The following is a 72089-nucleotide window of genomic DNA, read 5'->3' as shown; positions in this document are numbered from 1 at the left end:
CGGCCATGGGCAAACGGTTTGCCCCGGCCTATGCTAACATTTACATGGCTACCTGGGAGGAAACAGTACTCCCAAAATGTACTAAAAAGCCCTTATACTTCTTCAGATACTTGGATGACATTTGGGGAATCTGGCAATTCCCAGAGGAGGAATTCCAAGAATTTGTTGACACCTTAAATGCACATCACCCTTCCATCAAACTTAAAGCGGTACTTAACCAACAATCAATGGATTTCCTGGATATCACCACATTTAAAGGACCGGACTTTGGACAAACAGGAAAACTACAGACTAAAGTTTTCTTTAAACCAACAGACACACACGCCCTCTTACACAAGACCAGTTTCCACCTGAAACAGACTTTTAGGGGCATCTTAAAATCACAACTAATCAGGTTTAAACAGAACTGCTCAAACGTACAAGATGACACTGCAGCAAGGAAGACCCTCTTTAGGGCACTTCGCAAACAGAAATTACTCCAGAACATTACTGAGACGTACCCAAAAGAGGTACAAGGGATGGGCACTTACCAACCCAAAGAGAAACCAAAGATGGGACACATGTCCCTTTCATGACAACATACTCTTCCTACTCTGTCAAAGCAATCAGGCAAATAATGGATACTTTAACAGTATCATGAGGGACACACCTCTCTCACAAAAAAACCAAGATCATTGCAGCCTACAGAAAAAACCCAACCTACAGGACATATTGGTCCGGGTCAAAATCCTGACACAAAAAAAGACCGATCGGAACACCTGGCAAACACAGGACAACCACCAATCCGGTGAATAAACATACCTACAGGATACCAAGGAACATCACCCTTAAACACAAAAACTGCGTATACCGCATCAGATGCAAAACATGTGGAGCTCAATACGTGGGAGAAACACAATGCACCTTGTCTAAACGCTTATCTGCCCATAAATATAACATCTATCATGGAAAAAGAAAAACACTTACCTGGTCAAACATTTCATCCAACATGGGGTAGAGAATCTACAGCTCCGAGGTATCCAACACAACATCCACTGGACAACACGGCAACGCAGAGCGGTGGAAAAACAATGGATCAGAAGACTGAGCACTAGATTTCCTGATGGACTTAATGAAAATTACTAAAATAATATATTGATTAATTCATTGTTTTATTGTTCTTGTTACTATTATTGTTATTACTATTGTTATTACTGTTCTATCATTCAAAATTAACTGTACTGTTCTGAGCTGTTCAATAAAACGAGGAAAGTGAATGAGGACTAATGATGACTATGGCAACAAACAGTAAGGTCACCTTACCTTGTTTACGCCCAGCCTGAAGCTCCTCTTTCCTCCTCTTATAAATTCATTTTTAAAATTATTAAAAATTATTACTTTATTTCATAATTCTTAATATAACTATTTAGTAGAAATAATAATAATTATCATATCTATTATTATCAATTTCTTCAAACAATTGCAGGTCTCTTATGGTTACAATAAAACCTATATTTATACTTACCTTCTCGTCCTCATATTATTATACACACACAGGGGAATAATACTTACCTTACAGATCCACTTCTACATGAAAACAGGAACATACCTATGGAAAAATACCTCCTAATATTAATAAAACACCATACAATTATTTTGACTTTATTCCAAATAGGAAATAAAGACATTCAGACCATTTAATCATCTTTATTCGATTGTTGGTTAGAAAATGGAAAATGAAAAACAAATAAAATATAACATTCCCACTGGCCAGTCGGCCTCGCTCACTTACCTGCATAATTCCGTTCCTCCGGGACTATCAATTAATTCCATGGTAAAATTATTTAATACCTTTATTCCGCCATCCATCTGATCCCTGTAGATTTCCAGACTCCTTTTTTAAAGTGCGCATGTCACGCCCGACACTTCCGTTTGTCTTGAATTAGCGATAATCCTTTATCAAATCGGCTGATCCATAAAAACAAAAACACCTTGACAAACACTCCATACCGATCCTTTGAATCATTATGACACGGGATGGGATTATAATATATTTTCTAACAGGAGTTTTTCTCTTTTTCTTTACATGAAATACATAATACAACAAATATACTCTTTCCACCTTATGTAGCGGTCTGCAACATGACACTACCTCAAGCATCATGGGAAACCAGGAAGTGTAAATATTAGGACTTTTCATCATCCTTTCATTAATATTTCCAAATCGGAGTACATAAGCGGACAAACTCGTCCTTGAAGATCATATTTAAAGCAGGAAAATGTTCATTTTACCTTAAAACTCCATGGATCTATACTATAGTATATAATCATAACATGCGACACTACCCCCCAAAATAGCGATAGGCAACCAGGAAGTGGATATCTCAGGACTATTTTTCACTTTCCCACGGATATTTCCAGATTGTGAGTACAAAAATGAAAAATAACACCCTCATACCTCACAATTTTAGCGGAAAATAACATTAATTTACCATAAATTTTTATAATACTACAACATTAGTAATAACATACGTCATCCCAAATATATTGTTTAGACCTTTTAACTCATCCTTTTACAGATATATCCAGGAAATGAGCACAAACATGAATAAAATCATCATATTTAAGCACATTTGAGACACAAAACTTATATAACATATGTTTTCCTCACATTTCTTTATTGGCTGATACACACCACCACCGATGGGGTCCTGGTTTGGTTAGCCTCAACGTAACCAAGGTGCATGCTGGGTAATAGAAAAACCTTAAAAATAGGCCTTTAACAACATAATTTCACCTCTAAAATAGCGTAATCTTCTTCATTGGATCCGTAAGCATCAGATTGATCTGTTTTTAGCCCCTCTTTACACGAGACCAACTCCGCTGTGGCTGGACTCCTGACTTAATACGGCCCGTGTTTTTGACCCAGGCATCATTGAAGACCTACCTACTTCTGTGGTAAGTTTTTTTGAATGTACTCTGTATGTTCTTACCCCTTCTTTTTTTCATTGCCTGGGGTCGTGCGGTGTATGGGGCACAGGTAATGTTTTTTTAGCTACAATTCCAGGGGTTGTGCGGTGTATGGAACACTGGAATTGTCTAGGGAACCCTAACGGGGGTCTCAGCAGGCCAGGGAGGCAGCACGAGTGGCGGCTGGCTCTGGTTCTCCCTTCCCTGGGGGTGACTGGGAAGGCATCGCTCTGTCGTGGCTGGTCCTGGTCATTCCTCGGGGCGGACTCCTTTGGGTTGGGGCCCTCCTGGGGGGGCCGGAGAAGCAGCATGAGTGGCTGCTGGCTCCAGAAACTCCCTGCACTGGAGGTAGCTGGGAAGGCACCGCTCTGTTGTGGCTGGTCCTGGTTGCTCTTTGGGGGAGGAGGCCCTGACTGGGGGGACCCTAGTAGGCCCGCCTGGTGATACTCAGACCTGAAACAACCTCCAGCGGCAGCCTTGATTGGTCAAACCAGGGTAACCTAGCGGTGTTAACAAATGGTTTGTGCCGGTCAAGGGATAAGTATGCGGCCCTCCCGAGGGTCCCGACTCTAGGGCAGTGCACATCGGGTGTGGTGGTCCAGGGCGTCACGACCTTAAACGTGGCCCAGTCTTCTACGGGGGTTAGCCCCACCACTGCATACAGCACATCTGCACCACACACGTTTTTGATCTGACTTACCCCCATTGCAATTGGCTTCTTTCAAATTTTTGCACACCCCCTAAATTCACGTCCCTCAACCCATTTAGGGGCTGAGCCGTGGACGCAACGGGACCTAGGTGTAACTTAATAATTTTCTTTCTTATATTTTGACTTTAGACTTTAATCAATTAATTAATTAATTTGTTAACTCTCTAATTGGGCTTGGAACATACACCAGGGGGTGATCTCCCCTGGTGGCCTGCCTTGGGCGAGGGTGTATAGTGTTTAAAAGGCTAAAACACCCGATGAACCCTTGGTACACTGACGAGTATGTTCCAAAATTTAACATAATTTATTCTGACTTTTGTGGCAGGGGCGTTACGCAACCCAAAAGGCATGACATTGTAAGATACAAACCATTTGGAGTAATAAATGCGGATAACTCACGTGCACGCTCGGACAAAAGGACCTGCCAATAACCTTTTAGGAGGTCGAACTTGCTGACATATTTGGTGTGGCCCACTTGGTCAACACAGTCCTCCATGCGCGGAAGTGGAAAAGAGTCGGGTTTGGTTACAGCATTTGGCTTACGAAAGTCTGTACAGACTCTGGGAGTATTGTCAGACTTAGGCACCAAAAGACAAGGGGACGCCCCAACTGGAAGAAGGTTCAGCGATGCCATTATCAAGCATATATTTTATTTCAGCATCCAGATATTTACGTTTTTCAGGGTGCACCCGGTAAAATCTCTGCCTGATCGGCTGCGCATCTCCAACATCAATATCATGCTCTATTAAGTTTGTCTGTGTGGGAGTGTCGCTGAACAAACAAGGAAAGGATTTTATGACATTACATAAATCTGCCTGTTTGGACTCGGTTAAGTGACCTAGAAGGACCTGCAGGTTACTCAGGGACTCCGAGTTTCTAAGGCGACCTTGAAGAACAGCGGGATCAACACAAGGTAAACTATCCTCTACCTCAGTGGACACTGACTGTGGAGAATAAACTGTGGACACTCTCCCCACCGGACAAGCAGAGTGCGGAAGTCCTGAGGCACTCTCACTGTTGGTGTCATCTAAAACACGAGCATAATAAGGTTTTAACAAGTTGACATGACAGAGCTGCATTTTCCTTCTACGCTCTGGAGTAGAAATCATGTAGTTGTGCTCAGAGACTATTTTTGTCACTTCATATGGACCAGAATACTTAGCCTGAAAGGGAGAAGTCACCATAGGCAACAACGCTAAGACTTGGTCCCCCACACTAAACACACGACGTTCAGCACGCCGGTCATACAGTTTTTTCATCTTAGTCTGAGCAAGTGTCAAGTTTTTCTTTGCCAACTCTCCGGCAGCAAACAGTCTATGGCGAAAGCCATTCACATAATCAATAAGATTTCTAGGTGGCTCAGCATCCTTTCACTGATCACTCAGAACATTTAAAGGACCATGCACAGTGTGGCCGAACACCAAATCATTTGGGCTGAAACCAGTACTCTCCTGTGTCACATCTCTGGCTGCCAGCATCAACCAGGGAAACCCCTCCTCCCAATCTCTATCCATCTGCACACAGTAGAACGCAACAATGATTTCAAGGACTGGTGGAAACGTTCCAAAGCTCCCTGACTTTGGGCATGGTACGCAGATGCTTTGTTATGCTTAATGTGAAGCTGTTTCAACCCTTCAGAGAAGAGCTTGGAGGTAAAATCTGAGCCTTGGTCAGACTGGATTACCTTTGGGATGCCGAAGATAGAAATAAACTGAGACAGGGCACGCACAACAGAGCGCACAGTGATTGTGTGCAATGGATAAGAAGCAGGAAAACGAGTGCTTTGACACATAACTGCTAACAAATACACAGCCCCTGAACGAGAGCGAGGAAGTGGTCCGACAATCAATAATGAGATGCTCAAACGGCTGACGTATGGCAGGAATCGGAGCAAAGGAGCAGGCTTAATGCTCTGGTTCGGTTTACCTGTGAGCTGACAGGTGTGACATGTTTTAATATGAGCTGCTACATCCCTCTTTAAACGAGGCCAAAAGAAGTGCCTGAGGACAACAACTTGGATAATGGCGTCTCCAACAAAGTCATCTCCGTGAGGCACCCACTTTCTCACCAGCAGCTCATTCAACAAGAAATAACCATGAGAATTATTTTTTACCTCATCCTCAGGTAACACCCTGTCAAACAAACCCTCCAGAGAAGGATCCGCCCGCTGCTCCAATTTCAACTCTTCCTGCGAAGCCGAGAGGGGGACGTCAGACAGAGAAAAATACACCAAATCTGACACCTCGCCTTTAATTTTTACAGGTTCAGAGACTGAATCAGGAGTGTCATGTGTCATTCAATGTGTTACCACACACGCAGTGAAAACTTCAGGAAAGCCGACCTGACACTCGTCGAGCTGTTTTCTCACCAGCGGTACAGAGGAGACTACAGGGGGCGGCGGAGGTGGAGCGTCAGCCCAGACACGTCCACCTGCCACACCGTTACCCAAAATCAGAGTGATGCCCTCAATTGGCAGCGCAGGACGCACCCCAACTGTTATCTGCCCCTGAAAAAGATCAGAATACAGCATCATCTTGTGCTAAGGGACTTGCAAAACCTTCATCCCCATTCCCAAAACCGGCACAGAACACCCCATGTGACTCTCTTCAGAGAACGGCAACACAGAAGCCTGAATCAATGAGTCAAAGGCAGCAGTGTCACGCAGTATTTTAACAGGACTTTAAATCACTCCCCACCAAGGAAACGTGCCCATCGGAAACAAAAGGCAAGAATGATTCAAGTTCACCAGGTACATCTTTAACATGTTCATTCACACTTTTTACCTGTACTGAGTGTGTTCTTGGCATGGACACAGCAAGACAGGCACCTTTTGGCTGCACCACAAGTCCACTCTGTTTAGTTTTAGTTTTAAGTGCAAAACAGTCAGCTTTAAAATGTCCTTTCTTGTGACAGTAGTTACAGATTTTATCTGACTTTCTCATGTTGTGCTCTCTAAAGTCAGACTTACCCAGAGGAACATAACTCGCACGCTCACCAAAACTGGCGCTGAGTGCGCAACTCTCCAAAAGATCGTCTGTGCGTCAGCACATAGTCATCAGCCAAGGCAGCGGCTTCATTCACAGTTTTTTACCTTGTGATCACTAATATGTTGTGCAATGGTTCTAGGGACAGTTTTTTTAAACTGCTCTAACAGTATCAGATCACACAGGTCATCAAAAGTTTTGACTTTCAATGCCGAACACCAACGCGGTAAATGTCCAGTTAAGTCACGAGCGAACTCGAGATGCGTTTGGTTTATCAGCTTTTTTCCACATACAAAACGTTGCCAATAAGCTTCAAGTACGAGCTCATTAAGCTTTTAACACAGCAGATAAGGGCAGTAATTCTGGCTGTCTGACACGGATAGAGCTGAATAGGCTTCCTGCGCTCTACCGGTCAGCGCGCACTGCAACATCAAAGGAAGAGCGGAGTCATGCCACTTTCTCGTCCCCGCAACACGCTCAAAGAACGAGAAAAAAGTCTCCAGGTCTTTTTCACTAAATTTAGGCAACAACCTAAGATTACCTAAAACATCAAAACATTCAGAAGACCCCGGAAAACACGAAGACGCATCCACCTCAAAAGAGCCATCTCCAATTGACTTACCGCTTTTCAATAAATCCAACTTATACTGCTGAACCTGGAGCTTTGCCTGTTCAGTCTGAAGGCACAACTTTTTAGTAGCTAATTGCTTATCTATTTCCACTTGTCTCATTTTATCATGTTCTAACTGCAACTTTAACACTTCTTTTTGCTGCTCAAAAGTGAAATTAGATGCTGCAGAGAAAGGTGGAGAAAAACCAGCATCAGGTGGACACACAGGCTCTGCAGGCTCTACAGTCAACACACCCATCTCAGTTAAATTAGCTGTCAAAATACTCTTTACAGTGTCCTTTAACCGCTTGTCCGTAATATCAACTTCAAAATGCTCTGCAATCTTTAACAACTGCTCCTTAGTGCATTTATTCAAAAAGTCCTCAGAGGAAGCCTTAACGAAGTCGGAAATATCAGACATTTTTTATTATTTTTACCAGGCAATGGGGCTGCCAAAGGTTTCACATTAACTCAGAAACAGGGTCAAGGCATCCCAACAGTTAGCCCAAAGTTTTGTGTGTTTTTCTTTTGTAACAACTGTGTCTACAAGAAAGTGATAATGCCACTACAGCTCAGCCTGAACAAATTTTATATTGTTTCACCTGTAATACCACCTGTGTCCACAGGAGGGTAACAGTGCCATTCTAATGCTCAACCTTAACTATACTTTATTTTCCCAGTGCAATACCACCGTGTCCACAGGTGTGTGATACTGCTATCCCAATGCTCAATCCTAATTACATGTTATTTCTTTTCCACTGTTTTTCTTGTGCAGTTATTTGTGTACACAGGAGGGCAACGATACCACCCCAATGCTCAGCCTTAACAAAATTTTGATTTATTTTTTTCAGTACCACTTTCCACACAAGGGTGATAACGTCAAATCAGTGTTCAGCTCTAGTTATGTTTTATTTTTTCCACATTTCCTGTGTCCACAGGAGGGTGACAGTGCCAGCCCAGTGATCAGCTCTTTTAGTTATTTTTCTGCAGTACCACCTGTGTCCACTAGAGGGAGACATTGCCATCCCAATGCTCAGCCAAAAGTTTTTTTCCCTTGTGCAGTACAACCTGTGTCCACAGGAGGGTGACACTGTCATCCCAATACTCAGCCCTAATTACGTTTTTTTTGACTAAACCACCCATGTCCCTAAGAGGGCAACACCGCGATCCTAACACTCAGTGTTTTAAAGAGCATATTGCAGGTTAAATTTTTCACAAAATTTATACTTAACATTGTGTGAAAATGACCATGTGAAAGGTTAAAGCAGGATTTCATGTTTTACAAGATATTAGGGCACTTATTTAGAGGAAAAAGTGGCCGTTTTGAGCAAAGCTCCTAAAAAAACGCTCTTTTTTTTCAACATCGCGGCATATGACGTAACAAGAGGGAGTCGGTCTCCTCAGCTCTGCTCCAGCTCAGTGCGCATAGTAGTAGGTGGTAGTGAGTCTGAGCGGTCTTGGTCTAATGAGTTGGGCTGTTTTCAGTAGTTTTACATAGCATTTATTCATGATCATGGTAAATTATTGTGTTTGTGCTGGCTGCACAAACTCCAACCTGTCAGGACGTTGGCTCCACCGTTTTCGAGGAGAGAAACTCAGTGCAACCGTAAATGACAGCAAAACACAGTAGACGCTCACACTGAGCCTAAATGAAACAAGTTCACATAAATTAGGTAAATAACATAATTAAACAGGCCCTATTGCGTTTTGCTGTCATTTATGATTGAGCTGAGTTTCTCTCCTCTCCTCTGTTTGACCGCGGGCAGAGCTGAGCGCTCCGTGTGTCTCCACTGAGCGAAGCAGAGCAGAGACAACAACTACACTCGTTACTTTACTGTAAAGGGCTGCTCACACAGGGCAGTCACATTACCTAAAGCGATCGCCCCGGGAATGCACGTCATCACGTTGAAATACGACAACAGGCATGGTCCGATATCATCATAAATCAATATAGTTCAAATACATTCATCATGTCTTCCTTTTAGCTAAAAGACGTTTTTGTTTCTCTAATCAGACATGGGATGTTTATTTACCTTGACAGTTTTCGGAGGTAACTTCCTCCTTCTTCAGAAAGCGTCCGACTGACAGCCGGAGTGGCACCTGTCAGATCCGGCAGACCGGGTGCCGCGGACCGGGGGAGCGCGGTGCCGGAGCAGCATGTCAGCTGGCTGCTACTTTAAACCGGGTGGCGGCGCACACTGGTCGGCCCACCTGATGCCAGCCGGCACCGCACCAGGTCAGGTCTGCCGGATCTGACAGGTGCGCGGCGCACACAGACTGCCATATATACCTTTCATCATAAATCAACTTTTGTTTATACGCCGGTTGCAGCAGCACAACAGCGACAGACGACAAGGCGGGGGTCTTTAAAATCAGTTATCATTTATCAGGAAGCTGTTTATCTCTCTCTCTCCTGCGGTGACGGTAAAGCCCTATACGACGCAGTGTGGAGTTATATGATGCAGTGCGAAATACGACTGATAGAAGCTCATTAGTTTCTGTTATGGGTAAGTATCAATACTCCTGCTGGCAAACTTTACAGTGTTGTGATGTGAACACAGTGTTAGATAACGCTTGCTAACGTCATAGATAAATGCATATATCTACAAGCTAACCCTGGTCACCTGCCCGGTCCTCCATGGTTCTCCTCGCACCACAGCTGAATACTCTCTCTGCCCGTTATTTCTTCTGACTCTAGTCTGTTCCTGGTCTCTTTGACGCCTAACAGGCTTGTAATTATAAGGCTGTGGTCCATCATATTGATATGAATACACATTCACAGCCTCTTCAGTGTCACAGCTAGCATTAAGGTCCATTATATTCCTATTGTTCAAATTGACCACACTCCCTCTTCCTACGTCACTTCCAGTTTAGCTTTTCAGATGCGGAAAGTAAAATTCTGTCACAAAAACAACTCCAGAGGTCACTGTAGAATATATATATATATGCATATTTCAATGAAAATTCAGTTCCACATTATTTTCCTACACATTGATTCACTGGGGTCTCCAACCTGCAATATGCTCTTTAAGTTTTATTTATTCATCAGTATCACTTCCTTCCATAGGAGGTGACAATGTCATACCAATGCTTAGCACATATTTTCCTCCACTATACCACCTGTGTCCACAGGACACATGACCACCCCAAACTCAGCCCTAACAAGTGTTATCATTTTAGAGTTTTTTTTTTTTAGTTTTATTTATGATTAGATACTATCTAGGATTTGGATTAAATATAGTGATGTGGCATGAATGTTGTGTTTTCCTCACTTTAAAGGCTGAAAGCACTATAAAAGGATGACAGTGTCTGAACTTACACAGCTGTAGCTGATCCATTATTTGCCTATGCCTGCTTAGTCTTCATATCAACATTACTAATGATTTGGGGCTGCCCCGGTGGCTTACCGGTAAAGTGCATGCACCATGTACCAGGACTTAGTCCCGATCGCAGCGACCATTCTAATGCATTCTAATGAGGGGTTTGAATCCGACCTCAGGTCCTTTGCTGCACGTCTTCCCCTCTCTCTCCCCTGCCTTTCCTGTCTATCTCTACTTTGACTGTCAAATAAAGCAGAAATGCCAAAAAAATAATCTTTAAAAAAAAAAGAATTACTAATGATTTTTTATCAAAAACTCATTGTGAAAATACTGTTGAAAGCAGCAGTTGTCAGGCATATAACACTGATAGAGTCCTCAGAGAGACGGTTCTATTGTAGAAAGATCCTGACTCAGTAACATGCATACAGAACAAAACTGATGGGTGATTCTCCGTCAGTTCATCGTCTGCCGCTTGTCCGGGGCCGGGTCGCAGGGCAGCAGTCTGAGCAGAGGACACTCAGACTTCCCTCTCCCCAGACACTTCCCCCAGCTCCTTGGGAGGAACACCAAGGTGTTCCCAGGCCAGCCGAGAGACATAGTTCCTCCAGCGTGTCCTGGGTCTTCCCCGGGGCCTCCTCCCGGTGGGGCATGCCCAGAACACCTCCCCAGGGAGGCGTCCAGGGGGCATCCGAAACAGATGCCCGAGCCACCTCAACTGGTTCCTCTCGATGCGGAGGAGCAGCGGCTCTACTCCAAGCTCCTCCTGAGTGACCGAGCTCCTCACCCTATCTCTAAGGGAGCGCCCGGCCACCCTGCGAAGGAAACTCATTTCGGCCGCTTGTATCCATGATCTTGTCCTTTCGGTCATTACCCAAAGCTCATGACCGTAGGTGAGGGTGGGAATGTAGATCGACTGGTAAATCGGGAGCTTCGCCTTTCGGCTCAGCTCCTTCTTCACCACAACGGATTGGTACACCGACCGCATCACTGCGGAGGCTGCACCAATCCGCCTGTCAATCTCACGCTCCATCCTTCCCTCACTCGTGAACAAGACCCCGAGATACTTGAACTCCTCCACTTGAGGCAGGACTTCTCCACCAACCCGGAGAGGGCATGCCACCCTTTTCCGGTCAAGAACCATGGCCTCGGACTTGGAGGTGCTGATTCTCATCCCAACCGCTTCACACTTGGCTGCAAACCGCCCCAGTGCCTGCTGAAGGTCCCGCTTCGAAGGAGCCAACAGGACAACATCATCCACAAAAAGTAGCGATGAAATCCTGTGACTCCCAAACAGGACTCCCTCCGGCCCCTAGCTGCGCCTAGAAATTCTGTCCATAAACATTATGAACAGAATCGGTGATGAAGAGCAGCCCTGCCGGAGTCCAACATGCACTGGGAACAGGTCTGACTTATTGCCGGCAATGCGAACCAAGCTTCAGCTCCGGTCGTACAGGTACCAAACAGCCCTTAGCAAAGGGCCTTGGACCACATACTCCCGAAGCACTCCCCACAGGATACCACGAGGGACATGGTCGAATGCTTTCTCCAGATCCACAAAACACATGTGGACTGGTTGAGCAAACTCCCATGAACCCTCGAGCACCCTCCGGAGGGTATAGAGCTGGTCCAGTGTTCCACAGCCAGGATGAAAACCACATTGTTCCTCCTGAATCCGAGGTTCGCGTGATTCTGCAAAGTATATTTCTACATGTTAGTGACTGAGGCCCAAATTCCCTTCTGATATTTCCAACCTTTATTGAGTTCCTCTTCACGCCGACACCAGATCCTCAAGCTGGAGTCTTCACATAACACTGATTCTTGAGAATTTGGATAAATCACGTCCCACTAAGAAAAATGCTGGAAATTTACAACATTTAATAATAAAAAGAATCAAGGGCATAATCAGGGGGTCCTTTTGCACATTTGTAAGGTTCTTTTATAGGTTTATTTTAATTTGTATTAATTTTATGATTATATGTTGGTCCATGGCCTACAAAACCAGTTGACCTCGGATAGGAGATAATCATTTCAACTTGATTAAAACAACAAAAAGTAATAATTTCATTGAATAATATCTTTACCACATGAAAGAGTACATCATAATATGTATTAAAAACTACAAACAATGGGTTTTGAACAATATTTACTATTATTTTGTGGTTGCTCAAAATGTGTCTCAGATATTCGTCACCACCGTCAGATATATATTTAAAAAATAATAATAAAAAAACTACAAGGTCAATTCCATTCCTGAGGAGCCCTTTTCAAACCTTCAGCTCTACTGCATGCTTCAAGACCGCTCAGGCTCCTGGAAGTTTTCTATTTTCTCTTAAATCTCTTCATATTTTTGGACACTGCTACTGCCACAACCATAAATTGTCAACACCATCACTTCTGTATAAAAAATATTAAATTAGATTATGGAATAAATGTATACTTTTTAAGAAGAGGTCTGATGCAGGTAGCAACAGGAGGGAAACAAGCTGGCTAATGTGAACAACTCATACTTATCATGTGAAAGAGCAGGTTTTTGTCTCCACCGTCAGACGTCACCACCGTCAGGTTTTCTGTGTGACGGTGATGACTGAAGTCTGAAAAATGCTTATAACAGAGCTCAGGATTGTTATTTTTTGTACCAAATAGTTAAATAAAGTTGTTAAGCAAGAAGCCATTGACTTGAGTGGTATAAATTTTGAAAATGTATATTGTAATGAGGCCACTGTCACCACCGTCAGATTAGTGTCACCACCGTCAGAGGCAGTTATATTGGTTTTAAATGAATATGCTTACAATATGTTTCTTTGGTGCTGTTGAGTTATTAAAGTAATAGTCTCTTTAATACAAAAATGTTTTTCAAATTAAAAAAAAAAACATTACGGTGATGGTGTTGACAAAAACAAAGTAGCCTAATAACTGGAAAAACCTATTTCATGAAAAAAATGCAAAATGAGGAGGTTGCACCGGTACATTGCTGAACAGCCAAGACCTTGGCCTATAATGATATACCTTCAGATTTTGTAATTTAACGCACTTTTTTTTTTTTCAAAATTAAAACCTGTTTTATCCAAATTCCCAAGAATCAGTCATAAGAGTTTGGTTGTTATTTCTATGCACCTATGAACAAACTGCAAAACAACTAAAATCTGACATTACCCCTTTTAACTACATCCAAAAATATCTTTACAAATATTTGAAAGGAAACTCTGTGACGTGTCAGTGGGGCTACCTCATAGCTAAAATCAGTGTGTTGTGGCAGAAAGCAGATCAGCCTCTCAACTCATAAGAGAAAACAGACTCAAATAAAAAACAAGTTTAATGTGAAAAGTCTTGATAATCTGCTTTTCAACCTCATGCCAAATATTTACAGAAAAAGCTAAATTAAAAGCCCTCAGGTTGGGTTTCATATTTACAGAATGTACAAATATGTAGAAATATCTTTCAAAGTAAAAGTCCTCAGTTCTCTTGGGACTGTCACTTCTAGTCTAAATGCACAAATTCCGTGTTCGATCTGTTGGTCTGGCCTTTAAACAGGCCAATCACTTTATTTTACACCATTTTCCAGAACATACCGATCTTTTTCAAATGTTTGAATAAAAACCAAACCGAAAAAATCTGAGAGCTTCAGCTGATCATCAGTTTAACGCAGGGGGCACCAATCATGTGCCATGGAGGGCCGAGAGGCTGCAGGTTTTCATTCCAACCAAGACCTCCACCAGGTGATTTCACTGATTAGCTCCTCCTTTCTGATACAAGGTGAGGTGATCAGTGAAGTCACCTGGTGGAGGTCTTGGTTGGAATGAAAACCTGCAGCCTCTTGGCACTCCATGGCACATGATTGGTGACCCCTGGTTTAACGTCTCTGGTGCATTCAGGAGTTGCATCCAAATCATCTGACAGACAAGAGCAAAAAAGCAACAAACACAGATGGACGCCCTGAAAACACGAGGTGGATTTGGCTGCTTTGAGATTTAAAATGTTCTGCTTGTTTTTCTGACAAACTGCCACTTTTTCTCTGTTAGCATAAAAGCAACAGAAAATAGCCCCTGAAGAAGACGCCTTACAAATTATATTTACATGTCAAATGACATGAATGTTAGAGAGAAGCAGCTTCTGAACATGTGGATTCTGATTAATACTCAAACATCTAAAAGTACACTAAGTCTGGAAAATAGAAAGAGGCAAAACAAAAAAAGACTAGACAGGTTGTCTGGCTGGTTTCATTCTGGCTCTTCACTGGCAGCTGCTGGCTCAGTGGGCGGAGCCTCATCCTCAGAGCTGGTTTGACGGGCAGCTGTACGAAACAGACGCATCAAGTCCCGAAACCTCCGAGAGACCTGGAGACACAAAATACTAATTTTCTGTTTTTGATTGTAAAATGAGAGAAAGAATTTTCTTACCAAACAGAATTCACATGGAACTAAACTCTGACTTTAAATTCAAATGTGTGACAGTACATTTCATTTTGTCTGAATGTTTACTGATCTGGTGATTACCAAATCAATTACTAGAAATCAAACAGCCAATCACCTCACTGGGAGTCTTGTTACCAAGCAGACTGGAGATGGCCTGGAATGTGTTCTGATTGGCTCCCTCCTGCTGGCAGGTGGTGAGAATGACTCGATCCGCCTCCCTGGAAGGGGGCGAGTAACGAGGGCCAGGAAGTGATAGTGATACAAAGAATAATGATGATAATGATAATGATTATAGCAGTAACAATGATAATAATAATATTATAACAACAACAACAATAATAATAATCATGACTGATTGAACTGAATGAGTTTTCTTTTTCTGTGGTGTGGATGGTGAACAGGAAGCACTTTGACCTCACAGGTCTATCTCAGGTATTAATATTCTCAATGACAACAATTTTTAGTATTTATTATGTTTAATTTTCACTATCAAAATGTTTATTATACTGTTTAATGTTAACTATCATATTGTTCCATGTTTCCTGATGTTTATGCTGATGACGTGCCAGCTGGTGTGTTCAGGTGAGCAGGTGAGTCCTACCTGGTCCACAGGATGACTTTCTCCCCGCTCGCTGTCAGAGAAATGTTCTTGGCACAGACCGGGAGGTCAGGAGGAGGACTGGGCCGAGCCTGCAAGACGGCTGAGGAGGAGGAGGAGCAGGGGGAGGTGATGGTGGAGGAGGAGAGGGCTGTGGAGGAGTCAAGGTTGGAGATGCAGATCTGGGTGGAAACAGAGGAGGTGGATACAGACAAGGAGACAGAGGAGGTGCAGGTGGAGGATGAAGATGTGGAGATGGAGCAGGAAGTGGAGGAGGAGGTATAGACAGAGGACAAGGAGCAGCAGGAGGTGCAGGTGGAGGTGTTCTCCTCGTCTCCCCTACTTCTCTTCATCAGCGGGCTCTGCTCATTCTCGCTGTTCTTCCTCTCCTCCTCATCCTCTTCTTCCTCTTCATCCTCCATTTCATCATCTTCCTCCTCTTTCTCATCAGCCAGAGGGAATGAACTTTCCCATGATGCTATGCTTTGTTCTGTGGACAGAAAACCTGCTGACATCATCATCTGAGTAGACTAACATCCTGAGCTTTTCTCATTTCTCTGTTTTGTGCCTCCTCCCTTCTGCCTTGACCTAAAAATCGATGTCAGCCTCCATCTTTAAGGATGTCTCAATTCCTAAATTCATCTGGAGGAGCGAGGAGGCTAAGGTGGATCCTCTGTGGAAGTCTTTCCAGGTTTTTTTCCTGAACGAAGGATGTGGCTGTAACTTTATCGGAATTTAATAAATATTAGTGGTGGTGATATTTTTCACATTTCTCCTAAAAAACATTTATTTATTTACATCATTCTATAGCTGGCGTACAATTTCGCCCCAAAGATCAAGGTGAGACTCAAACATCAAAGCCGTCCTGACCAGAACCATCCCGTACTTTAATCCCGACACTGGGCCGAGCCGTCAGTTTTCCAACAGAAAAAAACTGCAGACTGACCTGCAAGCAGCTCATAGAGCAGCTGGTTGACGGGTAAAAACACAGACTGTCTCCCTGATGCTGCTTTCACATCCTCTGGGCTTTTTAATGGGGTTTTTTTTTCACCTCCTCTGCATTTTCTGATACACGTCAGACCCACAGGTGTGGAGGATCCCCGCCCGCCCCACCGGCACATTCCAGTTCACCATCAGATTCAAGTTAATTTATTATCCACCTGACTAGTGTTTGGTTTCTGACCTGCTGAGCGGGCTGGTCCAAGCCAGCAGTCAGCCGTTACATCAGGAAGTATTTGCCCCTTCCCCACTCCAGATACAAACACCAGGCAGGTGCTGATCATTCTTAGGGATTGTAGCAAGTCCTATAAACACCGCAAACCCACTGGAACAATGAAATAATCTGAGTCTGAGACAACATGATTGGGTCAAGCCTGACGGGGTTCAGGCTGAGAATTAAAACTGGTGGTCAGACGTTGACATTTCTTCATGTAACGAGTTTCACAAATGATTTTCAAATTTGCTGTGTATTTTGAGCACAAAATGAAACTGACGTTCCTAATTAATTCACTCATAATTTTTACTCATCAGGTTATTTCTCTAAATGACGCAAGGAGAGGAATCGAGAATGTACAACTGAGAAATGAGAAAGGCCCCGTGTGAGATGGGAGGGGGCAGGGCCCAGACTCACTTCCTGTGTGAGATGGGAAGGGGCAGTGTAGCAGCACCACATCAGGCAAAATAGGGTTCACTTTATTTATATTATCATGTAAACATGATAATATTATCCTGCATGATAATGCCCTGTGATTATGTTTTGGATTGTGTTTTCTGTATTGACTTTGTTTACGTTAGGATCAGCTGACTCACAAAACTGGATGCAGCTGAGAATAATGAATGCGTTTAAGAGGACGCAGAAGTGACGGGCAGTGAGAAAGTTCTGTTTTTTCATTTTCTTGGAGTTAATCGAGATGTCGGTTTTGAAGTTGCATCTTTGGATTATATTTTTGCTCGTGGATTTATTAAGCCTCTTCCCGAGGATGTTTTGTTGACTGTGGGAGCGGATAATTCTGGCATTTATTGGCTCTCTTTTTTTTTTGGAACTGCCTTTCTTGCTGTGTGGCGATGGGCGGTGTAACGGACAATAAAACGTGTCTGGCATTTAAGTGATTGGACATTAATAACTGCCTGTTATTCGCTGTGTGGAAGAGCATATGTTTTGTTGTGATCATTAAGCCATTACAAACATACATCAGTCACGTTAAACTCAGATCTGTCTTTGTCATTTATCTCCACATTGAATACAATTCAGACTGAACATGTCAATTATCTTCTCTTATTATTATCTTTTATTCAAAATTATCCTGTATCTTTTTGGTAATAATCACTATTTGATTGTTACAGCGGGACCCACCTGGCTGCGGGCTGCTGGTCCCGCTGTCGTCTTCCTCCTTCAGTTCCGAGTCCAGCTCTCTGTCTTTGTCCCCTGGGTCATCGTGGGCGGAGCCTATCTGGGAGTACAGAGGATCCAGACTCTTCATGGCTCTGGAAACACCATCTGAAGTCTACAAAAAACAAAACAAAAAACATTAAGACTCTACAAAACCTTTTCATGTTCTCAAATGAAAAAGAAGAAAGGATCATGACCTTGTTGCCGTGACAGCGAGGGCAGCCTTTCCTCTTGTGTCGGCGGATCTTGGCATCGTGGCAGAGGCAGCGCCAGTTCTTACCCGACCAATCACACTCCTGGGAAAGAGGATCATAGACCAATCAGAATCAAGAGGTGACATGTGACAGAGACCCCTTAAGGTCACTTAAAGGGAGAGTCAACTCAAATATGTGATTACTGTCATTAAAATGTCCTCAGTTGGTGTAGAAACAGCCTGAACTATTAGCTGACTTCTCCTGGGACTAAAAACTTATTTTCACACGCAAAAGTGGAGCTGTGCCTCACCCCCCCCACTAGAGCTCTGTGCTCCCAGCATGCATCTGACTGGTGGCTCCCAGAGTCTGTGGACGTCCAGCGGGAGGCGGAGCCTTCAGCTGTCAGGCTCCTCTTCTGAGGAACGTTCTCCCACTTTGGCTCCAGGAAGCAGACGCCCTCTCTGCCTTTAAGAGCCTTAACACTTTCCTTTGTGATAAAACTTAGAACCAGGACGTCCTGTAGCTCTGCTGCTATAGGCTCAGCCTGCCGGGGCCCTCCCATGATGCACTGGGCTCTCTCTCTCCTCACTCACATATCCATATTGCATCAGTGCATGTTCCTAACTGGCCATCCTCTCTCTCCTCTTCCTCCTTTCTTCCTCTGTGGTGTTTCTGCCTCTGCAGCTGGAGAGTCTGCAGCTGTGATGCAAACCAGCTGCTGCCCCCATCATCCTGATCAATTATGTATTTTAACTGTCATTAGTCATATTATTACTACTCCAATTATTAGTATTACTCAGTCCCGCTACAATCAGACCTATAATTATCATTATTACTATTCTTGTTGTCGTCGTTACTATTATTATCAGTAGCCTTATTATTGCTACTGGTATCATTATTGTTGTTGTAACCACTGTTAGCATGTTCATTAGTGCCATTATCACCACCACTACTACTACTATTATTAGTACTACTACTATTTCTACTACTATTACTATGCAACCCTATGTCAAACTTGCATTGTTCTGTGTTCTGCAATGTGACCAACACCAGCAGATGCCATAACAACCCAAATCATCACTGAATGCGGAAACATCACGCTGGACTTCAAGTAACTTGGATTCTGTGCCTTTCCACTCTTCCTTGATTTCCAAATGAAATGCAAAATTTACCTTCATCTGGAAAGAGGACTTTGGACCACTCAGTGATGATTTGGGGGGCCATGTCATCTGCTGGTGTTGGTCCACTGTGTTTTAAAGTCAAACCAGCCGTCTACCAGGAGATTTTATAGCACTTCATGCTTCTGGTCTGCTGACAAGCTTCATGGAGATGCTGATTTCTGTTTCCAGCAAGACTTGGCAGCTGCCAAAACTACTGGTAACTTGTTTGCTGACCATGGAATTACTGTGCTGGATTGGCCAGGCAACTCGCCTGACCTGAAGCCCATGCAGAATCTATGGGCTATCGTCAAGAGGAAGATGAGAGACGCCAGAGCCGACAGTGCAGACGAGCTGAAGGCTGCTGTCAGAGCAGCCTGGGCTTTAGGAACACCTCAGCAGCACCGCAGGCTGACCGCCTCCACGCCACCCCGCTCTGATGGCGCCACTGATGCAAGAGGAGCCCCGGCCAAGTATTCAGTGAATAAATTAACATACTTTTCTGAATGTCAACATTTCTGTGTTATAAATCCTTGTTTTGAGTGCAGAAAAAAATGAACTTCCTCCTTCCATGATTAATAAAAACATAAAAACTTGAAAAAAAAATGACCTTATAGTTGCCATGGGAACCAATCTTCCTCCTACGACGTCGGCTTGCCATTGGTTGGATTTTATGGCCCTCCTCCTCTTCTTCAAGCTCAGGCAGTGTGACCTCCTCAAAGCCGCTGCTAGCCCCGCCTCCTGACCCTGAGATAATCACCTCACCTCCATCAGACCCGCCTCCCTCATCCGGCCAATGAGCTTCTTCAAACTGTCCTGGGCGGGCTGGAGGTGGGCGGAGTTCATCAAAAAATACCCAGAATTCCCCTTGCAGATGGGTGTGGCCTTTCAGCAGAACGGACATCTGTGCTTTCAGCTGAAGGAAATAAAGCAAGAAATAAAATAATTAACAATGTGTTGATGTAAACAAACATGTCGAGGTAAACAAAGAAACATGTCGTCTGCATATAAAACATCCTACAATGGAATTTCAACTAAAACTACGCAAAACTGTTCTGGTTGCTTAACTTTAACATTTTCACAATGTGATATGTAAACAGAAGGTATTATTAATCACTATAATTATTGTATTATGAAGAAACTATTTTTCTTTATTTGAGTCTTGAGAATGTTCTCTATCTGAACCAATGCCTGGCTGCTTCATCTAAATCTGAAAGCAGAGGTAACGGGACGTTCTTCCTGCCTCGTGGATGCTGGCGGGGCTGAGATCAGCTCCTCCCTGCAGAGCCTTGATGATCTTCTGGTAGTGTGAGGGATTTTCTCCGAAGCTGATCTCCAGCTGTCTCAGGAAACGACGGCTGCGCTCGAACGCCTGCTGCTCCTCGAACTGGACAACAAACAGGGAGAGAGGGAGACGAGAGATTAGGAGCTCAATTTGTGGGTCAACCTCATGGCGCTCAGAAATTCCCATCAAATTCAAACACTTTTAAGTGATTTTCATACAAACCCTGAGAAACCTGAAACGGAAATGTCAAATAGTTTTCACAAAGTTCAGAAAAGTTGTCCATCCAATCTAAGACAGTGAAAACCCCCGTCCATTTTGAAAACAGTGATCCTTCTGAGCAGCCTCCTAAAGCTGAACCGACTTATTCTGAATGGTCAGATCTAGGGGTGGGTTAAAAATATCGATATTTTACGGCCTGGGATCCGTTTCCCAAAGCAGGTTTAGTGAAAACTCTGTTAACCCTGAAACGAGTGAAACTCTGAGTTTCTCTCTGTGTCCGCTCTCTTACAGCCACACACGGTATTTAACTTCCTCATTCATTCAGTCAGCAGGTGAGTTTTGGCGTGGCATATTCTGCCGTCTGTTATTTAAAAAATAATAATAAAAAAACAGTCGGTAGGCCTTTATTATTAGTCCATTAGTAGTTAGGTGGTGACTTTTTTTCACGAACATGGCATGTCCTTTTGACAACGATCCCGTGGATGAAGGTGCGGTGTTACTGCGCAGAGAATTAAATATTCTTTGGGAGATGGTTATAAGACCGCGCATAGATGTTTTAGCATTTCCAGACGATTATCTTTTTGAGCGTTACCGTTTCACATCACAGTCGATCATCTATATACACAACATAATCTGTCCTTACATTAGCTGCCAAGTGCGCTTCTCCCCCACGGTATTGCACCTAAATGAAATAAATTAATAGGCTACCATTCAAGCAGTTTTCCCCTGTAATATTATTGTGATTGCAACGGACTCCATTTAAACTTACGCACTGACCCGAGCAGCAGTGTTCTCCCACGCCGTCTCCCTCTGCTTTGTTGCACTTTCTTTAAAAAACATGTTCAAACTCGCTGTATGAATACATTAAGATTTCCAATTCAGCTGGGGTGAAAAACGCAGCCCGACGCTTCCCCGTTGTCATGGTGACTCGTCAAATCGGGGCTCCATTGACGCTGTCTTTTTACAGCTGTGGTGCACGCGCTTACCTCCAGGTGAAACTACTCCGAGTTGATAAAACTGACTCAAATCAGCTGTTCTGGAACCGAACAGAGTAGATCAGAGTAGATCAACTCAGAGTTCAGGGTAAGACTCGGAGTTTGTTGAACCTGCTTCGTGAAACGGACCCCTGGTCTGGTCTGATCTGGGTCTGGGTCTAGTGTCTGTTTACATTTTTTATTATTATTGTTTATATTGGTTGGCTGCTGGTGATTTGAGTTGTTTACACACTGGTAATAGGTGGTAACCAGGTTAAAAATGTGCACTGCATGCACCATGAGCCAGATGTACCGACCCAAAAACTGTTTGCACTACTATTTCAGTAAAAAGTACATTTTGTTGTATAACTATTTGTTTAAAGGTCAGTTCTTTCTTAATGTAAATAGTAATATTTAATTATGCACCAGGTTAGGGTTACTTTTACAATTGAATTTACAGCATTAGTTCTTTGAGAATCTTTTCCATTACCAAAGCAAAATTGGTGTTATAACTAAAATATCGACATCGAATCATATCGAATCGTATCGACTTGGAACCTAGTGTATCGGAAACGTATCGTATCGGGAGGTCAGTGGCGATACCCAGCCCTAGTCAGATCAGAAAGAATTAAAATGGCAGTTCTTTACCAGGCCACACTCCAGCGCCTGCTCCGGGTGGAGGAAGGCAGCGAAGTCTCGAAGGAGGTCTGTCCGATCTCCCAGGATGCCATGCAACCTCCTGAACAGCGCAACCACATCCCGTCCTTCATCCACGCGCTCAGACTCATAGAGCAGAGCCAGAAACTCCTCCACCTTCCCTGGAACGTCCTGCAGTGCCTCACGAACCTGACAGCAAGTTCATTAAAACACAAACACCTGGATTTTATTCTTATTCCATGAATGTAAAGCTTCCATAGCATTTATGTGTTTTGTTTCAACGTGGAAATTTACAAAGTGAGATGTAAAAAAAACTCACTGCACCAATGGCCATTCCCTGAAATTAACATTTAAATTAAAAAACTGCAAAGCATCAGCAGAGATGTCGGTACTCTGTGGTACTGAGTTCAGTTCAGGCCCCTCCCTTCTCACACACACACACACACGTCATTATTTCAGTGTTTGAAGTGACTTGCACATGCTTGAATATGTATAGCGACAAGACTTTTCATTGTGTTCCCAAAGTTCTGAGTGATCCTTGGAAAAAAAAAACAGAGTCCGCTTGAATCCAACAGCTAAACAGAACTGTTTCAGGTGACTGATAAGGGTTAGGGATTAGGGTTAGGCTTAGGGGTTAGGGGTTTGGGGTTAGGGGTTAGGTTTAGGCTACAGAGGCAGCAGCTGACACACTTCTGCATCTTATCAAGGTCTGTGTAATGTATTCGGGTGGTTCCTCTCACCCTGGTCAGGTAGCTCTGGGCGAAGGCGATATCCTTGCTCTCTCGGTGTGGGTCGTTGTCCAGGATGTTGTCGTCGTACAGCAGCAGCAGTTTGGATGAGTCCTTGCTGTTGCGCTCCTGTCGGCTCCGCCTCAGGCCACGGGGGGGCCGGGCTCGACCTGTGTGGAGCAGACAGGAAGCGAGAGGACTGAGCCCTGATTAGACAACCGGGCAGGTCTGAGTTTGTCCTTGGCCTGGGATGATATTAAAATTTGATGTCAAAATTGTCCTGGCCAAAATCATTTTGATTAACGATATTATCGCACTAATCATTAAAATATGTTTACAACTTTCAAAATGTCACTAAAACATACTGGAATGACTTAACACAACGTTTTGTTGGGAAACAATTACATTTATTGCACTTTTTTTAAATGAACATCCATGTAAGTGGAAATAACATGAATTATCCTTTAACAAAAAAGTCCAACTGGCACTGTGGTGTAAAAAATAAACTACTTTTTGGAATTCCTTAAATTAAAATTAATATTAATATAAAATAACCTGAAAAACACTGAGGCACTTTTCAGTCACTTAACAATACTGCTAGCCTTGTGGCTTGGAAAGTGACAAATTCAAATCCTTGATCCTTTTCAGGGTGAATTAAAGTGCAAAAATCTCAAAACATTAACTTTTTCAGGTTTCAAGTTTTGCTCGATGACGTGTGAGAATGTTCCCACTAGCACAAAAAATTTGCTCAGAAGGAATAATGTTTGCTGGTATGCACAAAAGTCTTCACGCCACCCTGGAAAGGTAAGGCATCTCTGCATGACCACTCCACCACAGCAGGGAGGCTCTTTGAGGTTGGTTTCTGCTGAGTCTGTTATTGTTGGTTGACCGGCAGTCTGTTTTGGTTAATCTGAAAATTTAAAAAAATGTCAATATCAAGCATGAATTACCCCAATAAAATCTATGACTTTAGTTTACAACCTGTATTATTTAAGTTAGTATTCACTAATTAAAGACACCTTCTTTACTTATGTTCACTGTTTGTGTGGGTTATATTTTTCCCTGATTATATTATACCTATGCATTGACTGTTTAACGTTAATACTCTATAGAATATAGTTGTCCTGCAGAGTGCTTACCAAGTATTTATAACATGTTAACAGCTTAGTGGTCCATATTAAAAAGATCAGCTGTCTAAAGATGCAGATCATCTAAAGAGCATAAGTTAATTCATATGTTATCAGAATATGTAGGTATTCAGCTACACAACAAAGTTGATTATAAGAAACCGCACCAAATGGTGCTGGCATCACATTAACATTACGTCAAACTAGAGGCAAACGCTAATTAGAATTTAGCTAAGGTGTACATAACATGAAAAACCCATCACAATACACATAACAAACTTCAAACTAAATGTCAACGTTAGTCTAAGTTATCCAATACATGCTGTGTTACTTTAAAGGGTTTTTGAAACTTACGCTGATTATTTCACCCGGAGTTTGGCGAACAAACCAGGATGATTGTCCCAGAGATGTGAGTGCAAATTGGTGGTTTTGGCCTTCAGAGCGACGCTTTCCTCCGGCAGCTCATCTCTGTCTTCTCTTGACTCAAATCCATAATTATTCCACACCTCCAACTTCACCTTTTTTTTGTGCGGGATACAGATATGGCGACTCCAACTCTGACTGCTCAGCCACGACAGTGACATGACACTGACTGACAAGTTTAGGATTTTAGATTAATTGCTTGCAAAGGTGCAGGCTCCCCTTTGTGGTGGCAGTTCAGAATACATGTGGAAACCAGGATTGTACATCAACAGGCAAGGGCAACAGCTTTCTGCACTCACTAATACGATGATAATGGAAATTATCCCAATTAATGGTTATCCCAGTCATCAATTAATCTCACGTGTTTTTATTCACATTGGACTTGGTATGAATAGATCTTTAGTGTGGGCTTTAAGGAAAAATCCACCTTAGATCCTCATAGCCACTGTCAGTTTGACGTAATCAAAAATCTACAGATGGGGAAGTGTGAATTTCTATATAGGATGTATGTTTTAGGTTAGGGCTGGGATTAGGGTCAGTTTTAGTGTGTATGTTTTTATGCATGTGTGTTTCACGGGCTGCTAAAACTTCCTTTATTAAATCTGAAGTTACAACAGCAAGAGCCTGAAACAAGATTTCCCTAGTTAGATTTCCAGAAGCAAATCCTGACTAGCTTTAGCAACATAAATAAGTAACATAACATAAATAACATAAATAAAGGTCGTATCTCAGATGAGGAAATCTGAGATACGACCTTTATTTATGTTACTTAGCAACAGACAACACCTTTCTCATCATGCTAATGCTAACATGCTGACTGCTGATGCTGTTGCGTTAAATTGCTCATCTCAGCAAGCAGACATGTTTTCTGACCTCGTCCTCGTCCCGGACCCTTCCCGCCCGATCTCGGGGTTCCCTCCCCGGGCGGCATCTCTTCATCTGTCATCTTAGCACTCCTCCCTTCTCCTGACTCCTCCCCCTTGGCAGGCCCCTCCTCCTCCTCCTCAGAGTTGTCCTCCTGGGAGCCGGGGGAGGTGGGGGAGGCAGGGGAGTGGTCCTCCTCAGAGTCAGCATCTCCACAGAGCCTGCCCTCGGAGGCGAGCCATGTCAGCTGCTTCATCGTCTCCTGTGGCGAAGAGACGGCGGTCAGACTTGGCACGGGCCAACAGTGACACAAACAAACACCTGAACACTCACACCTGAATTCACCTGTAACTCTGGAACAGAGAGCACAGACTCCTCTGAGGCAGACGACATCGCTTCCTCCTCATCTTCATCCTGTGTCAGGTCATCAAAGTCCTCCTCTTCCTCCTCCTCTCCCTGCCTGTCCTGATCTCCATCCCCGTCTTTCTCTCCGTCGTCGTCCCGCTCACCGTTGCTCTGTGCCTCGTCTCGCTCGCCATTCTCATCCCCTTCTCCGTCCTGGTCTCTGTCTCCGGCTCCACCTCCCTCTCCCCCTCCTCCTCCGTCTCCTGCCCCGCCTAAGTCTCCGTCTCCGGCCCCTGTCCCCCCCGCCTCCTGCTCCTCCTCTCCTCCATTAGTCATGGCAACATACCCGACACTCCACTTCCTGTTTTCCTCCTCCTCCTCTTGGCTCCGCCCTCCCGGAGAGGACAGGGGACTCAGTGTCGATGCCGATGATAAACTTTCCAGCTCCTCCATAAGCTCCTCCCCTCCCCCCACCCTGTTCTCTGCGCTTCTAGAACTCTGCCTGAGCCCCAGAGCATGCTGGGAGTCTCTGCTCTGAACCAGGAAGTGGTCCGGCTTCATGGTGGCACTCGATCCACCCCCTGCTGGCTGGTCTGGGACAGTCTGGGAAGAGGGGGGCGGGGCTGGAGGGGGGACAGTATGGTGTCTGTCTGGTTGCTTGGTGAAGGTTGGCGCCCTCCTGCTGCTGATGGGCGGCACTATAGTGAGGATGGAAAGTGACTGGCTGGTGGCGCCACGCGCAGAGTGGGCGGAGCCTGGACAAACAGCAAACGTTGGCAGCGTCTGAGGAGTAGGAGGCAGCGGGGTCATCTGGGTTTGTTTTGCAGGCACCTCAGCCAACGGAGTGATGACTTGTGAAGAGGCACCAGGCACGTGAGCTAAGAAGCCAACTGGCTGCTGGTCTGCCGGGGCTTTGGCGAGCGGCGGCAGCGAGGCGGTGTGGTTCAGGGTGAACATGCGGGTAGACCTCTGGGTGGTTTGGCAAGCCGGTTTGCGGAGAGGGGAGGGGTGCAGGCGCAGGGTACAGCTGTCAGGCAGGGTGAGGGGGTAGCTGCCGGACACCAGTCGGGTCTTCTGGATGATCTGCTGACTCTTCTGCGAATGAAAATTAAAACACAATCAGGAACATCAGAAAGGCACCCGCTGCTCTGTGATGTCAGGGCTTTATTTCAGTACGAGACCTTGAGCCAGTTCGGCAAGACGGAGACCACCCTGTCCACCGGGGGGCGCTGCTGTCCCGGCAGTACTCTGCTGCATGCTACGGGCATCAGCGGGACCACCCGCGACTGGCAGAACAGCTGGGAGAAAAATGACATCATTAAGTATTAAACTTGATGATAATGATGATGAGGTCACAGTTTCAACCCAGATCATACCTGAGTCATCAGTCACATGATCATTATGTCAGATAGTAGTAAGAGTGAAAAATCTACAAAATTTTCATATATACATACAGTGGTGGAAAAAAGTTTTCGGACACCCCATGCGTTTGTGAAATATTGCATAAAGAATCACTCTTAGGTCTTCAAGTGCAATTTCTTTTAGTGCAGTCACAGCCAAAACACTAAACAAATAGGGCTGGGTATCGCCACTGACCTCCCGATACGATACGATTCCGATACACTAGGTTCCAAGTCAATACGATTCGATATCGATATTTTAGTTATAACACCAATTTTGCTTTGGTAATGGAAAAGATTCTCAAAGAACTAATGCTGTAAATTCAATTGTAAAAGTAACCCTAACCTGGTGCATAATTAAATATTACTATTTACATTAAGAAAGAACTGACCATTAAACAAATAGTTATACAACAAAATGTACTTTTTACTGAAATAGTAGTGCAAACAGTTTTTGGGTCGGTACATCTGGCTCATGGTGCATGCAGTGCACATTTTTAACCTGGTTACCACCTATTACCAGTGTGTAAACAACTCAAATCACCAGCAGCCAACCAATATAAACAATAATAATAAAAAATGTAAACAGACACTAGACCCAGACCCAGACCCAGATCAGACCAGACCAGGGGTCCGTTTCACGAAGCAGGTTCAACAAACTCCGAGTCTTACCCTGAACTCTGAGTTGATCTACTCTGATCTACTCTGTTCGGTTCCAGAACAGCTGATTTGAGTCAGTTTTATCAACTCGGAGTAGTTTCACCTGGAGGTAAGCGCGTGCACCACAGCTGTAAAAAGACAGCGTCAATGGAGCCCCGATTTGACGAGTCACCATGACAACGGGGAAGCGTCGGGCTGCGTTTTTCACCCCAGCTGAATTGGAAATCTTAATGTATTCATACAGCGAGTTTGAACATGTTTTTTAAAGAAAGTGCAACAAAGCAGAGGGAGACGGCGTGGGAGAACACTGCTGCTCGGGTCAGTGCGTAAGTTTAAATGGAGTCCGTTGCAATCACAATAATATTACAGGGGAAAACTGCTTGAATGGTAGCCTATTAATTTATTTCATTTAGGTGCAATCCCGCGGGGGAAAAGCGCACTTGGCAGCTGATATAAGGACGGATTATGTTGTGTATATAGATGATCGACTGTGATGTGAAACGGTAACGCTCAAAAAGATAATTGTCTGGAAATGCTAAAACATCTATGCGCGGTCTTATAACCATCTCCCAAAGAATATTTAATTCTCAGCGCAGTAACACCGCACCTTCATCCACGGGATTGTTGTCAAAAGGACATGCCATGTTCGTGAAAAAAAAGTCGCCACCTAACTACTAATGGACTAATAATAAAGGCCTACCGACTGTTTTTTTATTATTTTTTTTTTAAATAACAGACGGCAGAATATGCCACGCCAAAACTCACCTGCTGACTGAATGAATGAGGAAGTTAAATACCGTGTGTGGCTGTAAGAGAGCGGACACAGAGAGGAACTCAGAGTTTCACTCGTTTCAGGGTTAACAGACTCAGAGTTTTCACTAAACCTGCTTTGGGAAACGGACCCCAGGCCAGACTCTCTCTCATCTCTCTGAAGCGGATGGCCTGGATCTAGCGAGATCTGACTGCGATAACGGTGCACGAAGCACTAAACCACGCGAGACTAAAGAGGTTAACCAAACAAAAACACCAAACGGGTAAAATCTATTGCATTTTAAAATATCGATACTGGGATTTATGTATCGATTATCTTTTCTACACAAGTGTATCGATATAATATCAAAAATAACGATATTTTTAACCCACCCCTATAAACAAATCCTAAAAAAGCCATTAAAAACTTAAAATTGATTGGTTCCATAAAAATACAGAAGAAATTTTGAGTACTGGGTCATTTTGGTACCAGTGATGAAGGTCTTTCTTTTTATTTAAAGACACAATTTTTGTTGCCGAGCTTCGTGTCTGTATAAAGCAGCACATCTGAAAGTTCTTCAGAGACAAAAATGGCTAAAACAAAGAACCTAATGCAGGAAACACGCCTGAAGATAAAGATTCTCAGCCAGGAAGGGTCCAGCTGCCGCCAGATAGCCAGGAAGTGCAGATGCAGTCCTTCAGCAGTTGGATCCACTCTGCAGAAATACAGACGAACCAACAGCTTGGAAGACAAACCAAGATCTGGGCGTCCAAGGGTTTCTTCAGCAAGAAATGACCGCATCCTGATACGCATGTACAGCAAAACCACCGAATGACATCACAGGAGCTTCAGCAGCAGTGGTCAAACCAAACTGGTGTCCAGTGTTCCACCCGCACTGCACGTGGCCGACTTTTAGATCATGGCTTAAGGTCCTACAAGGCTATCAAGAAGCCCCTGATCAATGAGAGACAGAGGTTAGCCCGGCATCGTCGGCCCAGGCACACAAGAACTGGACAGCCAGGAACTGGAAGAAGATTCTGTGGTCAGCCGGGTAGTAGTGGCATAGGGACTACAGATGAAAACTAGCCTTCTGGCTAACTCTAAACTAAACTAAACTAGATGAGTCCAGTTTCCAGCTTGTTAGTTTTTCTTGTAAACAATAAACAAAAAATATAATTTGTATTTGTTTGTATCTGTCTAATGCAGCCACACCTTTTGAAACACAAAAAAGATTTTTCCACAAATATTTCATGATAATATTTGAGATTGTGTAAAATTTTAAGGGTGTCCGAAAACTTTTTTCCACCACTGTGTGTGTGTGTGTGTGTGTGTGTGTATATGAAAATTTTGTATAGGTACACTACCAGTCAAAAGTTTGGACACACCTTCTCATTTAATGTTTTTTCTTTATTTTCATGACTTTATTTTCATGACTATGTTGTTGAAGTGCGGGACGAGTCGGGTGCACTGCGGGACCGTGTCTTTCTCGAATGCCTTCTTTCCTTTCTCCCTTTCCGCACCACCTTTCCTCTTTTTTCCCCTGGACTTGGGGAATTAATTTATTAACTTCTATTCAATCATGCAACCTTTTCTTCAGACACACACACGCAAGTCACGACACCCCCTCCTCAACATGCCGCCTGTGTTTATAGCACACTCGGACTGTTGGGGCGGGTGTTAATCAAAACAAACCAATCACGTCCTCACAGCTGGCCTCTGATTGGCCTGGCCTGTCTCTCTGACTTTAAAAAGTAAAAGGTCACACTGGCGACCTGTCTAAAACAAAAACAAAAACAAAAACAAAAAAAAAAAAAAAAAAAAGAAGAAGAAGAAGAAGAAGAAGACAGGCAAGCCACCAGGCCAGTGACAGGCTGGCGCTTTGGGAATTCTCCCGGTTTTCCTGATATACAGTCCGGGCCTGCCAGCAAAGCCCCCCCACACCATCACACCTCCTCCTCCATGCTGCACAGTGGGAACCATGCACCTTTTCTGCGTCGCACAAAGACAAGATGGGTGGAACCAAAGATCTCAAATTTGGACTCATCAGACCAAAGCACAGATTTCCACTGGTCTAATGTCCATTCCTTGTGTTTCTTGGCCCAAACAAATCTCTTCTGCTTGTTGCCTCTCCTTAGCAGTGGTTTCCTAGCAGCTATTTGACCATGAAGGCCTGATTGGCGCAGTCTCCTCTTAACAGTAGTTCTAGAGATGGGTCTGCTGCTAGAACTCTGTGTGGCATTTATCTGCTCTCTGATCTGAGCTGCTGTTAACTTGCGATTTCTGAGGCTGGTGACTCGGATGAACTTGTCCTCAGAAGCAGAGGTGACTCTTGGTCTTCCTTTCCTGGGTCGGTCCTCATGTGTGCCAGTTTCGTTGTAGCGCTTGATGGTTTCTGCGACTCCACTTGGGGACACATTTAAAGTTTTTGCAATTTTCCGGACTGACTGACCTTCATTTCTTAAAGTAATGATGGCCACTCGTTTTTCTTTAGTTAGCTGATTGGTTCTTGCCATAATATGAATTTTAACAGTTGTCCAATAGGGCTGTTGGCTGTGTACCAACCTGACTTTTGCACAACACAACTGATGGTCCCAACCCCATTGATAAAGCAAGAAATTCCACAAATGAACCCTGACAAGGCACACCTGTGAAGTGAAAACCATTTCAGGTGACTACATCATGAAGGTCATTGAGAGAAGGCCAAGGGTTTGCAGCGCTGTCAACAAAGCAAAGCGTGGCTACTTTGAGGAATGTAAAATATAAAACATATTTAGAGTTATTTAACAGTTTTTTCTTTGCTACATAATTCCATATATCTTGCTTCATATATTTGATGTCTTCAGTTTGTATCTACAATGTAGAAAATAGTAAATATAAAGACAAAACATTGAATGAGAAGGTGTGTCCAAACTTTTGACTGGTAGTGTATATGTGTATAGGTAGAGGTGAACCTGAACGTGTAACATGGCGTCTGAGTGAGGGGCGGACCTTGATGACGTTGTCCTGCGGGGCGTTGGGACCGCACATCTCAGAGATGTGTCTCCTCACGTTCTCATGTTTCTTGCAGAGCAGGAAGGAACTGAGCAGCTGCTCGGGCAGAATGCTGCACTCGAAATGCCTCAACCCCAACACGATCAGACTGCACAGAGGCATGATGGGACACACAGAGGCATGATGGGACACAGAGGCATGATGGGACATGAACATTTCTCATTACAAAGAGAGTAAGAAAGTAAGAAAATTCAGTTCACAGATCCGCTCCTTACAATCTGCTGATGGTGATACTGAGTGTGTGTGTGTGTGTGTGTGTGTGTGTGTGTGTGTGTGTGTGTCCGCACCAGTCCTCTCCACTAGTGTATATGGTCCTGGATCTGTGGGGATGCAGGTCGGGGTCCAGGCTGCAAATAGGAAGTAGTTCAGGGTGCAGGAAGACCGACCGTGTGGCGAAGAGCCAGGCAGCATCGGCCGGCAGTAGAGGGTAGGCCCGACCTGCACACACACACACACACACACACACACCTGTCAAAATGAGTTTTCTAAAGCAGACCAAAACGGTGCCTGTTGATTGGTTTAAAGTAGGGCTGCACAATTAATCGAATTTTAATCGTGATCACGATTTTGGCTGCCACGATTAAATGTGCCTGATCGTCGGCAATATTTACATTTAAAATGCGGCTCTGCTGCGTATCTAATCAAGCACTTTCTCAGCCAGTAGTCAGCCAACCACCAGGGGGCGAACACATGGTTAGGGCTTCATTAAGCTGCCTAAATAACAAGCGAGCGCACCCTGCAGCGGTGTACTGTATTCAAGCACGGAACGGAGCGATCACACTAGTCAAATAATTTTATTTTTTTATTATTAAGCATTTATTCTTATTTACAGTTTCATTTTGCACTGAAAACTGTTAATATATTGTTTGTTTAAAAGTAGTGCAATAAAAATACAGATGCTTTCCCTAACATGATGAATAATCGTGATGAATAATCGTGATTACAATATTGATCAAAATAATCGTGATTAGCATTTTGGCTATAATCGTGCAGCCCTAGTTTAAAGTTACATTTATTTTATAAGAGCTGGGTTAGAGCCTCTGAGGTCTGATAGACCAATCAGCATGCAGGACCCAGACAGGCAGTTTTTTTATTAATTAATTAATTTATTTTTTTTTTGGAGAGTTAATTTTCCTGTAAACACAAAGACCAGCTCACAAGAGCTACCATCACATTGCTGACTGGCAGTCGGGGGTCTTACTGCTGGTGGCAAGGCTCATGCTGGGCAGCAGGCGGCGGCGAACTGCAGGACAAGGACGGCGAGGGGGCGGAGCCTCCTCTCTCTCCTCTACCTCCTGCAGGAGATCCAAGGCCTCCTGGAGGTTCAGAGCTCTGAAGCTGCTTGGGAGGCCTAGCTCCTCCCGAAGCCCGGAGAACCGCTGAAGCTCCTCCTTCAGGAGAGCAGCAGAACAACATCATGTTATCACACTTTTCACATCAGGCAACCAATAATTACCTCCACACAATAAACCAATAATAATCCAATATTAATAATCCAATAATCTTCATCTCACAGTTTGAGGCTGCATGTTTGCTGTGTTTGTGTCTGAGTCTCCTCCCTCATAAACACACAGCTCTATTCCTGCCATGTGATTGGCTACTGGTCATCGTGAAACATTTTAAGTTTTTTTTATATTTATGTTAAGGAAGACTATACTGAAATATTTATTGATAATGCTTTATTGACTGGCCCTTCTCACCAGCAGTATAAATATGTATGTGTGTATGAGTGTGTGTTAGTGTGCATATGTGTGTGCGTTGGTGTGTATGTGTATGTGGTGGTGTGTATGTGTGTGTTAGTGTGTGAGTGTGTATTTTGTTCATAGTGATGTCACCTTGTGATGCTTTAGTTTGTTCTGGTAAGATTGTAAAACAAAGTCGCGCCTCAGGAAGTTGAACTTAAAACTGAAGATGACTGTGCAGCTGTTTGGTGATGTCACGGTGATGTCACGGTGACTCACCAGGTATTGTTTGGTGATGCTGGCCTCGTGGTTCAGGGCTTCAATGTGGCGACTAAGCAGGTGGACCTGCGTCAGCAGCTGGACGTGCTGAAAGACAATCACACAGTCCAGTCAGGTCAGAGGTCATGTGGCCTCAAGTGTTAGGATTTGGGTGTTGGGTGTTGGCTGGGCAGGTGTCAGGTGCCGGATGTTGGGTGTTGGCTGGGCGGGTGTTAGGTGTCGGGTGTTGGGTGCCGGGTGTTTGGTGTTGGCTGGGCGGGTGTTAGGTGCCGGGTGTTGGGTATTGGCTGGGCGGGTGTTGGGTGTGGGGTGTTGGGTGTAGGCTGGGCGGGTGTTAGGTGCCCGGTGTTGGCTGGGCGGGTGTTAGGTGTGGGGTGTTGGGTGTAGGCTGGGCGGGTGTTAGGTGCCCGGTGTTGGCTGGGCGGGTGTTAGGTGCCGGGTGTTGGGTGTTAGCTGGGCAGGTGTTAGGTGCCGGGTGTTAGGTGCCGGGTGTTAGGTGCCGGGTGTTAGGTGCCGGGTGTTGGCTGGGCGGGTGTTAGGTGCCGGCTTGGTGGGTGTTGGGTGCCGGGTGTTGGGTGTTGGCTGGGCGGGTGTTAGGTGTGGGGTGTTGGGTGTTAGGTGCCGGGTGTTGGCTTGGCGGGTGTTGGGTGTTGGCTTGGCGGGTGTTAGGTGTGGGGTGTTGGGTGTTGGCTTGGTGGGTGTTGGGTGCCGGGTGTTGGGTGTTAGGTGTGGGGTGTTGGGTGTTGGGTGTTGGGTGTTGGCTGGGCGGGTGTTGGGTGTTAGGTGCCGGGTGTTGGCTTGGCGGGTGTTGGGTGCCGGGTGTTGGGTGTTGGCTGGGTGGGTGTTAGGTGCCGGGTGTTGGGTGTTAGGTGTGGGGTGTTGGGTGTTAGGTGTGGGGTGTTGGGTGTTGGCTGGGCAGGTGTTAGGTGTGGGGTGTTGGGTGTTAGGTGCCGGGTGTTGGCTTGGCGGGTGTTGGGTGTTGGGTGTTAGGTGCCGGGTGTTGGCTTGGCGGGTGTTGGGTGTTAGGTGCCGGGTGTTGGCTTGGCGGGTGTTGGGTGTGGGGTGTTGGGTGTTAGGTGCCGGGTGTTGGCTTGGCGGGTGTTGGGTGTTAGGTGCCGGGTGTTGGGTGTTAGGTGCCGGGTGTTGGGTGTTAGGTGCCGGGTGTTGGGTGTTAGGTGCCGGGTGTTGGGTGTTAGGTGCCGGGTGTTGGGTGTTGGCTTGGCGGGTGTTGGGTGTTAGGTGCCGGGTGTTGGGTGTTAGGTGCCGGGTGTTGGGTGTTGGCTTGGCGGGTGTTGGGTGTTAGGTGCCGGGTGTTGGGTGTTAGATGCTTGTTGCTGAGGTCTGGGACGGCCGACCTGCTGGACCTGCTGCTGCAGCTGCAGCTTCTGTCTTCGGTCCAGGTAGAGGGCGGGGCAGATCCGGCCTGGCACAATGATGGTGCTGGCGGGTGCCCGTTGCCCGGGCACACTCTGCAAGCTGAGGTTGTCATGGTGATGAGCGGGCGTGTCCTGCAGGGCCCTGCGTTGCTGCAGAGCCTCGTACTGCTGTCGTACAGCCCGTCGGCGCTCCGTCAGCAAGCTGTCGAGCGGAGCCTGGAAACTGCATGGAGCAGATTTAGGACAGAGATTAGGAACGCAGAACGTGTCAATAAGCCACGCCCACATCTGACCTCCTGCCGCCATTGGGCTGCAATGTATCACAGATCTTACAGCTTGCAGTTTTAATTTTGGCAACTGATTTTGATTTAGTCTTATGACTAAAATGCATATTAGCATTAGTCACATTTTAGTAATCTGAATTAATGTTCGACAAAATCTGTACAAGTTTCAGTCTCATGTTAGTCAAATGCATTTTTGTGATTTTTCAAATATCAACAAAGTAACTTTCCATCAAGCACACACACGTGTGGAGTGGGAGAACAGGACCTGAACTTGTTGTTGCTTTACTATAAATCAAGAAACAGAATGTTCTTTCATTAGCTGTTAGATTTATTTAGCTGCTCCACGTGCAACACTGCAAAATGCAAATAGTGATTTTAACACAGACAGATGATCAAAAGAACATCAGGCCCGCCAAACAGCAGCACAGGGTGTCTCTTCTGTTCCTGTTGTGCATTGTGTTTTATTTCCTACAGCATTATCAGTAAAGTGTGTCCATACATCTTCTTCTCTCTGTGGTTTGAATCATAATGAACCCTGTGAAGCTGTGTGGCCTCAGCTCCACCCTCACTCAACCAATTCAGCCACTGACAGGGCAGCACACTGCAAGCTTATATTTTGAGAGACACGCCAGATGAGGCATTTTTTATCAGTCTCTTAACATTTTTGTCCTGTCTCATCTCATCAGCGAAAACCAAACATACATGTCGTCGTAGTTATTATTTATCTATTACTTATCTATTTTTAGCTCAGCTCGTCTCGTCTTGCTCATGGAAAAAAAGGTCGCTGACGAACATTTTTCGTCATCATCTATGTTGACAAAATTAGCAGTGATGGCTCAGATTTGTTTTCAATCACAAATCAGATCGGCCACCATGTTGCATCTGTCTCCTCCTGCTCACTCTTCTTCATGGGTTCTGTGTGGAGAAGCGGCAGCAGAGGACGGTTCTTTTCCTCCCAACCCAAACAGTCACAGCACTTCTCTGCTGCACCGTCCCAAAGGGAGGCCGTGCACGCGCACGTGCATACGCGGGCCGCTTGTGATTAGCATCTGCAAACATTTTTATGGACGAGCTCTCAAATATGCCTCTCTTCTCACAATTCTGTTCTGGATCAATCAATCGACTGACAGAACGTTAACTGATCATAATTTTGAGTTAATCTGAATTCTGAACGAGTGATTATTTCAGTCAGTTCAATTCAATTATATTTTTAATTATCAAGGAAAAGAACAAACGGTGGTCAAGAGACTTCTCAGATTTAAAAAAAAAAAAAAAAAAACTTTCTCAATGCCACAAATCAGTTGTCCAACACATGGAAACAACATTTTCAAATTGGAATAATTATAAAGATTAGATTATAAAAATAATATCTGAATGTAAACATCTGACAGTCTGTTGAAATAATAGCAAAAAAAAAGCCTGAAGTAAGACAGGCAATAAAATAGTTCTATGCATAAATAAAGAGTTTACACAGAATAACAGCATCTCTGTCTTCTGCAGTCACCATGGAAACGCTCCGCCTGGGCGATGTGTTTTTTGGTCTGTATTTTAACACTGAAACACTTAAATTTTATTTCAGCGACTGAACGTCCCTCTGCAGAGACAAAACAAAGCATCACTTTTTTAACTTTCCTGTTACACTAGCACTGACTCTATGGGAAAAAAAAAATCACATTTCCTTTTTTAAAGTTTTAACAGTTCAGCTCAGTTCAGACTTTTACTGTCCTAAGAGGGGAAATGTGTTGTGGCTCCCAGTCTCAGGCCACTCTGATTTCAGCTGATCAACTTTCCAGCTCCTTTGTTTGTTTGTTTTTCCACATTAAGGTCAAGGAAGTTTTCATCATACCAGTTAACAAAATCTGGCAGGGCGCTACCATGGTCCAACTCTGACTCTTGAAGGAGAGTCAGAAGTGCTGTATCGTCTGAGAATTTTACCAAGAAGCTGCCCTCTTTGCGAGACCTGCAGCTGTCTGTACACAGGATGAAAAGAAGGGGAGATAAAACCCTGTGGGGAGCCATCTGACAAAACTCCATTAACTAAAACCTGCTGCTTCCTATCAGTTAAAAAGTTTAAAAGCAACAATAAAAACTGATCACGTAAATTAAAATAAGAGGAAAGTCGTGCGGGTGCATCTCGTTAAAAGCTGAAGAGAAATCAGCCTTGTCTTGCCTTCCTTATCAGGGAGACATCTCCACTGAAAACATGTCAGCGTTGTTCAGATTTTTACTTATTACTGTGCAATATGTGTGTTTATGTGTGTGTTACCGTAAAGCCTGCGGGACATTGAACTGGGGCAGGTTCTGTTCTGGCACCTCCACCTCCACCTCCACCTCCTCCTCCTCCTCCTCCCCCTCCTCCTCCTGCTTGTTTCCGGGCTCCTCTTGGAACTGAACACAAACACCAAACACCAGAGGCAGAAACAGACTTATTCTATTCTTATTCTTAATCTTATTCTGCAATAAAACCTCAGGTCAGTAAAAACCCGTCTCACCGTATCAAACAGCTCCTCCAGCAGCTCGTTCACCTCCCTCTCTGAAACACAGAGGAGGCAGCTTCAACACATGGAAACGTGTGTGTGTGTGTGCTGCTCAGGTGTGTGTGCAGTTCTTCAGGCTACACAAACATTATATTGCACCTTTAATCTCACCAACTCAGTTTCTAATTCACCATTAGATTAGATTAACACATTCGTCTATGATGCATTTTCACTTCTCAATCCAGAGGAGAGACACACACACACACACACCCTGCTCTCAGTGACAAAAGGAGGAAGGAGAGAGGAGGAGGACAGGAGGAAGAGGAGTAAAAGAGGAGGAGGAGGACAGGAGGAAGAGGAGTAAAAGAGGAGGAGGAGGAAGACAGGAGGAAGAGGAGTAAAAGAGGAGGAGGAGGAGGACAGGAGGAAGAGGAGTAAAAGAGGAGGAGGAGGACAGGAGGAAGAGGAGTAAAAGAGGAGGAGGAGGACAGGAGGAAGAGGAGTAAAAGAGGAGGAGGAGTACTGGTGATGCGGACGGCGCGGTCAGTCCTGTAGTCCTCCAGGTCGGGTTCCTGCAGGTCGTCCAGGAAGTTGTATTCAGGGTCGTCCTCGTCGTCTCCTTCCTCTAAAGGAACAGACAGACAGACTCGTCGCTTTCTCATCATGTTGCTAGGTAACCAGCTTCAACACAACAACGACCAATCACAACACAGTGATGTCACAGAGTGACGTCACACCCTGACCTTCGTGGTCAGAGGCCATGAGGCCCTGCAGCCAGCGAGCCCAGTGGCGGTCCTCCTCCTGCAGGGCGGCGCTCTCATCGTACATGTCGGCCGTGATGTCAGGGGCCAGAAGCTCCGCCTCCAGCCGGCCCAGTGGAATATCCACCAAAGGACGTTTGGAGCGTGTGCGGTACGCCAGCCCGCTGGCATCATCGTCATCATCATCATCATCGTTCTCACCCTCTACGGTCAGAGGCTGACAGGAAGTCAGACGATAAATAATCAATAATCCATCAGTCAGACCAACAGTCTGATACTGCTGTGTGTGTGTGTGTGTGTGTGTGTGTGGGGGGGGGGGGGGGGGGCAGGAACATTGTTACATCACTGTGATGTCACCACACAAAGAAGCGTGTCACTGCCTGCATGAGGCGTGTCATATCAACATCAATAATCATCAATAATCAATACTATCAGGTCACATGTTCAGGAAAAAGAGTTTGGCAGGAGGAGGAGGAGTTTACCTGGTAGCCAGGGCAGGTGGGGTTAAAGGTCAGCTCCTCCTCCACAGCATGGAGCCGCTCCAAGAAGGAGGAGTCTGCAGGAGGGCAGGGAGGAGCCTCCACCCTGGGGTGTCTGGGAAACGCAGCCTCCTGAACAGAGAGGTCAAAGGTCAGAGGTTACAGGTCACATTGGTCAAAACAGTTCTCGGGGTCTGCCGATGTTTAGTTGTGGCTACTGGGGACAAGTAATTAGTGTCAGTGTGATGAACTTTATGAAATCCAAGTGATGTTTTTGTAAATGCAATATACTGGAATCAGGTCTAACGTAGGTTGATGTGTATCTGACCATCTGACATTTATGATTTAGGTTAACAGCTACACTTCAGAGGTGCAGTTAATGTGAACTAGGTCCTGTACTGTTTATGTTCTTGTCTTTATTTTGTAGATTGGTGTGAGTTGTTTTTGGTTGTTGTTTGTGTTTTTTGTAATATACTGTAATGTAAAGATAATTGTGTTGGGTGTGGACTCCAGGAAGAATGGCCTTAGCCAAAGCTAATGGAGATCCAAATAAAGATAAAGGTCAGAGGTCAGAGGTCAGCATACCTTGGTGGGGCCGTCAGTCTGCTGGGCAGGTGCCTCTCTCGATTGTGAGCCCTGTGGCATTCTGGGAGATGAGCCCATGCTGTCTGCATCACTTAGAAATATCTGCCCTCACACACACACACACACACACACACACACACACACTTAATTACAGATACACTGTGCTGTGATGTCACTAACCTGAACCCTAAGTTCACAAAATCAAAGTCTCTAAAGGTCAAAGGTGACTTCTCACCTCCTCCTCCTCCTCCTCCTCCTCCTCCTCCTCAGGACAGTATTCTTCATCAGACGAGTCTTCATCATCCTCCAACAGGATGTCCACAAACTGAGGTGGCTGAGCGCGTGCACACACACACACACACACACACACACACACACACACAGTTGCTGTCAGCTGATATGTGTGATCAGGGTGTTCAGGTGGAGGCTCCACCGTGTGATTACCGATCTCGTAGAGTCAAAGTGATTAGAGTGATGACACGGGGTTTACCTTCGCTCTGGCTCCCCCTGTTGACATGTTCTGATCAGAGAGAGAGAGACAACCATCAAAACTTTTTTTAAACACCTGATCCAAGCATGAAAACTTTATTTAAACATCTGATCCAAACAGAGGACGTGCAAAGACACACAGGACCGCCGCTCACCTGCTGCGCCACCTGCCGCAGTCGGGCCCGTGTCATCTTCGGCTCCTGCAGGAAACACACACACATTGTTGGTTTATATCCACACACATGCACATGCACACACACACACACGCACGCACACACACACACACACACACACACACACACACACACACACACACACACACACACACCCTAACACACACAGTGCACAACACTCACAAATATAGGCAGGTCCTGTGTGGCCTGGATGGCAGCTTTCATCATGGCCACCACGTGCTCATGGGTAATCACCTCCTGAGGAGACAGAAGCTCGTTAACATCTGAACATGTTAAAGCTGAATGTCTAAAACTGCTCGTTAACGTCTAAACCACAGAACCTGAATGGAGCAGAACATTCACTGGACTGTTTGCTGTGGTCGTTTGGCTGAGAAGACACTTGTGCCAGCGCAAATGTTGGGCAGTTCAGAGTCACACCCTCCTGAGACCTGAGAAGCCATGTTGTGCCGTGCGGTTACAGTTATGGCTGCCAAAAGTAGTTAATAAACGATAATATTTCCCACCATCTGGAATACAGACATTAGGGTTACGCCGTTCCGACGGTCCTGCTGTGTTGATCTGAATGGGAAAGTCTGTTCTACTCCAATTCAAGTTCTATGGTTAGGGTTGAGCTCACATGCAGGATGGTGCGGACGTTGCTGGACGTCAGGTTGTGCTGCTTGGACTTCCTGTCCAGGTCGATGTCGAGCTGTCCCAGCTCATCGTCACTTGACTCGCCGCTCTCCTCCCATGGCCTTCTGGGAAACACATCGTCCAAGACCCTTGGCTTGTCTGCGTGCAGACACGTGAAGAGATGAAGATATGATGTCAGACTACTGGCTCCGCCTCTTTCCGTGAGATACATACTGACCCATCATGTCTAACTGAGATTGTTATATAACCTGCAGAGGCTGGGCCACAGCCACACACACACACATTTACATACTATACACACACATACACACACACACACACACACACACACACACACACACACACACACACAACCCTTACACATGTACATAATATACCACATACATACCGACACTGCGCATGCAGATCTCTACTGTCCTTTTTCATTTCCTATTCCCATCTTGTTTTTGTATTTCTGGCTTTGGTGTTAAATTATTGCTGGTGTGACATTTTGAATTTCTGCTTTGGGGATCAGTAAAGGTAACACTAAAAGGTAACACTAACACTAAAATGTAAAACACATGGTTTACATTTTAATGTTAAAGTTTGGAGTGACGCTGCATCTGCAGATGTTCCTGTCACCTGACACATCGCAGCTCCACTCCTCACAGGATTCTCCTCTGTCTGGAGTCCTGCCATCCGCCCTGCGAACACACACCGTCTCCTCCCTCCTGTCCGGTCTGGGAACACACACCGTCTCCTCCCTCCTGTCCGGTCTGGGAACACACACCGTCTCCTCCCTCCTGTCCGGTCTGGGAACACACACCTTCTCATATCTCCTAAGAATTTTGGGCTGAACGTGCCAAACATCCGAGTCCAGACGTCGCTTCTCCTGAACAGACACAGTGGAGTTTGTCTCATTAGCATTCATTTTTTACTGTAACTACAATTCCTACTAAAGTTCTATAAGGTTTCCACATAGAGCTGAAGGGAGGTCAGCAGGACTGTTTGTAGATTCTTGACGATGTTTCAGTTCTTACGATACGATAAACTTTATTGTCCCACTCAGGGAAATTCGTCTTGGACTCAGCAGCTGTGCCATAAATGCCTTGACAGCCACAATAACAAACATCATCAGCCGTACCATCACCAGCAGTATTGCACATAACCCATAACATAACACATACATACATACACACACTATACATACATGATACATGCCAAAAGATCACCATAATAAAAACACTGATGAATCTGATGGAGGTTGGCTACTTCTGCGTTCCGCCCGAGTCAACTGGATGTTTCACCCACAACCCCAGAAGCGCTCCAGGAAAATTGTAGATATAGATGGAAGAAAACACAGAACTAGCGACAGAAGAAGAAGAAGACTTCTTCGTCTGTATTTCCGGCAGACCAGACGCCTAAACGCGTGCTGCTGCCCCCTGCAGGCTGAGTGTCCCATTACATAAGAGAGTGGAATACATTGAAACACAGGAATATGCCAAGTAACATGTAAACGGAATATTCCAGTTGCTGCAGCGCAGTGACCTTAGCCGGAATATTGAGCCGAACCGGAATATGGTGTGCATGTAAACGTACTCATTGTCTGCACAGAAATGTATGTAGTCTGTTATTACTTCAGTGGCCTCATCGATCTCCAAATTAGAGAATATGTCCCAGTCTGTGCAGAGGAAGGATCCTTTGAGTGTTTGTGGTTTACTCCTTTTAAAAACAGAGTTTGACAGTGGGGGAAATGGTTTTGCAGTGTATGCATTTTTTATGTTACCATAACATTTATCTAAAACTCTGTTGTGTCGTGTGCCGCATGTCACATATTGCTCAAATCCAGGGAGAGATAGTTCCAACTTGCAATGGTTAAAATCCCCAAGAATCACAATCGGGGCTCCAGGTGTGCGTTGCAGTTGTTGGTGAACGCGATCTGCTATTCTGGTAGCCACTCTTGCTGCGTTTCCGCTGGGGGGAACATACACAGCACATATTAAAACATTTCCGAACTCCCTCGGTAAGTGGTGGGGTCTCAGAGACAGGCACAGTCTCTCTCACAGTGGTGGCCTGCCCATTTGATGAGAACCCAGTGGATCGAGGTGCACAACTTGTGCACCTTTTTTTCCAAGTTAGGCCGAGTATTTTCTTTCCCTTTCTTCTTCTTCTTCTTTTATAAAATTAATACATTTTACTTAGACTTCTTATTTTAATTCTGTTTGTTTTTCTCACATTTTTTTCAATTTGAAGAGAAGAGAAAGAATGAATTCTTCTTTTTTTTCTTTTTTTTACTCATGACTCTACACTGTCCAACAAAAAAATGATCTTGTAGCCTGATGTAATGATTTTTAAAAATATCCACTATAGTTTCCATTAGTTTGCTCATATTTAGTATTTAGGCTGGCTGCCCTGAAAAGTCCACATGAGAGTTGGTGCCAAATGTTTTACAGTCTTTAAGTGACAGTGAAATAATATTTTAACCAGCAGAATAATCACGAGGCGTCAGAGGCTTTATAAAATGAAATATCAAAACCAGTTGAATCAAAGTGACGATTCTGATGAAGCTCAAACTGAGGGCAGCGGCCCAGCGAGGGTCGCCCCTCACTGTGAGAGAGGGCCAGTTCCTCTGCAGGAGTGCACGGCTGAGTGGGAGACACATTCATTTACTGAACACACAAATGTTACTGCAGTCAGATCTACTCGTGCCGTCATGGTGGGGAAGTCAGATTATAATCCCACTAATTTACGCATTTACACAGTCGGCGATTTTTTCCCAGCATTCCTTGCGGCTGCAGCTGTGTTGCTTTTTGCCTGGATGATGGATTTTTATTCCTCGTATTTATTTCAGATTATTGTCTGCTCCTCCGTCGTAAAGTATGAGGCTCGAACACAAACAATCTAAATAATATGGTAATGTGGGTATTGGAACCCAGGGGCAGTAGGCAAGTCGGCATGTTCCGGTTCTACTACATTCGGATCTACTTTCCAGTAGTGGTGGGTGTGATTCATCGAAATTGCGATGCATCGCGATGTTTTCTTGCATCGATTTGCATCGATTTTTTCACGTCGATTCTTTTCCACCAAGCCCAGAAAAAAACGGGTACCCGGAACAAAAAGTAGGTAACGCGCGCGCCACCCGGACAGTTTAGTAGGTGGGACTAGGGCTGGGCCATATGGCCTCAAATCAATAGCACGATATATTTGAGCACATCACCCCGATAACTTTAAGTGGACGGTAATTCCCGGGGGGCAACGGCAGCATAATTTCTAGCTCCACAGCCAGTTTTATTGACAATATGCCTCCTACTTGCTATAACTGCTGTATTTACAGAAGTCAGACATGCAAACTCCTCTGAGTAAAAAAAGGTGACAGTGTCACGGTTGTCCGGGGGAGGTACCCCACCCCCCATAACGGGAGTTGCTAGTTAGCTGGAAGACTTGGCCCTTACATAGCAAGCATATGCTTAGAGCTAAATGGCTAACATTAGTTAACAAGACAAGCAGACCATGCTGGAATTAACATTAGAACTAGCTAACGTTAGCTGGCTAATTAGCTTGCTATCTTGCTAATGGAAATTCCAGCATCATATGGCCCGCTTGTCTTGCTAACTAACGTTAGCCATTTTGCTCGAAGCATAACGTTATGCAAGGTCTAATTTAACGTAAGGCGGTTCCTTCAAACTAACGTTAAAACTTTCCATCGGACTTGGAAGCCAGGTGTCATGTTGGGAGCTACTCCCAGATTACATAGTCAAAATATTTTGTGTCTTTGAAAAATAATTCCTCGTCAAATGTTCAAAAAATCTTTATTTTGAGAGTGACATGAGTTAATTTATGGGCTGTTTATTTACAAAGCTAGCCACAGATTAACACAAAGTCAGTCTTGCATGGAAAATAGCTGTAAAAATCGCAATAATCGAAGAATCGTGGCACCAATAATCGCATCGAATCGACAAACACTGTAATCGCTATAATCGAAAAATCGAAGCTCCCATAATCGAAATCGCATCGAATCGTGAGATGGAGCGCCCCTACTTTCCAGCGTGAATAGGAAAATAACAAGAAACGAGATATCTTATTTCCTCTGTGTACTAGAACTAGGTTCTTTATATTGCTGTAATCCTCTAGCTAGCTAGAGCAATAACTTGGCAGCAGTTTGGAAAATAACTCCCTCTGTCGCCTCCACGCGTGGGGAGGGAGGCGACTAACTAACCCTAACCCTAACTAAGGTTACAGTGACTAACCCTAACCCTAACCCACCAACTAACTAACCCTAACATTTACCCACCGACTAACTAACCCTAACCCTAACTAAGGTTACAGTGACTAACCCTAACCCACCAACTAACTAACCCTAACCCTAACCCACCGACTAACTAACCCTAACCCTAACTAAGGTTACAGTGACTAACCAACCCTAACCCACCGACTAACTAACCCTAACATTTACCCACCGACTAACTAAGGTTACAGTGACTAACTAACCCTAACCCTAACCCTAACTAAGGTTACAGTGCCGGTTAGCCCATCCAGGCACCGCTCCTGGCCGATTACACGCATCTGATAGCGGTTTAGCCGCCGCTGTTAGCCGCTGCTAGCCGCCGCTGTTAGCCCGGCCAGCCGCCGCTGTTAGCCCGGCCAGCCGCCGCTGTTAGCCCGGCCAGCCGCCGCTGTTAGCCCGGCCAGCCGCCGCTGTTAGCCCGGCCAGCCGCCGCTGTTAGCCCGGCTCACTGCCTCACAGGCGCCCGGTTAAACTCAGCCGGTCTCTCTGCAGAATCTGTCGCTTGTTTCTGAACCTGCGTCTTATTTATTAAGCGAGCGAAAGGAGAGTAAATGTGAACTTACGCTCAGACTCGCTCCGGCAGCCATCAGCCTTTCCGCTACATGACCGGTGTCAAGCTCGCGACAAAACGACAACTTCCGGACGGTCGGACGGCATTTTTCCAAATAAAACACCGCGTCTGACAAGGTATCCTGACAGTAGGTATCCAGCAGTATCCCGAGTTCTGCTGCAAACAGAAAAAAACCCAGAAGACAAAGAACAAACAAACAAACAAAAAGATTCAGGAAATGTATTTCTCCAATTTGTCTAAAAGCTGTGACGACACCAGAGCAGAGAAAACTCACCACAGACTGTGCAGAATGCCTCCGCCAGAAAATAGTCCCTGAATGTTTACCAAAATAATTTAAAACGTCACAACTTGCAGTTTTACCACTTGAACACTTGACTATGAAAAACAAGGAAATAAAGTAAAAACTATGGTCTGTTTTAGGAAACTGACAGTATTCTGTGTTTTCACACCTCCATGTTTTTTGATGTTGTATTTATTTATTTATTTCTGATTATGTTTTAGGCATTTCTGGTTTACTTCATAGTGCCAGTAGAGGGAGACAGGAGAGGCAGGGGAGAGAGGGGGCGACCTGCAGCAACGGGCCTGAGGTTGGATTTGAACCCCAGGCACTGAAAATGTGGTATACCGGTACCAGGTGAGCTGCCGCGGAGCCCCCCGTCATGCTTTTATTTTGAAGACAATATCACCAAATCGGAAGTTGGATGTTCCGCCGTGCAACACGGCGCGCTTCATACTGTGCGCGGTGCTGCCGGGTTGGGCGGGTCAGGCTTGGTTAGGCGCGTTTGAGTGCATTTAAGCTGTAAGAGAATGTGATTTGGCGGGTTAAAAATTGTACTAAAATAAACATATATATTCATTTATTGTTTTCCTTAGTTTTGCAAACAAAATAGCCAAATTATGTTCTCTCCATTCCGAGTCACTCAGCACAATTCTGATGTGACATCATTTTTATTTATTCTGGTCATTACCACCACCTTACCCTGAGCTAACTAACCCTAACTGAGGGCAGATGAGTTTAACATGTAACACACACTTTAACATGTAACACACATGTAACACACACTTTAACATGTAACACACATGTAACACACACTTTAACATGTAACACACATGTAACACACACTTTAACACAGGGGTGTCCAATCATGTGCCATGGAGGCCGAGAGGCTGCTGGTTTTGATTCCAGCCAAGACCTCCACCAGGTGATTTCACTGATTAGCTCCTCCTTTCTGATACAAGGTGAGGTGATCAGAGAAATCACCTGTTGGAGGTCTTGGTTGGAATGAAAACCTGCAGCCTCTTGGCCTCCATGGCACATGATTGGACACCCCTGCTTTAACATGTAACACACCTAACACACTTTAACCCCTTGTAGACTATTGTTGTGAATTCGCCTCAAACCCCTTCCAGTCTTAATGCAGCTGAGGTCGTGTGTGTATCCCACTGATGCTGTTGATGCATATTTCACACATACCATGAACTGTATTGGAAGCACTCTACAGTCATACCATTTAGCATCTGCTTGTAGGCAAAAACACAAACAATTTATTTTTGTAGATAATTGTAAATAAATTCAGGCAGTAAGGGGTTAACATGTAACACACGTAACACACACTTTAACATGTAACACACACTTTATCATGTAACACACATAACACACACTTTAACATGTAACATGTAACACACACTTTAACATGTAACACACGTGTAACACATGTAACACACACTTTAACGTATAATACACATGTAACACACACTTTGACATGTAACACACATGTAACATACACTTTAACATGTAACACATGTAACACACACTAACATGCTATGACGGATCCCTGCACGGGCACATTGGGCACATGCCCCAGGGTCCTGGCAGCCAAACAGGATCCTTGGCTGTTCTTTGCCAAGAGAGTATTTTTTATTTTTTAAATTTTATTAAATCATTTTATTAAATCCTGAAAATAAATGTAGGCCCCCCGGCCCCCACTAAACACAAATCCCTCATAATTTATGTCTTTTTTTTTGTACAAAAAATGTTTTAGCAAAAATGTTTCTCAGTGGTTGGTCACGTCATTTGACCAGGGGTCCGTTTCATGAAGCAGCTTACGCTGAACTCTGAGTTGATCTACTCTGAGTTAAGCGCATTGTGTCGGTTTTCTCATTTGGAGGAAGATTTTTGTATGATTTATTTCTTTGTGATTTGTTTGTTTCTGGGGTGCCAGTCAGGTTGCAAGCCTGACAAAGTTGCTTGTAGTGTTTGTTTTGTTTGCCGTAGTCACAGTCAGAAATAAATGAAAAACCTTCACTCAAAACCAACACAAAGGATGTTCCAGTATTAAACTCAACAACCCAAAAGGAAACCAGTGCCAAATGTGCAATTAAGGAAACCCAACACTTTTTTTTTTTCAAACAAGAGAAATATATATATTTTCACAATGAAACTCAAAATGCGATTTAAGGTATTTTGTCCTTTCTTTTCAAACAAGAGAAATAAATATATTTACACCATACAAACCAAAAATGCAATTCAAGGTATTTTTTTGCACAAAATTATAACAAGTCTTTTCAGTCCTTCCTTTTCTTGATTTTTGTCCACAAAATATATAAACCAAAATTAAGTCTGTTTTTTCTCAAATTATTTTTAGTCCTTTTCACACAAAAATAGTTCAGCCCACAAAAAAAATTATTAGGCCAAAAATGCCACCAAACAAAAAAACCCACAACAAAATTCCTCTCTTCTTGGAGGCCTTCCTGAAATACAAAAGAGAAAAAAAAAATCAGTACTCACGGTGCTCGCACCATAACAGTAAACGTCTGAGTCAGGGGTATATTTGCCGACCTGTGACGCTCCAACCAGGTATTGGGGGAGAGGGAGAGAGAGAGACAGCCGGCTCGCTGCTTTGTGCACGGACGGGAGATTCGACTTCCTCGTCGGCGTGTTTTGGCGTGTTGTCTCCGGAGTGCTCACTCTGTTGCTCTCAAAGATCTCTCTGACATCACTTCTTCGCGACCTTTATGCACCTGACTTGCCAAATGGCGCAAAGAATTAGTGGCAGTGCGCCTTCCCGTACACTAGGGGCAGCACATGAGCCATTGTGAAACAATTGTGATTCGTGGTCACACACTATTAGAGTAATGTAATTAATATCAATAATAATATATAATATAATAACATATTATTGTGGGTTGAGTTGAGTGTGTGAAATTAGTTATACAGGGCCCTCGGCGTTTGTGCCCAGGGTCTGGGTTTGTGTTAATCCGTCTATGCTAACATGTAAGACACATGTAACATACACTTTATCATGTAACACACTTTAACATGTAACATACATTTTATCATGTAACACACATGTAACACACTTTAACATGTTACACACACTTTAACATGTAACACACATGTAGCACACTTTCAAAAGTAACACACACTAACATGTAACACTCATGTAAGACACACTTTAACATGTAACACATGTTACACACACTTTAACATGTAACACTCATGTAAGACACACTTTAACATGTAACACACACTTTATTATATAACACACAAGTAACACGTACTTTAACTGTAACACACATGTAACACACACGTAATGGACACTTAATCTTGTAACACACATAACACACACTTTATCATGTGACATGCTTTAACATGTAACACATAATTTAACCGTAACACACTTTAACATGTAACACAGATCTAACATACACTTTAATATGTAACACACACGTAACACGCACATGTAATGGACACTTTATCATGTAGAGAGAGTTTAAATAGTCCAGTCGTGAGGTGACAACAGCGTGGAGAACTGTTTCACGACTTCACCCTGCAGCCGCTGTAACTGGACGTCATGGTCGATGATGTCGAATGCTTGGCTAGATCAAGCAGAACTAAAACAGCACAGGAACCGAGTCGACAGACAGAAGGACATCATCATGTACTTTCAGCAGAGCAGATTCTGCACCATGCAGGGCTCTAAACCCAGACTGAACTTTGTGAGAAATGCTGAATGTGTTCAGGTAGAAGGAGATCTGAGTGAAGACATATTTTCCAGAATCCTAGAAATCACTGGAAGCTTGGAGAACCGCCTGTAGTTATGCAGGTCTTTACGGTCTAGGATGGGTTTCTTCAGGAAAGGCTGCACAGTTGCATGTAACAAACTAGAGGGGACAACACCGGCTGTTAATTACAGCCAAAATCAGGGGGAAAATTGTAGGGAGAACTTGGTTGAACAGACATGACAGTATGACATCTAGGGGACAATAAGAGGAGTGAGACCACCTCATGCAGCTCAGAGGACAACGCCTGTTCAAAGTGCAGGAGGCGGCTGATTGGACAACATGACTGAGGGATCAGAGTCTGATCAGCACAAGATGAGTTGAGGACAGTGACTAGTTTCTCACTGCTGGTGTAGGGCAGGGTGTTGGTGATCCAGGGTAAGTGAGTGTGCAAGAAGTATGTTACAATTAGGCTACTTATCATCAACAGTTTATCTGAGTTTGCCAGGTCCAATATTTTCAGCAAATATCAAGGCTACATCTGCCGGTTGTCTTGTTTCTGACTTGTGTTCCTATAAAATCCTTTCTTGTGGAACCCAGTGTACTCACAGTTCCACAGTTACATCCAGGAAGCAGGAGAATGTTGAAATTATATTTATTCGACTTCTTATAAGGTTTGGTCCACTACCAATCTGTACACTTGAACTTTGAACATAAATGGACATTTTCTTTAGTGACAGAAACTTGTCTTTCTCTCTCCCTACAAAACTCTATGGCAAAAACTTGCTTCAATCCACCCCCTGCACATTCTATCCCCTATTCACTTTTTCAAATTTCATTTTCTTCTGTGTTCTCCAAGTGCACATGCACCCTAAATTACATCATTTTTTCCCATTTGCAAACATGTCAAAATAATGGCATAAACAATAGTACCTCCTCTAAAATAAACTTAAATAATTCTAGGATATAAAACATTCAACAAACAATCAATTCATCAAAACAGTGGCTCTTAAAGGTAAAAGACCAGAAAGCTCATGGTTTTATTTAAATAGATGTTCACAACGAGCTCAGAGGAGGCTCTTCTGGTGGCTCTTGTAGCTCTGGTGAGGTTTGGTCTAGACACCAGCTGGGTTTGCTGCTAGCTAGCAGCAGCAGTGACACAGTCCTCTGTGTCTAGACGTCCGATAAGTAAAAAACGTTAACCCAGCTAAAACATGTAAATAAATGAGAGGGATCTAAAAGGTGTTTCGCAAAATAGTGGTCTGAAACTTGATGAAAGCTGAATAGAACTGGAGGATGAGGATCAAACCAACACTAATGATCCACAGAATTAATAAAACACTTTTTAATGCCTTGTGAATCAAATGTTCTGATGTCAAATAATCACAAAAACATGAGCGACTGGCCCTGCAGTCCTTCCCTCCTCTGTCATCACTTCCTGTTCCCTCTAACCCTGCTGCCGCCATCTTGCATTCCTGGATCAGCAGCACTGCTGTGCAATATCAGAGCCACAAGCAGAACTCTTCAGTTGCCCAAACAACTGCCTGATTAAAATGCTGCCTCTTTACTAAATGCATCAATGTGCCTCTCAATGTGACTCTCAAGATTTTAGTTTGGAGTGAGTAATGAAGGAGTTCAGGGAAATGTACTTGATTGAAAGTGCAAAAGTGAAAGTTATCAGAAACATAAATATTCAAGTAAATTAAAAAAATATATATTTTCTGCTTTCTCCTTGTTGACGAGCCTTTTCCCAGGCACTCAACCAATCATGGTGTTAATGAAAATAAATAACTAATAGGCAGTTCCTGATCTATGTGTGGAAGGGACAGAGAGACAGTGGGATATAAACAGAAAAGCACATTATTTATTATTTTAAAAAAAAATTACTTAAGACTTAGACATAAGGCGTTAAAAATATGAGACTTTTAAATATCAAGTTCCTTCAATCAGGAGCAAAGAAAAAACAGAGCCACAGTGCGACAGCGGATCGCCAACTTGGACACTGTTGGAAACAGCCGGTAACAGTAACATTCTGTAACAGCCGGTAACAGTAACATTCTGTAACAGCCTGTAACAGTAACAGTAACAGTTTGTAACAGCCGGTAACAGTAACAGTTTGTAACAGCCAGTAACAGTAACAGTTTGTAACAGCCTGTAACAGTAACAGTCTGTAACAGCCTGTAACAGTAACAGTAACAGTTTGTAACAGCCGGTAACAGTAACAGTTTGTAACAGCCGGTAACAGTAACATTCTGTAACAGCCTGTAACAGTAACAGTAACAGTAACAGTCTGTAACAGCCAGTAACAGTAACAGTTTGTAACAGCCGGTAACAGTAACAGTTTGTAACAGCCAGTAACAGTAACAGTTTGTAACAGCTGGTAAAATCTGGTAACAGTGTAACATGTTTCACTTCCCCTCCAAGGCGGGAGGAACCGGTTCACTGTCTGTGGTTTCAACCAGTCACACCAAAAAAAGTGACACGTTGGACTCTTCTACCAGTAAAACTGCACCAGTCTGACTTGTTGGATCATCAGATCTGAAATCAGTGTGATATCAGTGATGCTGCAGCGTGTTGAACTCAGACTACAGATGTTTCTAAAAGAGGATTTTTCATGTCGTCTAAGTGATTTGATGATGAAGGCCTGCGGTGTTTGAACATTTTGATGGAACTGGAAGTAGAGTTCCCAAAACAGAGTTCTCAGAGTTGGGTTCTCAGAGGCTCACTTTGAGAACTCTGGTCTGCTTGATTTGGTTGATTGGATCTCACACTGTCCCCAGTGATGTTTCCACCTGGCTCTACCTGGCTGCTGTGGGACCACCTGAGCTGCAGGTGAGCAGCAGGTGGGTCGGGGGTCTGAAGAACCCCATCCCCCGAAGGGATGGGGTTTCTTGTCATAATAACAAGGCACCATATGTATAGAACATTATAGAACCATATGTATAGAACCATATGTATAGAACATTATAGAACCATGTGTATAGAACCATATGTATAGAACATTATAGAACCATGTGTATAGAACCATATGTATAGAACATTATAGAACCATGTGTATAGAATGGTGCCCACACTATGAAGAGCTAACATAACTATTATTATCAATCATATTAATATTATTATTATTATTATTATTAGTCATCAGAATATTGTTAGCTTTAGCTTCCTACTGGAGCTCTGCTAGGGGCAGCAGCTAGCTTGTTGCTGGCTGAGGACATCTGACCAGACATTTGCTCCGAGTGAAGCCTCTTGCTGTATCTGGACTCTTTGAGCCAGTTGCTGAGTAATTATATGAAAAAACTGTTAAACACGTTTAAAGAGTATAAAAAGGAAAAAGGTCCAGCCAAGGAGGGTGGAGCTTAGCCTGAGCAAACTGACAGATGTGAAGCCAAGATGTGCTGATTGACAGATGATGTCATAGTTGTGGGCGGGGTCACTCTTGCGACCTCTCTCCAGTCTCAGGGTCAACGGCATCGTCCAGCTCTGAAACAGCAAACAGGAAACTGTTACCGCACTGACCCCGGAACAGGGGTGCATCTTCCATGCGGGGTCGGGAGGGTAGAGGACAGACAGGTGAACAGAATAGAATAGAATAGAACAGAAAAGAACAGCATAGAACAGCATAGAACAGAATGAAATAGAATAGAAAATCTTTATTGTCATCATACATGTACAATGAAATTGAATGCAACCTTCTCAGTGCAAGCTTCAGTAAAAAACCATAAACAAATAGAATAAATAAAAGGAACAGAACAAACACTGAAAAACACCGCGCATGCCGTTCCACCTGTTCCTCAGATCTACGTCCTGCACCTCTGACCTGCGGCCCGGGGCAGGCCACGGGGCCCGCTTCACTGTCCAGTCTGGTTCCTGCTGCTTTCCAACCTGTTTGTCCTTGTTTTGATGTTTTGATTGTCCTGTATGTCCCGTCTGAGGACAGCGGCTCAGACAGAAGGCGTCCTGGGTGGGACGGGTCCCGCAGGATGTTGAGGGCTTTTTCGAGGCAGCAGGAGCTGAATAGCTCCTCCCAGGAGGGAGAGGACACCAGAGATTTCCTGGGCAGTGTTGCCCTGCAGTGTTGCTCTGTCTGCTACTGTGCAGCTGGCAGAACACACACACACACACACACACACACACACACACACACACACACATACACAGTACACACACACACAACGTCCACATCAAAAGAGAAAGCGTCGGCCTGACTTGGTTTTGTTCCTCTGCTCTCACTTTGACTTTGTGTCTCTGCGGTTTCTCTCCTCTCTGCAGCAACAAGGCGGCTGCTGTGTTTCAGCTGCTCGGTGACTCTGCTCCCCTAACCCTAACCCTAATCCACTACACGGCTTCCACCCAGGAAAATTATTTATTCACATCTGAGCCAACCAGAGCTCTACCCAGCTCTTCCTCCCAAACTACCAAAACCAAAGTTAAACTGAACTAAACCAAACAAAGTAGACTACCGGTAACCTCCAACCCAAAACAAGTAGAGGAATATAAAGGTGTCTGCAGGGTCCTCAGGGTCTGCTGCTCATCTGTGTCCAGCTGCTTTTACAGGAGCAGCAGGTGGTGACAACAGCTGATCCACAGCAGCAGGTGGTGAGAACAGCTGATCCACAGCAGCAGGTGGTGAGAACAGCTGATCCACAGCAGCAGGTGGTGAGAACAGCTGATCCACAGCAGCAGGTGGTGGAGATACCGCCTCTCTCTGTCATAAACATGTTTCACTCTGATGTCAATTATAAAATCGGCGACACAATAACATGCAAAACAGGTCGACAATATCATGGTCGTCATCCTGGTTGGCTCTAACTTGTTACGCTGTGACTCCAGCAGTTTCCCCTCATGACCTGAATTTAGATGTTTCCTCTGTTCTCTTGTCATCAGCAGTTAAACATGGCTGAGTAACATAAACAGGAACAAACATCACAAACAGGAAACTCACCCATGGGCTCCTGCGGTTGGTGGGGAGCGTAGATGTTCTGACAGGCCGGCGGTGGTGGGAGGCGCTGTGAATACACAGTGCTGATTGGCTGGCTGTCGGTGCTGAGGTCACTCCAGTACGACCTGGCGGTGGCGGATGCTGCTGACACATCTGTCAAACGCCCAATCGACCAATCAGGAAGCAGAAGTGGAGGTTAGATGTTTTATACTGAAGCATTTCAGTACTGTGGTCCCTCGTTTATCGCGGGAGTTACGTTCTAAAAATAACCCGCAATAGGCGAAATCCACGAAGTAGTCAGCTTTATTTTTTACAATTATAGAATCAGAATCAGAATTGCTTTATTTGTCATTATACCAGAGGACAGTATAACGAAATTACTCTAAGTTACATCCTGTCCAAGAAAACACAAAGGACATGACAATACAGGGGTTTACAGGACCAGGAGAACTTTGGCGGCGGCAGCCAGCGTGCGCGGCGCATCCGTGTATGACAGCGTGTGTATAGATGTTTTAAGGCTGTAAAAGCCCTCACTACACACTTTATACACTTTTCTCCGACAGGCATTAACATTTTCTCACTTTTCTCTCTTGTTTAAACTCTCAAAGTTCAAACCTTCGTAGAAAAATAAGTCCAGTATAAAAAAAGCATGCAAAATTGCACAAAAAAAATCCACGAAACTGCAAGGCCGTGAAAGGTGAACCGCGTTATAGCGAGGGACAACTGTAATTCTTTTATATCTTTCTGTCACTTCTGTTGCTCTCATCTTGTTTTCTTCTGCTTTTTCCTCTTCTTGGATTTTCCCTGATTGTCTGTTTTACTTCCTGATCTGCACAAAGTACCCGATGAAAAAGATCTATAAATATCTTACTTATTATTATCATCATTATTATTATTGTTATCATTATCATTATTGTTATAGTTATTAGCCTATTATTATTATTATTATTATTATTATCTTCATTGTTAACAGCTGTAGTACGTAGGGCAAGTTTGGCTGTCAACTCGATGCGAAGCCATTTAACTCGTCAGTGAATCCTGTTTAACTCGTTCTGAGGCTGCAGCCATTTCCTCGACACAGAACAAGACACTACACTGACAACTGACACACAACTAACTAACTAACTAACTAACTAACTAACTAACTAACCCTAAACTGAGTGGCCGGCTGTAAATGTCTGGAAAGTCAGCTGATCAGTCCAATTTGTTGTCAGTTTTTAGAAACAGCTTTTCTCCTCAATAACCAGACTCTCAACATGTTTTATTAACTTTATCTCATCACTGATCATGTCAGCTCCTGTTATTATGATCAAGGCTAGTTCTCCTGCTGGGGAAATGAATGAATGAATGAATGAATGAATGAATGAATGAATGTGTGAAGAACCTGTCAGTCTGGTTACTTTCAAATGGTTCTGTTGGCTGAGTGGATGATTGGTTGAAATAATGAGTTGCTTAAAATGGATAAATTAGGGCTTGCTGATAGCCCGTCAGGTGTACAGGTTAAATTAAAGCTGCAGGTTGTTACTGTGTGTGACGGGAAGCACACCTGACACTGTTCATGACCTCCACGTAGAACCAAACAGTAATAGATGGGAACTGACCGTATGTGTGCCTCCTCAGCTTCCTGAATGGACAGTTCTCTCTGATGCGGAGCAGGCAGGAGCCTCTCCTCCTCACGGACACGGTCTCCATACACACCAACACACACTGTCCTCAACAAAACATCAAGACACACACCGAGCGTCGGACACACACACAAGATCGTCAAGCCACACAGACTCACACATACCAGAAACTTTCAAAATAAAACGCACACAGCTCCATCCTCACTCTGATGTCACTGCATGCTATTTTCCCACAATGCTGTGTGGTGTGTGGAGAGGAAGGAGCTACTCAGGAGGCAACATGAAAACATGAAAACCAAAAATAAACTGATGTTTTATTTAAGGCCAGACATGGGTCACATGACCCACAGTCAGCTGATCTGTGACATCATTCCCTGTTAGTGAAACCAGCATCATGTATCTGAGAGTCGCTGCAGCACAGCAGGGATCCAGTGAGGAGAGAACACACACACACTCACACACACTGTATGGCAGCATAGGTGTGGAGGTGAGAGAGCAGGAAGGTCCAGCGTATCCATGGTAATGTAAGCCACAAACATCACCTGCTCTGGACCGGCTGAAGGTCAGAGTTTTGGCTCTTTCATTGACAGATTCCTTTGGAAATGCCGTGACCATTTATGGAGAATCTTATAGATTTAGGTGCCATATAAGAACAGGCCCTATCCTCCTGCAAACCCCAGAATGAAGAAGCACTATCAGACGTAGCTTTAGCAATAGGACCAGGGCCCAAATTTGTTGCAACACATAAAGACTGGAGGGGAGGAGGTGACTCCATAAGGCTGGATCAAGTCTGACAGTTCCTGAATCCCAGTACCAGGCGTTGGGTTCTGCCACATGGTTTCACACTGACCCTGAACCTCAGTCAAGGCGGGTTGTTCTTCGGGGTTTTGGCAGCTCAGTAACGGACGTGGGTCAGTGTCTTTTCATGCGAAAACTCACGTCAAGAGTGAAGAGGAGGTCAGAGTCTTTATTGGGTCACCAGTTTCAATAATGCCAAGCCAAATGAATTAAAAGTAACATCTACACTGTAGATTGTATAGTATCGCCTTTTCCTAATATTCAAGTTGCTCTATCTCTAGCTTCTAGCTTCTCTAGCTTTTTAATTTCTAATTCTTTTTTGATGTCATCCAGTTTGAGATTTCTTTTGTATAGCACTCTCACATTGTCTGCTCCAGCCTGTATAAACACTGTATTAGTTAGACCAGTCAGGTATTCATGAAGCAGCAGATGGCTGGAGTAGCCTTTCCTGTCATGTCGTGGTTGTACTCTATGAATGATTCACATTGTGAAAGTTGAAAAGATGACAATAAAACAGAAATATAAAAACGTTTAAAAAAGTGGAGATATTTTTTTAAACCTACAATATAAATGAATTTCCCCACAGAGGTACTTCTGAATACAGAGACAGTGTCGCATCATCATCAACATCCACCTGAAGAATCATATTTACAGTGAGAGAGCTTCACAAACACATCAGCAGACACTGACAGGAGCGTGACACCTTGCTTCAACAATTACCTGTGTGGGACTCAGCAGGTGTGTGTGCTGCTGGCTCCACTGAAACAAAAGTGTCTCCATCTGTAAATTAAATTAGATTTCCTACAACTAACAGACATTTAAAAAATGCTTTTAGTACCACATCAAACGTTTGTTGCTTTAAGAGACCAGCACCAGGATCGGACTGGACCCCCGGCAGGCCCTCAGGGGCTGGCTCCTCTGAAACTATCCAGTTGGAGCTGGGCCTCCTCCAGTCTTCTTTCTTTATTTTTTCCCTGTTTGCGTCATGTAATACATCTATTAAGCCTTTGACATTGAATATCATCCACAAAATAGCAGATTAATAATCCACAGCAGCTCCGTCCACTCTGAGGGAGATTCTGATGCTCGCTGCTTATTGCCTGCTAAGTTCATCTGACACTGCTGGAACCGCATCTAATAAAACACCAAGTCTGTCGCACACAGGCCTGATATTACATCAGTGAAATTTCACATTTCCTTCCAAATAGGACAGTGTGAGTCCTAAAAGCAATTTTTGAGTTTAATGTTAAATTAATAGAAATAGGAAGATAATTTACAAATTTACATGATCCACAGTTTTCTGACAGCCTTCCCCTCTGGCCTTATTTGTGGCCACAGTAATAATTTTTTGTCCTCCTTATAGCTCTCCATGATGACAGTTTGTTCCTCCTGAGTGAAGCAGGCAGCAGATGAGTCAAATGACCAGTTGGGGCTTTTAATGTGAAGGCGGTCAGAGCTGAGAGCCGTCGTCCTGACAGCAGCTTCCTCTGCTGGACCGGGCCTCACAGGGCCGCCCGCTGGCATGCTGTTGTTGCTGTGAGATATCAATATATGCTGTGTTCTGGATCACCTGCACAGGTGTGAGGGTGTATGCAGGGAGACCTACAAGGATCGTCCTTTTATTGTCTGTCTGTTTGAGCTTGTTTGCCGAGAAAGAACCAAACAGAATTTTGTTGTACCGTGTTCGGTGACAATAAAGTCTTCTAAGTTCCAAGTTCTAAGGATGTTATGTTCACCAACAACCCAGTTCCTTTGAACGGCCCTTTGGGACCTGAGCCCGACACTAACCTTCACCTGTGGTGACTGAGAACAGGTGGGCTGATCGGAGCTGGGTATGACAAGGTCAGTGTTTATGATTCAGCTGAAGGTGGCACACTTTAATCCATGAACATGAAGCTGGGGGTCTGAGGCCAAACGGTTACCATGGAGTTTTAGCAAGTTGTGTGATGCTGGAATTTCTGGATTTCTGTATAAAACTAATTTAATTAAGCACGATATCATACATTTGAATAGCTCAAGTTGCTTTACAGAAGATAAAATACATGAGATGAAACCAGAGTAAGACATGTAAAATGCAATAAAATTAAAGGATAAAAATAAAATAAAGTCCAATATTGCAAGGGCATTTATAATCCTAAGAGCAAAGACGTTTTCACACTATTTATTAACATATAAATCATACTTTCACATGGAATGCATCAGCTCTTAACTGTATAAACTATTTTGAATTGTTTCTCTTCTTTTTCCATCTCTATAGGCTTTTATTTTGAAGGCCAAATGGTCTCACTTCCTCTCGTCTGATTGGAAACTTGATGAAGTTCCGGGTGTTTCCTGTCGAACCAGTCAGACCAGTTCAGCTGGCTCATGTTGCGGTCAGGACCTTTTTGTCTTTTGTTTCTGTGTCGTTTTACTTCTACATGTAGAACAGCAACCACCTAGAAAAGCATTTCAGGAAAACATCTCTATCCTGAAAAGAAAAGAAAAGAAAAGAAAAGAAAAGAGACAGTAAAGACCTTCAGCTTGTGTGTTTATTGGGTTATGAAGCAGAACAGGAGTGAGATGTAAACACAATTCAACAGATAATAAAAAGATAATTCAGCCCACGACCATAAGCTAAACTAAACCACATTATTACTCGCGAGGCCCTTTTCCATTGTCAGAACCATGAAGTTCAGGTTCTGCTTCCTTTCCACAGCAGGACGAGATCTGAAGGACTTTAGTTTTCTTCTGTTTGGCTGCAGAGAAACTTTACCTTATTTTTGTTTTCATTTCTAACCAGTGGTATTTAATAATTTATTATAGATCTATAATATTTTTAAATAAATATCTAATTTTGTTAAATTATAGATCATTGTTTCTAACAGCAGAGTTGAGATTCTGCTGAATCCTGTAAAACCTTTAACATTAAAAATTAAAAGCTGAGTCAGTCCAATCACAGCAGTCACACATCAGGCGGTTTAACCCGTTTTAGCCCAATGACTTTTTACAGTGTTTTTCTCCGCTTGTGGGCAGACCATGGCTCTTTTTACAGCGTTAGGGTTGACTGGAGACCTGCCCTGCGTTCCAATACTCACACTACCATACTATGTAGTAGGAAAAAAACAATTAGTATGCCCCAATACACAGTATGTCAGATGCAGTATGCCAAGAGTACCAGGATGTTCTACTACATCCGCTCAGATTTCACAGTCTGCATGTCAGCATGCTGCTCTGGCCATGCTGACCCACAATCCTTTGCACAGCGGACGTTACATGACTGAGCTGCGTGTACAGGCCACGCCCACATACGGATGACAACAAAACACACATATCACACTCACCTGGCTCAGGTAGAGCAGCAGGTACAGGAAGACAGCAGATCAGAAATCAGACAGAGGACAGCGCAGTATGAAACAGCACCGCCATTTTGACAACAACATTCAGATGTGGAGCTACGGACGGAGGAGGAAGTGAGCGAGAGGGGCGGAGCTCAGGGAGGACGCATGGAGTGTGTCCCAATAGTATGCATACACATGCATACTGCATACTACACTGCATACTTTGTAAGGGCAGCTGCAGTACATACTAAAAGTAAAAAGTAGAAGTATGAGGTTTGGAGCGCAGGGACACACTTTCTTCTCCCAGACGCTGATCAGGCCTCTCATTTGGTTTCTTTTCTCTTCTGTTTTGTGTTGTCATGGCACCACTTGGACCAATCAGACGACATCCCTGCGATTTTAGCCGGAACTAAATCAGGTGCCAGAACCTGTGACTGTGTTGTTGCTATGGAAACACTTCAACAACCCATGTAAAAAGAGTCCAAAAGAGCCAATCAACAGGTTAAACTCAAAGTCTGCCTAGCAACAGCTGACAGCGTCACCATGAAACCTTTCTGCTTTCTGGCGGTGATGAACCTGGGCGGCGATTTACAAACAGGAAATGATTTAAATATTTGATTTCTCAAATTAAAAGTTCAGATTTGTGTTTTCGGGCAGCTGGACGTCCTGACGCAGGTCACATGATGCCGTCGTTAGTACACGTGTTGCGTCAATTCCTGTTTGAAAAAAATAGTGCAGTGTGTTGAACTTATATCTAACTACCACAACAGTTTCCATGGCGACGAGGACACAGTAAGCTATGACCACGTGGATACTGTTTTTGTTTTTTGTTTTTTTGAAAAAGCAACTTTATTTAAGTGTTTTGTAAAATCTCTCAACTGTCTCCGTTTACAGGAACAAAAGTTCCTCTTCAGCACTTGTCCTTCAGTCTGGCCGCCCCCTCCTCCTCTTCCTCCTCCTCCTCCTCCTCTAACCCCAGAACCTCTGTCTGGCAGGAGGAGGCGGCGGCGGCGGCTCCGGGGGCGTGGCGGCGGCGTAGATGGAGCCTGCGGCCTCCACAGTAAAGATGAAGTAGATGTTTGCTGCCAGCATGACGAGGCTGGGCAGGAAGGAGAGGCCGAACCCGAAGCCTCGCACGCTGCTGCTCAGGACGGCCGCCAGCCAGTACAGCAGCCTGCAGGTGCACACACACACACACACACACACACACACACCTGTACATCATCACGATACACCTGATTAGGGGTCAATCAGTTATCAGTCCTGGATGATCATGGGGGCTGATATTCAAAATTTATCAATAATCAGTATGGCAACTTTGATCTTCATGACGACTGATATGAAAGCCAGTCAGGCTCCGCCCCTCTGCCTGACAGACAGTGGGACAACAGCGAGTAGGCGGGGCCTCGCTTCTGATAATCTGGTTCCAGTTTGCAGTGGATTTGTCTTGAATTCAGTTTGACAGGAAGACAGAAACTGACTGCACTGCTCGCAGTTTAAATAAAGTTTCACTGCATTTAAACACAACAATCCTGATCCAGCAGCTGATCTAAATGGATTGCATTTCTAGTCTACTGACCACTCAAACGCTTTACAGAGGCTGCCATGCAGGGCGCCCAGCTGTCCATCAGGAGCAGTGAGGGGTTCAGTATCTTGCTCAAGGACACTTTGACACACTCTGGAGGAGCCAGGGATCGAACCGGGAACCTTCCGGTTACCGAACGACCGCTCTACCTCCTGAGCCACGCACGCCGTTTTCTCGTCTTTTTCATTGTCGTTTTCCCACCATCTTTCCGACAATTTTTTGCAATTTGTTTTTACTAAAATAAAAATGTTCATTTGTTAAGGTTTGTGCTGATGTTTCTGAAACTGCAAATTTTCAACTTATCTACAAATGAATATCAACCCTAAATATCGATTGTCGGTGTGCTGGATCACTAATAATCAGGACTGATACCTGTCGGGTTCAGCTGGCGAGTCTTACCGTCCGAGGGCGAAGACGATGGTCAGCAGGGGAATCAGCTTCAGCTGCTCCTGGCTCAGGTACATCGCCATGACGACCAGCTGCAGGAAGTAGATCAAGAAGAGGGAGGTGGAGTCGGCCACAAAGCGCCTGTGGACGTTCGCCTCCCGAGCCGCCGCCGTCAGCCCCTCCTCCAGGGGGCGGAGCTCCCCCGTCCTCAGCCGACTGACGCCCAGCACCAGCCACCCTGCAGGGGGAGGAGCCTCCAATAATCATCATCATCAATAAATCAAGAAGGTCTCAACCACAGCCTTTTGATTTAAAATGTGATTCCAGATTCTTCTGAAGGTTTGGACACAGATGGCGCCGCCTAGTGGTCATCGTCTGCAACTGCATCACTTCGACCAACAAAATGATCCGGATCCGGATTGAAGATCAGAAGTGGGTGTGGCTTATGCCAGAAGTCAAATTAAATCAGCCAAATGTTGGATTTTCAAGACTGATATTTATTGGTAATCCAAAGCGATGAAATTGATTTAATACTGACATACAATTAATTATGAAATGTATTTCCACATCCACATTGTAGTGCACTTTTCACATTTTATTTTTTATTAAACTAAGTTTTACTGAGATCAGCTGCCTCACCAATCAGTGATCATCTTCTTTTTTTTTTTTTAATAAGCATATTTTATTAACAATAAATGCTGACATGACAAGAGCACATTGTTCATATCACCAAATCACTTTGGCTGTCCTGTAACTTATTATGTTTTTATTTCAGAACTTTATTGTTTTAAATGTTCCACTGAATAAATGGAAAGCAAGGTAGAATCTGTATTTTTGTTTTTGTTTGGTTTTTGTCTGTTGTTTTTTATCTTTTAACAGATCTGAAAAATGATGTGATCCATAACTCAAAACTGTGAGGCCGGCTAACCCTCAGGACGTCCTGCTGCTGAGGGGAAGTTCCTCTCCTCACCAGCGGGAGGCAGCAGCTCAAAACGTCAGGATCTTTTTCACTCTGAAACTCAGAATCTGCTCTGTTGAACCGCCGTGGATCGGAGATTTGCTGCAATAATAAAAATGGATTCCTGAGCTGAACTGAAATTGGGGAGGCGACTTATGACTTAATTCTGTCTTCCTCTGTTTTTTTTTTTTGTTTTTTTTTTTTGGTGCTCACCGAGGACAATGGGCACGGCAGCAAACACAGAACAGCGCAGGGTGTAGACCAGCCTGAGGGGGGCGCTGTCTAGCAGAGGAGCGTCAAATGGCAGGAAGACGAAGCCGCCCCAAACCAGGAAGGGGAAGAAGAGCGCCGATGTGAACAGAGACACACCCACCTTCAATCCATCCCTGCTGGGACAGACACACCCACCTGAGAGAGAGACAGAGAGAGAGAGAGAGAGAGAGTGAGACAGGCAAATAGACCGACAGGTAAGGGTCACAGGGACAGCGCAGGGGGCGGAGCCACACGAGAACAAGAGGAAAGACTTCAGGAAGACAAATGAGGCGACGGAAAACCTGAAAAAAGAAATTGGTCTATCTTCACAAAAGTCCATGTAAAATCAGATCAGTCGGGACATCAGATATCAGATATTTCCTCATGTAGAGGAAATATCTGACGCTCAGAGAAATCTTCACCATGTCTGCAGAAGATGAGCCAGGCAGCAATTCGAGAGCAGCGCTCCAGAGGCTTCACTGATTTCTTTGTCCCACAAATGAGGTTTGGAAATTCAAATCCAGAAGTTTGAATTTTGAATGAATTAATTTCTCTGATTTAGAGACTTGCACTCTACAAAATATTACAAAATAATAAAAATATTTAAAAAAAAAAACAAAACAAAAAAACGCTAATTAACGATTGAACTCTTTTGAATATACCATTTAATAAAAGCTATTATTTGTACCGTTGCAGGCCATCTGACGGCGGACGTTGGGTGTGTTCATTCATCTGAGTGTTTACATTTGTCATCCTGATCTCCTATGAGCTCGTATATAAAATAAGTTTGCAGTTTGATTTGATTAATCCAGTGTGACGGTGGTGATTGATGAGATTATTAACTCCACCTGTAAATGAGGGGCTGCGGTGCCGTCTATTTCCTGGAAGCAGCGACACTGAACCCAGCTGCATCTCATTATGAGGTCAGGAAGAGAAAATCTGCATTAAACTCTTGTGATCTCCACTGTGTGCGCCTTCACTTCTCACCGTTTTAACTTCATCCATCCATCATGTGCATCTCAGAGGCTGGAAGGGAGACAGTCCAGAGGGCAAAGATCAACACCGCACTTTCAGTCTTGACTTATTCAGGAAATAGTTCAGTGTTTAAGTGCAGGTGTATTTGATCCTGGCACTAAATCACTGAGTCTTCCTCACTGCTTCCTGTGGTTTTCTAAGGTGCAGCAAACTCGCCTGTAAATCACTTCATTTCACTCCTGCAGGAGACTGTTCACTCCCTTTCTGAAACTCTCTAAAACAGACAGACTTGCCCAAGGGTCAGGGTCAGGATTAGGATCACAGTTAGAGTCAGGGTCACGGTTAGAGTCAGGGTCAGGGTCAGGGTCATGGTCAGGGTAAGGGTCAGGGTCAGGGTCAGGGTCAGGGTTAGAGTCAGGGTCAGGGTTAGAGTCAGGGTCAGGATTAGGGTCAGGGTCAGGGTCAAGGTCAGGGTCAGGGTCAGGGTCAGGGTCAGGGTTAGAGTCAGGGTCAGGGTCAGGGTCAGGGTCAGGGTTAGAGTCAGGGTCAGGGTCAGGGTCAGGGTTAGAGTCAGAGTCAGGGTCAGGGTCAGGGTTAGAGTCAGGGTCAGGGTCAGGGTTAGAGTCAGGGTCAGGGTCAGGGTCAGGGTCAGGGTCAGGGTTAGGGTCAGGGTCAGGGTCAGGGTCAGGGTCAGGGTCAGGGTCAAGGTCAGGGTCAGGGTCAGGGTTAGAGTCAGGGTCAGGGTCAGGGTCAGGGTCAGGGTTAGAGTCAGGGTCAGGGTCAGGGTCAGGGTCAGGGTCAGGGTCAAGGTCAGGGTCAGGGTCAGGGTTAGAGTCAGGGTCAGGGTCAGGGTCAGGGTCAGGGTCAGGGTCAGGGTTAGAGTCAGGGTCAGGGTCAGGGTCAGGGTCAGGGTCAGGGTCAAGGTCAGGGTCAGGGTCAGGGTTAGAGTCAGGGTCAGGGTCAGGGTCAGGGTCAGGGTCAGGGTCAGGGTTAGAGTCAGGGTCAGGGTCAGGGTCAGGGTCAGGGTCAGGGTTAGAGTCAGGGTCAGGGTCAGGGTCAGGGTCAAGGTCAGGGTCAGGGTTAGGTCAGCTTACCTTCTGACCTGTTAGTTTCACACCTTCAGTGTCGAGGAGATAATGAAGCATTCAGAAACCTCACACACCCCTTTCATTTTTTTTATCATGCCGACTGATGGCAAGCGCAGCAGCACACATGCTGTGGATCTGCATGTCGGGGGAAGGCGTTTATGAGCGATTTCAGAAACTAAATGTGTGCAGCAGCAACATGAAAGCAGATCTAGAAGATCTAGAGTAGCTCATGTCATAAATCCATTTCCTGGGTTAAGGTTAGGTGATCAGACTGAAAGATAAAAGGAGAGAAAAGAGAATGAGGAGCTCACATTTTGGCTCCTGCTGGTAGTGGAACTCGTCCTGGATGCCGCCGGGCCCCAGGAAGGGGCTCTTCTCGGACTCCATTTCCCAGAATGCCTCAGTGTCCCGGGGAGAAGCCGGCTGCAGGACGGTCACCGCCGGGCTGAAGACCTGAGCTGCTTTCTCTGGAAGGAAGTTCTCCTGCCCTCCCTCCTCCTGACCTCCTCTCCTCAGCTCCAACTCCTTCCTCTCCTCCTCCTCCCCCCCTGTTCTCCTCCCCCCTCCTCCTGCCAGCAGCTCTCTCTCGCTCTCCGTCTGACTCTCTGCGCCTTGGAATGAAATGCATTCTGACCGGACACTCCTCCTCTCTCCCTCGCCCTGCTCCTCCTTCCTCTCCTCTCCTCCCACGCTCCCTCTGTTGTCCAGCTGCCTGTCTGTCTGCCTGTCTGTCTGCCTGTCTCCAGGCCACTGCAAGGTGCTGGGCTCCATCCAGGCTGACTTCACCATGTTCTCCTCCTCCTCTGATTTTTTCAGCTTCATCTTGTCTTCCTCGGAGCTCCATGTTGGGCCCCCGGTCAGCTCCTCCCCCCGCCGGGACATGTATGATATTTGTTGGGTTCGTTGTCGTGGAAACTCACAGGTAAATATTCAGCCTGCAGGGAACAAACCTCTGATCAGGATCCTAATGTTGAAATTTCTCATTTCAACCATTATAAATATAGTTTTCCGGTCATTCTTAAAAGTAATTTTGGCAAATTACTATTATTTTTTGGGGGTGTGCAATTTTTTTGCTATATACAGTATATACATATATATATATATATATATATATATATATATATATATATATTTATTTATTTATTTACTAATGTTTCAGTAATTTTGTGCTAATTTGTTAGTCACATTTTTTTTTCAAAGACATGAGAAGAAATTAGGGGAAAAATTACAAGAAAATGGCCAGGAATTTAGCAACAAAATATTTTTTTTAAATGAAAGAGTGTCAGTTCAGTGTGAAGGTATTTTTAAAGCATTTCAGTTTTAGTGGAAATGTTGCATGAAGGCACATCAGGAAAGCCTTGACTGTCCCTCAAAACAAACTCTGAAATATCCCTTCATTTTGTCTTCACCTCAAATTAATATGAACAATGAATGAGTGATTATTAGAATTAAATTTACAGGATAAAACAACAGGAATCATGAAAATGTTCATCATGAAGAAAAAAGAACAACATCAATAAACAGTAAATAAAACAAAACAGTAATAAAATGTAAATCAAAAATTAAAATGATAAAACAAATTCTGTGGGAAGGTAAAGATAAAAAGATCAAGGCTATAAAAGTGAGTTTTAATCTTAAAGGTTGTTCCAGAGTTTAGGGGCCTTTGTTTTTTTTAATCTGGATTAAGGAACCAGCAGGAGGCATTCAAGGACCTCGGGGCATAACAGCACCTGAGGGTCACAACTAGAACTCGGGCCCAAACCGTTCCAGTCAAATTTTTAAATCAACGGTAAAAGCAGCAGGCAGGAGGTGCGAGGACAGGTGTGCTCACCTGCATGCTGACTGACTGAAGTGAGGAAAGTGAGGAGAGACTTTTTGCTGCAGGGGAAAAGCGAGTTGCCGTCTCGTCACCATGAAGTAAAAGCATCAACAACGGTTTCAAGGGTTTGGAAAACAGAAATGTTGCTAAAAACACAACGAGGGACTCAAAGTGAAGCTGCTGCAGGTTCAAACACACAGAGGGAACCTGGCAATCTGTAATCTGTAATCTGAGGGATCTGGGGGAGATTATTAAAGGGTGTGGTGTGTTTTCAGGTAAGAACTGAGGACATGTGAAAGGTTTCAGGTTGGGAAACAGGTGCTGGGTGGAGCGTCAGGTGAGTCAGGTACCTGCTGGCTCCGCCCACGAGAAAAAGGCGAAGACGTGACGTCAGTTCTTAGTGTGCGCAGTTTTAAAGGGTTCATTTTACTGTTGAAGTCACTAGAAACCGTCACAATATACATATATAGATAGATACAGATATAGATATATATTTTAGAAAGTCTGAGTGATTATTTTAACTCGATGTTCTGATCTCACCTCTGAATCTTCGGCATCAAACCGTTTAATATTTCAAACATAAAGACTCGCCCCTCTCAGGTGAGCTCCACCTGGCCTCCAGCGCCTCCGCATGAAAACAGGAGGGCGCAGCTCCATTGAACCACGCAGCCGCAGTTTGTGTCGCTATAAATGACCAGTAAACCTGGAGGCTGGATGCACGTCAGAGTAAATGTTCGTGAACGGCGCGGATCCGGTTTCCAAAGGGTTCAAATCCCGTGTGATCACGAAGCGTCGGAGCCTCGCGGAGCCCAAACCGGAAGATCTGAAGACCTGAAGACCAAAAGCTCGCAGGCCGCGGCTTCTCAGATTAAACTCCTCATTCCACAGATTACAGCGACTTCAGTGACCAGATTAAATATGAAATATCGGTGTTGCTGGGTGGATTAATACTCACGTCACTGCGCAGCTCTCCGGTTCTGTTGTGTTTGTCGCTGGACCGGAAGTGCAGGTGCGGTCAGGTGAGTTAAAGGTTAATTTCTCTTAAAGGGGAAGCGTCCAAGCCACATATTCCAGTAGGCCGATTGCATGTGTTTTTTTAATTCTCAAACAACACATGGACCATGCATAACAATAAATAAATCAAATATTGTATTTAAAAATCATCCAGCCCCAACTCTTTATTAAAGAGTTGTTATGTTTTTAATAAATAAATATTTATTATTAATTTTAAAAAACTGTCAAAAGAGAAAGTTTTAACTGAAGATATAAAAAAGGATAATTGTGTGTGTGGGGGGGGGTCATCTACTGATATTTACTCACCAGCCATTTACTGCATGAGCAACACGCACACACACACACACGCACACACACACACACACACACACACACACACACACACACACACACACACACACACACACACACACACACAGGTCAGCAGAGGGTGGAGTCTAACCAGTTTTCTGGGATCAGGTGAGCGACAGAGAGAGAACTAATTTTCTGATGTTTGAAGGTTTTTAGTGACTGAACTTTAAAACACAGTCTGACCTCAGATCAGGGCGTCAGGGCCTGGAGAGTCTCTAGGTTTTTAGTTTTTGTTTATCTGACTGTTCAGACAGGTGTGTCCAGGTGTTTTCTGCTTCAGCCTGCTGGGCCTTTTACCATCACACTTGTCTGTCTGTCTGCCTGGTTTTCTCTCTGTCTGTCTCCATCAGATGATCAACGCCTCACCTCCCTCCGGTCAGGACGAGGCATTTCCTGTTCCTCCTCGGAACCCCTCTGGACCCAGAGCCACTGCTTGGACCCCTCCGGACCCAGAGCCACTGCTTGGACCCCCTGCGCAGACATAGCTGGCAGCCTGTCACCTCTGACGTCTGTCACATGTAAGGAGGGGGCAACAGGTAGGAGGCACCTGACAGGTCAGGTGTGGGGGGTCTGACAGGTAGGGGGCGCTGCCTCGTGGAGGTGTGTGGTTTAAGATCTCTGATGGCTGACTGGCTGAGCTGGTGGGTTGGATGATCTGATCTGAACGGGTTTGATGGATGTTGGAGACGTTCCTCAGGAGAGTCCAAACCTGCAGAAGATCAGGTTCTCACACCTGGATTTTATGCCTTATCATCACCTGAGACGCAGGTTAACAGCACAGAACTGAGAATCCATCTCTCCACCTGTCTCTCTCTCTCCACCTGTCTCTCTCCAGTGTCAGTCTGGAGAGGTTGGATTTGAAGGAGTTGGAGCGCCTCCTATTGGTTGGTTGGGGAAGCTCCTCCTCTCAGAGCGGGCGTGACCCTGTCCGTCACAGAGGAGGAGGCGGGCTGTGGCTCCCAGCTCTCCTCCTCATTGGAGGTGAGACAGGGTGCGATTAACCAATCAGAATATTAGAAAAGAACCAATGAAACGCTGAGTAATGCTTAACAAACCTGGGACCGATTAGTGAAGTGTAGACCAGAGTGTGTGTGTGTGTGTGTGTGTGTGTGTGTGTGTGTGTGTGTGTGTGTGTGTGTGTGTGTGTGTGTGTGTGTGTGTGTGTCTTGGCCCTTATCGACCACCACAACCAACACAAAGAACCTAAACTCTGACTTTTTTTTATTAATTTACTTTTTCATTTCTGATGGCCGAGTCGAGATGCCATAACCCTTCAATCAAAAACCAAACAGCCAATCAGAGCGCAGCAGCTGTGAGGCTGTTTTCTATGTGTCAGATATGATACGACTTTATTGTCAGTGACACTGAAGCTGGCAGAGCAGCTGCAGACACACATGGACTGTTCATAACAAACACATGCAAGACAGGAACACATGTTCCTCCTGTTTGTTTGTTTGTTTGTTTGTTTGTTTGTTTGTTTGTTTGTTTGTTTGTTTGTTTGTTTGGCTCTGGATCCAGAAGATCCTGGAACCTGACGGAGACCTGAGGCCTGTATCAGGACCAGGGTTAAGGCATTAGTGAGAGAACTTGAGGCTCAACGCTGCTCCTCCTCCCAGTATGACACGCTGCTCCTCCTCCCAGTATGACACGCTGCTCCTCCTCCCAGTATAACACGCTGCTCCTCCTCCCAGTATGACACGCTGCTCCTCCTCCCAGTATGACACGCTGCTCCTCCTCCTCACACTTTATAACACGCTGCTCCTCCTCCCAGTATAACACGCTGCTCCTCCTCCCAGTATAACACGCTGCTCCTCCTCCCAGTATAACACGCTGCTCCTCCTCCTCACACTTTATAACACGCTGCTCCTCCTCCTCACACTTTATAACACGCTGCTCCTCCTCCCAGTATAACACGCTGCTCCTCCTCCCAGTATAACACGCTGCTCCTCCTCCCAGTATGACACGCTGCTCCTCCTCCCAGTATAACACGCTGCTCCTCCTCCCAGTATGACACGCTGCTCCTCCTCCTCACACTTTATAACACGCTGCTCCTCCTCCCAGTATGACACGCTGCTCCTCCTCCTCACTTTCCCAGTATGACACGCTGCTCCTCCTCCTCACTTTCCCAGTATGACACGCTGCTCCTCCTCCCAGTATGACACACTGCTCCTCCTCCCAGTATGACACGCTGCTCCTCCTCCTCACTTTCCCAGTATAACACGCTGCTCCTCCTCCCAGTATGACACGCTGCTCCTCCTCCCAGTATGACACGCTGCTCCTCCTCCTCACTTTCCCAGTATGACACGCTGCTCCTCCTCCTCACTTTCCCAGTATGACACGCTGCTCCTCCTCCCAGTATGACACACTGCTCCTCCTCCTCACTTTCCCAGTATGACACGCTGCTCCTCCTCCTCACACTTTATAACACGCTGCTCCTCCTCCCAGTATGACACGCTGCTCCTCCTCCTCACACTTTATAACACGCTGCTCCTCCTCCCAGTATGACACGCTGCTCCTCCTCCTCACACTTTATAACACGCTGCTCCTCCTCCCAGTATGACACGCTGCTCCTCCTCCCAGTATGACACGCTGCTCCTCCTCCCAGTATGACACGCTGCTCCTCCTCCCAGTATAACACGCTGCTCCTCCTCCCAGTATGACACGCTGCTCCTCCTCCTCACACTTTATAACACGCTGCTCCTCCTCCCAGTATGACACGCTGCTCCTCCTCCTCACTTTCCCAGTATGACACGCTGCTCCTCCTCCTCACACTTTATAACACGCTGCTCCTCCTCCCAGTATGACACGCTGCTCCTCCTCCTCACACTTTATAACACGCTGCTCCTCCTCCCAGTATGACACGCTGCTCCTCCTCCCAGTATGACACGCTGCTCCTCCTCCCAGTATGACACGCTGCTCCTCCTCCTCACTTTCCCAGTATGACACGCTGCTCCTCCTCCCAGTATAACACGCTGCTCCTCCTCACACTTTATAACACGCTGCTCCTCCTCCCAGTATAACACGCTGCTCCTCCTCCTCACACTTTATAACACGCTGCTCCTCCTCCCAGTATGACACGCTGCTCCTCCTCACACT

General features: G+C 44.8%; 2 protein-coding genes across 5 annotated transcripts; both read right to left on the bottom strand.

Annotated features, from left to right (window-relative positions):
• Positions 1 to 13867: 13867 nt before the first annotated feature.
• Positions 13868 to 45976, bottom strand: gon4lb (gon-4 like b). The gene is made up of 30 exons (XM_030072158.1): positions 45873 to 45976; positions 41667 to 41916; positions 41029 to 41183; positions 40575 to 40649; positions 40374 to 40418; positions 40220 to 40249; positions 39965 to 40063; positions 39730 to 39831; positions 39148 to 39276; positions 38648 to 38882; positions 38428 to 38529; positions 37920 to 37960; positions 37694 to 37815; positions 35123 to 35366; positions 33768 to 33854; positions 33008 to 33197; positions 32094 to 32244; positions 31744 to 31894; positions 27126 to 27242; positions 25945 to 27039; positions 25609 to 25861; positions 23198 to 23355; positions 22449 to 22646; positions 20566 to 20709; positions 19933 to 20238; positions 18169 to 18267; positions 17936 to 18086; positions 15586 to 16072; positions 15100 to 15202; positions 13868 to 14906 (listed from the first exon to the last, which is right to left on the bottom strand). Exons 1-30 carry the CDS (start codon positions 45894 to 45896, stop codon positions 14790 to 14792), a joined length of 5460 nt encoding a protein of 1819 aa, XP_029928018.1. The 5' UTR covers positions 45897 to 45976; the 3' UTR covers positions 13868 to 14789.
• Positions 45977 to 59325: 13349 nt separating this feature from the next.
• tmem79b (transmembrane protein 79b) lies at positions 59326 to 68706 on the bottom strand. 4 transcript variants are annotated; one of them, XR_003929610.1, is made up of 6 exons: positions 68584 to 68706; positions 66121 to 66744; positions 63708 to 63902; positions 62549 to 62774; positions 61444 to 61738; positions 59326 to 59714 (listed from the first exon to the last, which is right to left on the bottom strand). XR_003929610.1 is itself a non-coding variant. In XM_030073247.1 (5 exons), exons 2-5 carry the CDS (start codon positions 66689 to 66691, stop codon positions 61534 to 61536), a joined length of 1197 nt encoding a protein of 398 aa, XP_029929107.1. In that variant the 5' UTR covers positions 66692 to 66744; positions 68584 to 68706; the 3' UTR covers positions 61388 to 61533. The 4 variants fall into 4 exon arrangements, 2 of the variants coding, with proteins under 2 accessions (XP_029929107.1, XP_029929108.1); XR_003929611.1 differs by having other exon boundaries at positions 61457 to 61738; XM_030073247.1 differs by lacking the exon at positions 59326 to 59714 and having other exon boundaries at positions 61388 to 61738.
• Between the last annotated feature and the right edge of the window lie 3383 nt (positions 68707 to 72089).

This window comes from Myripristis murdjan, chromosome 16, assembly GCF_902150065.1.
Source record: "Myripristis murdjan chromosome 16, fMyrMur1.1, whole genome shotgun sequence".
NCBI classification, from domain to species: Eukaryota; Metazoa; Chordata; class Actinopteri; order Holocentriformes; family Holocentridae; genus Myripristis; species Myripristis murdjan.
This window is presented reverse-complemented; position numbering and strand designations above follow the sequence as displayed.

Bases quoted from the DNA above. Each gene is read 5' to 3' on its own strand.
- gon4lb (XM_030072158.1), bottom strand. From the start codon at position 45,896: ATGGCTGCCGGAGCGAGTCTGAGC. The intron at 41,184-41,666 runs GTGACAGGAACA...GTCTGCACGCAG, and splicing joins GTGGAGCTGCGATGTGTCAG to ACAAGCCAAGGGTCTTGGAC. The intron at 16,073-17,935 runs GTGGGTCCCGCT...TTCTGTCCACAG, and splicing joins GACCAGCAGCCCGCAGCCAG to AACAAAGCATAGCATCATGG.
- tmem79b (XM_030073247.1), bottom strand. From the start codon at position 66,691: ATGTCCCGGCGGGGGGAGGAGCTGACCGGGGGCCCAACATGGAGCTCC. The intron at 62,775-63,707 runs GTGAGCACCAAA...CTCCCCCTGCAG, and splicing joins TGCCGTGCCCATTGTCCTCG to GGTGGCTGGTGCTGGGCGTC. The intron at 61,739-62,548 runs GTAAGACTCGCC...GTGCACCTGCAG, and splicing joins ATCGTCTTCGCCCTCGGACG to GCTGCTGTACTGGCTGGCGG.